This window comes from Oryctolagus cuniculus, chromosome 2 (assembly GCF_964237555.1).
Source record: "Oryctolagus cuniculus chromosome 2, mOryCun1.1, whole genome shotgun sequence".
Lineage (NCBI taxonomy): Eukaryota > Metazoa > Chordata > Mammalia > Lagomorpha > Leporidae > Oryctolagus > Oryctolagus cuniculus.
In genome coordinates, this window is record NC_091433.1 from 21,074,348 (window position 1) to 21,145,805 (window position 71,458).

General features: G+C 49.0%; 1 long non-coding RNA gene across 3 annotated transcripts; it reads right to left on the reverse strand.

The window, feature by feature from the left end:
• Nucleotides 1–18,970: 18,970 nt before the first annotated feature.
• Nucleotides 18,971–44,448, reverse strand: LOC127490208 (uncharacterized). 3 transcript variants are annotated; one of them, XR_007918050.2, is made up of 7 exons: nt 44,130–44,338; nt 39,253–39,447; nt 37,585–37,747; nt 31,309–31,436; nt 29,398–29,611; nt 19,993–20,157; nt 18,971–19,867 (listed from the first exon to the last, which is right to left on the reverse strand). It is a non-coding gene; the product is annotated as an uncharacterized lncRNA (long non-coding RNA). The 3 variants fall into 3 exon arrangements; XR_007918052.2 differs by lacking the exons at nt 18,971–19,867; nt 19,993–20,157; nt 29,398–29,611; nt 37,585–37,747 and having other exon boundaries at nt 29,714–32,293; nt 44,130–44,329; XR_011386850.1 differs by lacking the exons at nt 18,971–19,867; nt 19,993–20,157; nt 29,398–29,611; nt 37,585–37,747 and having other exon boundaries at nt 29,715–31,436; nt 44,130–44,448.
• Between the last annotated feature and the right edge of the window lie 27,010 nt (nt 44,449–71,458).

Genomic DNA, 71,458 nt, shown 5'->3' on the forward strand with positions numbered 1-71,458 from the left:
AAATGCCTACAACAACCAGCATTGGGCCAAGACAAAGCCAGAAGCCCAGAACTCCATCTGGGTCTCCTACATGGGTGTCAGGGGCCCAACCACTTGGGCTATCATCTGCTGTCCCCCAGGCACATTAGCAGGAAGCTGTGTCAGAAGTGGAGGTGCCAGGACTTGAACCAGCACTCTGATATGGAATGCTTGGTGTCCCAAGCAGCAGCTTAACCTGCTACACCCCATGCCTGCCCCTTGGGAATTTTAGGAACTGGCCCTTTCAGGGTTGGCACTGTGGTGCAGAGGGTTAAGCCACCACCTGCAATGCCAGCATCCCATATGGATGCCAGTTCAGATTCAGCTGTTCCATTTCCAACCCAGCTTCTTGCCAATGCACCTGGGAAAGCAGCAGAAGGTGGCCCACGTGCTTGGGCCCCTGCATGTGGGAGACCCAGATGGAATTCTAGGCTCCTGACTTTGGATTGGCCCAGCTCCAGCGGTTTTGGCCAATTGGGGAGTAAACCAGTAGATGGAAGAGCTCTCTCTCTCTCTGTAATTCTGCCATTCAGAGAAATAAATAAATCTTGAGAAAAAACTGGCCCTTTGCCACAAATACTTTTAAAAATATGTTTTTGTATGACAGCCTTCACCATACTGTAAGAAGCCACGCATTCGTGGAGTACGTAGAAGCTAAGATATGCTGAAGGCAGGAGTTCATCATACTGTAAGAAGCCACGCATTCGTGGAGTACGTAGAAGCTAAGATGTGCTGAAGGCAGGAGTCCAGAGGAGGGTAAGAGAAAGGTCACTGTAGGCAAAGGGGTGCCAAGGAAGAGATCCTGGAGATGGATCTTCAGTCAGGCCTTGAAAGGAAGCGTTGGCCAACAGTGAGGGGCGCTTCAGGGAAGAGGAGGTGTGTGAGCTGAGGCACTGAGTCTTAGGCTGGGTGTGTGAAGGCCCCGCTCATTCTGTGCTCATTTATCTGAAATGGAGGTCAAGAGACTGGATTCTACCATTTGGCAATCATCATCAAGATGATTGATTCAGGTAGAGCATCAAAGGGTGGTGAATCACGGGCATACTTGAGAAAGAACAGGCCGCTTCGATAGCCTCAACGTATCTGCACTACAGCTTCTTATTAAGGACAAAGCAAAAATAATAACCCTACGATGGAACAGCCTAGCAGACAGCTGTTAACCAAGTGGTCAAAGTTGACTTGAGAAGGGAGGAAAAACAGCAGCGTCTGCCTCCTGGTGTGGTGTTGGGAAGAGCATCCCATTTGTTTTTCCTGCCTAAAACGTAAAACCTGACTCTACCCACGAGGAGCTGGCAGACAACCCCCAGCTGAAAATATCCTGGAGCCAGCATTTAGCCCACTGGCTAGGATGTCTGTGTCCCGTATCAGGGCAGCTGCATTTAGTTCTCAGCTCTGGCTCTTTTTTTTCCCTTAAAGATTTATTTATTTCATTTGAAAGTCAGAGTTACACAGAGAGAGAAGGAGAGACAGAGAGAGAGAGAGAGAGAGAGAGAGAAAGTCTTCCATCTGCTGGTTCACTCCCCAGATGGCCACAATGGCCGGCGCGCTGCGCAGATCTGAAGCCAGGAGCCAGGAGCTTCTTCTGGGTCTCCCATGTGGGTACAGGGGTCCAAGCACTTGGGCCATCTTCTACTGATCTCCCAGGCCATAGCAGAGAGCTGGATCAGAAGTGGAACAGGCAGGACTCGAACCGGCACCCATGTGGGATTCTGACACTGCTGGCGGCGGCTTTACCAGCTTTGCCACAGCACCAGCCCCATCTGCTCTGGCTCTTGGATCCCGCTTCTTGCTAATGCAGACCCTGGGAGGCAGCAGCTGATGGTTAGAGCAATTGATCTCCTGCTATCCACGTGATGTAGCTGCTTCTACCAGGCCCTGTCCCAGCTGTTGCTGGCATCTGGGGAAGGAACGAGCAAAGAGGAGCTCTTGCTCTCTTTCTCTCTTTCATAAATAAAACCAACAAAATGCTTCGTCTGTAGTCTTAAAGGAACTGTTGTAGGTTACAACAGAAAACAGCAGACATGACCGTGGAATTCAATGCCTGACCTGGGACTGTTCTTTCGCTTTGAAAGATGCTGTGAGGGAGGGGGAACGCTGTGGGGAACAGCAGGTTAAGCCACCATCTGCAGCACTGGCATCCCCTATGGGCACCGGTTTGAGTCCCAGCTGCTCCACTTCCCCCATCCAGCTCCCTGCTAAAGAGGCTGGGAATGCAGTAGAAGATGGCTCAAGTTCTTGAGCCCCTGCATCCACGTGGGAGACCTGGAGGAAGCTCTTGACTCCTGGCTTTGGATTTGCCCAGCTCCAGCCATTGCGGCCATTATTTGGGGAGTGAGCTTGCAGATGGAAGACTCCTCTCTCTCTCTCTCTCTCTCTCTCTCTCTGTCCCTCCCTCTTTCTCTCTCTCTGCCTTACAAATAAATAAATAAATCTGTTTTTTAAAATACACTATTGGGACAATTAGTGAAATCTGAAAAGGACTATCCTGTAGACACTGGTATTATGTCAATGTTAATTTCATAACTGTAACGATTGTATTGTGCTTTGTGTAGAGAATTCCTTAGTTTTGGGAAATATATACTGACATAGTTGAAGGAGCATCCTGACTCAAAAAGCGCAGAAAAAACATGATATGAATGAGCACATAGCTATAAATAGATATGAGATTAAGCAAAGCAGTAAAACGTTAACATGTGGAGAATTTGGGCGAAAAGTATACGGGCGTATGGTGATTCTTATATTATCCTTGCAATTTTTCTGAGAGTCTGAAACCACCAAGGGACTTCAAAAACTCTGTGGAGACGTGAAAGTAAAAGACCGGTTTATTTTGGTGCAAGCCTTGTTTGAAATGCACGCACACTGTTTTCATTTCTGGATCTCCTCCTGCCGCTGCGGCCCTTCCAGTTGGAGGCCTCCTGGCGTGGCCTCTCCCTCGTTCGGGATCCTCCCAGCTAATTTCCAGATTTACTCCTTGTCTTCTCTTCCTTCGTCTTGCGTTTCCTTCGGATTGCACCCTGATAGCTGATCTGTCTGCCTTAGCCGATCAGAGATTAGCTCTGCCTCATATCCTGAACGCTTTGCCAACCTCTGCCTGGGCCCCAGACAGGTCAAGATAATTCACATTTCTGGAGGCCCTGCTGTGTGCCAGGCCCTGTACTTTATCCTCTCAGCATCTAGAAGATAACTTCTCCAGTCTAGTTTCACTGTCGAATCCACATGGATTCCAGGGACTCCAAACCCCTATTCCCCCAGTGTCCGTATTGAATGAATCCTTCTCCTCGTATTTCTGGGAAAACTTGGCTCTGCTTAAACATGTCCACAGATCCTGCTTGGCTGTCCTTGTGCCTCTACGGCTCACAGAGCTAGGATTTTCGGCTTCCATGTTCCATGAAGATCACTCACGTGGGTCGTTCCAACCCTGTCTCCATTCCTTGGGTATCATTAAATCTGAAAAATCCCCATACCTCAATGCCAGAGAACTGGACACCCTTGAAATAAAGACGAGAATAGTCCTCCGTGTTACGTTCAGTTGCAGTGGAGTTGGGGGTGGGTGGGTAGAGGGGTGGGTATCCCACAGTCAGATGTTTGAGTCTCAACTCGATGACATTTCCGCCAAAGCTCTTTCCATGACTGGGTGGGGCTGAGATCTCAGATCAGCCACAGCACAGTTTTCAGGCCACCACAGTCCTCGAACACTTAGGCCTAGGTGCTGAGCCCATCTCTCCACATGAGACCGCCTCACTTAGTGGCTGTTTCTTTCCTAATCCTGTTGCCCCGCCCTTTATTATTTTTTTAATTATTATTATTTTTTTTGACAGGCAGAGTGGACAGTGTGAGAGAGAGAGACAGAGAGAAAGGTCTTCCTTTGCCGTTGGTTCACCCTCCAATGGCCGCCACGGCCAGCGTGCTGTGGCTGGCGCATCACGCTGATCCGAAGGCAGGAACCAGGTGCTTCTCCTGGTCTCCCATGGGGTGCAGGGCCAAAGCACTTGGGCCATCCTCCACTGCACTCTTGGGCCACAGCTGAGAGCTGGTCTGGAAGAGGGGCAACCGGGACAGAATCCGGCGCCCCAACCGGGACTAGAACCCTGTGTGCCGGCGCCGCAAGGCGGAGGATTAGCCTAGTGAGCCACGGCGCTGGCCGCCCCGCCCTTTAATCAGAAGTTTGTGCATATCTGAGATGGAGTTCATGGGCACAGTGGATACGTTGCCTATCGTCATTGATCCTGCCCCCGTCAAGATGCCCTGTTAATAGGGAAGGCTTTGTAGCTCCTGCAAAACCTAAGAGGCAGAGGGCACGATTGGAACCCAGATGTTCATGGCACTTTCCAGTCCACTCTTTTGGATCCTCAAAGTGGAGCCCCGTCCACAAAGAGCCAGTGGAGGCCGTGCTACCTGAGGCGTTGGTAGCCACACCAGGCTTCCCTGGCCTGGGCTGGGATCCTGGAATGACTTCAAACTATTGTTCAAGCTGCTGCTGATTTCAGCTAGAATTCTCTGGGCCATTTATTTTTTCTTTCTTCCTAATAACTCGTTCCTCAGAAGCACTTTATTTACCCAAAAGAAAGTAGCTTCTAGGGTAACCCGCACAGTTCTGGAGAACGGTTGGAGGAGGTGGGAGGAAGGGTTGAAACAGTGGGCAGCGAGGCTTTACGGAAAGAGTGTGGGCATCAGAGTCACGCAGGCCTGAGTTCAAGTCCGGGCTCGCTACTTACTATCTGAGTAACTGTTCAGAAGTGTAAGGTTTTCGTTTGTAGAACAGAGATCATGCCCTCCACTCTCAAGATTAATGGAGAAAACTTATTTAACATCACCCATCTTAAACAGGGGCTCGGTGAACCCCAGCGCCTCTCGCCTTTCCTACCTTTTTTCAGATTCTACGAGATTTCTAGCTGTCTGTCTTTTTCTGTTCATTCCTCTTGTGGACAACCCCAAAGTCAACGGCGAAGCAGGGCCTGTTTCCATGGAGATGTATTTAAGGTAAACAAATCTGAAAAGAGGAAGTGCAGACACCCATGCCCTACGCCCACTCACAGCCGATGCACAGCCTCAGCAGAAATGTTTCCAAAGAAGTGTTTCACAAAGCTTTCGGGAAGGCCAAGTGCGCTTTCAAAGCCTTGACATGCTTTTTCATTGTACCACTCTGGAAATGAGCAATAATTCGAAACAGAGAATAATGAACTTCACACAGCAATGGATCAAAAGTGGAATTATTGAGCTCACCATTGTCTGAAATAATTAGGCTGACGTGCTGTTGAATTTCACTGGAAGGCTTCTCTGCCCCTCTTCAGCGTGTGCACATTTATTTGAAGAAGAACTGTTAATGGGCAGGGTACTCTCAGATTTCCTGGCCCCACGTGGTTTTAGTTCTAATCCAAACAGCTCACTTTCTTCTGAAACTCTGCCTGTTCCTTTCTTGTTTTCTTTTTTTTTTTTTTTGGGGGGGGGGCTTCATTATGTGGTAAATTTCAAAGGAGCATTGCTTCCTTGAGCCCACATGGAAAGCGAAGCACCTACATCACATGCTGAATTACTTACAAGTAGCGGTAATTCCACTGTCGCCTCCCGCTGAACAATGCGTTCTTGCTGCAAACCCTTCAGAAGATCAAACCCAACACAGTTGATCAAGTCACTTGAAAAAAATTGCACAAAATAACTTCTGTGCCTTAAGATAGCTATGATGTCATTGCATTAAATGTTAGTAGCAATTAGGTAATAGGTATTTCTTAATCAGGCCTAACTTTAGATCTCTCTTCAATTGCGGCAGAGAGCAAACTAGCTAGTCCCTTCACTGGAATGTAAACATTCATTTGAAACCCAAATAACACAGTGGTTTCCTCTATTTTCCCTCTAACACCAGGGCCAACTTTTGGGAGGGAAGAATCAATTCCTGCCTTAACCCAAGACATCTGTCCTCAAGATGCAACACCTACAATGATAGGGCAGAAACACAAGTCACCAAAGGCAACAACTCAGAAAATGATGGCTAACCGTGGTAGACAGCCTTGCCTTGCATCAACCACATAAAAGAAAGAGAAAGGGCATCTACTGAAGCCTTTATTAGTTGCATTATTAGTCACTAGTACATGTCGTGAATTTTCCAAACTCTAACAGAAGAATTGACTTGGCTCATGTTGTAAAACCACAGGCAGCAGCTCCTCCACAGGCAGGGACCCTCTTCGTGGTCAGGAGAAAGATTAGCAGGGCGGTTGTTCAAAACAAGAGCTCCTGGGTGCTCCTGTGCAGGCAAGCTTATGCCACTACCCTTGAGGTGGGCTCTGAGCCTTAGCCAGCGGTGTATAAGGAGCTGTGATTCACACAGAGAGAGCCCTAGCTCACTGGCTGTTTAACTTCCCGAGCTCCATCCATCAACATCAGCTTCAAAGCAGAGAAGAGCAAGAAACCTACAGCCCTCCCCTCTGTATACAAGCGAATCTGGTAGTTGAGATGTTAGAAGAACAGGACACCTACAAAACCGAGGAATCGCAAACCTTGGAGCTGGAAAGTCGCAGAAGGGGAAACTGCAGCTAACGGTGATGAAATGACTCGGCCAAGGTCACGGAGAAACCGCACTGCCCTTCCCCACTTGTGACTTAAATGGAAATAGTCTTTTTCTGACAACTTAAAAAAAAAAGAATGAGTGAGTACACGATGTGTCAGCAAATGCTATGCCACATGCAGTTAGAGCATTGCCCAACAGAGGAAATGTGGATTCACAGAACTCGCTTCCTACTTTGAACATTATTTTTCCTGTAATTGGGTAAGGCTGGGGGCAAACTCTGGTCAAACACTGCAAGATAAAGGGAAGCTCTGTGTGTGTAGCTGCATCCACTCTGGAGCCAGCTGAGGTTCATACCATTCATCCATCCCGCATTGCTCGAAGCATGCCCAGCATGGGTCAGGCATTTGCAAAAAACAAACAAACAAAAAAAGCACACAAAAAAAAAAAAAGAAAAGAAAAGAAAATGCATAAGACATGGTCCTTTGCCTCAGGAAAAATTTGAACACTGTAGGACATGATCAAAGACCAAGTGTAAAGACTGAGGGTTGAGGATGAGCCCAACAGAAGTTCAGAGTGGGGAGAAACCATAGAATACTGAGAAAGTCAAGGATGGCTTGACTGACCTGAGGCCCACAGGGGACCTTGAAGGCCAGGCTGGGTAGGGGGATAAGTCCATGGGAGACAAGTCAGGAACACCTGAGCAGTAATACAGTTGCTAAGGTAGGAATCAATCTGACCCCAGAGAGTATGGCCAAGAAACCCAACCAAAGGACCTGAAAGTTGGGTTTAAGGACACAATGGAAAACAACACCGAATCCATTGGGAAAAGCATGCTGAATGACTCCCCAAAGCGATACCAAACAAAGCACAAGAATCTAGACCCATTTCTTTGGAAACCCAAGAAACACACCAAAACGCTATCATGTTGAGAAAAATCTGATGTAAATATTTTAGGCCAGAATCATCAAAATGTCATGGATTCTCCTTTGCATTATGACTAATATTCTGACCTCCGTACCATACAAAATACTTGGTATGAGCTGTATGGAGGATGAGTAACCCTTTGTACCACCACTCCCTGAGAGGAAATTGACCAAGTAGTTTTAGAAGCCATGTCTGCCTTCTCTCTCTCTGTCTCCTCCTCTCCCTCCTTCCCTCCCTCCCTCTCTCCCTCCTCTCTCTCTCTCTCTCTCCCTCTCTATCTGCAACTCTGATTGTCAGGTAAGAAATAAGCCTTCAAAAAAAAAAACAAAACAAAAACAAAAAAAAAACCAGAAGCCATTTCTGGACCCACAAGACCCTATTTCAACAAAGTGAAGTATAACCAAAGTTATTAAATATCCAAGAAGCTATCCACATACCTTTACATGCCTTTGAACAATCCTTCTCTTTTGACCTTGAATGTGTACTTGAACTTATCAACTCCTTCTGTGTGACGGCCTGGCCATCACCTTCCTATTGTTACCCAGTTTGGGAGAGGGAGTTGGGACAAAGTGGCAAACCGAAGTGCTGAGAGGTTACGGACTCATCACAATGGGGGACTGTTACAAGGTTAAGAAATGGCATGCCCGAAGTCTGCGGTACCCAAAGCCTATTTATACTAGGCCTGCTTTTCAACTTGGATTTACAATGAAGTTTGAGCAAAAAGAGCAAAATTCCAGATTGAAGAAAAATTACAGCTGGAAAAATAATTTTAAAATAAAACAACCTAGAACGTCTTCCAAGTAGTTACTCAATTTTGGAATTTAAGGAAGATGGAGGTTTGTGTCCAAGAAGAAACTGCTTGGAAGGAAGTAAAGGAATGGAAAGTCTCGCCTCCAGCCTATTTTTGTAGCCCTGTGTCCAGCCACACACACACACACACACACACACACTCACATACACACGCACACACACACACACGTAAATCGAGAGCAGGCGTTCACGAGCAGGGGCGACCAGGACCAGTGTTTCAGGAGGTGAGAGGCTGTGGGAGGAGATATTCAATGACCTTGACCTTGGGCCTCCTTTGCTTCGGTGCCCATTAGTCACATAAACAGCCTCTAGCCCTGGGTTACGCAGGAGCTGTGTGTGTTGAAGGGCAGGTGGGGGGATGAGACGTGATGGGTGGAAATTCTCTCCCTCTTTTCTCCCTCTTGCCTTATGTGGTAGGAGCCCAGGGTCCATGGTGAATAGCTGCTCGGCAGGCTCCCCTGCTCTCTTGAGGCTGCAGAGTTTAACGATAGGATAATAAACACGTGGTACCAATGAGGCACTCCCTCCCTCCCTGGGGCAGACGTGCCGATGAAGCAGAGTGTACATTTGTTGGGGGCAAAGGCTCGGCTTCAGAATCCTTCTCAACCCCACAGTCTAGGCTGACGTCACCACTAGAGTTGGCAAGTGATCTGAAGCTTGCTTACCAGGTGAGAGGAAGGAAAAGAAAGGAGAGAGGAAGAAAGAGGAAAGTAACACTTACCGAGCACCAACTGTATACCAACCAGTGGCACATCAAGAGGCACGGGGAAGGCTATTTAACTACCTGCACTGCATCATTAATTTAAAAATAAGATTTGGGGGCTGGCGCTGTGGCGTAGTGGGTTAAGCCGCCGCCTGCAGTGCTGGCATCCCATATGGTTGCCAGTTCGAGTCCCAGCTGCTCCATTTCCGATCCAGTTCTCTGCTGTGGCCTGGGAAAGCAGTAAAAGATGACCTATGTCCTTGGGCCCCTGTACCCACATGGGAGACCCGGAAGAAGCTCCTGGCTCCTGGCTTCGGATAGGCGCAGCTCCAGCCGTTGCGGCCAACTGGGGAGAGAACCAGTGGATAGAAGACTTCTCTCTCTCTGTCTCTCCTTCTCTCTGTGTGTTAACTCTGCCTTTCAAATAAATAAATAAATATTAAAAAAAAAAAAGGCAGATTTTGCCAGCTTTATATTGTGCTGTAGAGCCACCAAGACAATGCACCCTTACAGCCTGCTCCCTGGCTGGGCCCCGGCTGCTGGCCTCTCTGCCCGCCGTGGTGTACCTACTGGACCAAGAGCGGCAGGTGACTTCGCGGGGCTTGCCTCTCAGTACATCATGGAGATGTCGCAAGGGATGGGGGTCAGCAGGGTCAGCCCTTGATCAGCGCTCCGCCCGCAGTCGAGGCCCAAGTGCAGCTCCATTTCCTCTTTTGTGACGTGCAGGCACCAAAGCTGCCCTTCCTTCAAGAGCCCCCGTGAGGGTTCGTCCTGGTACGCGAGGAAGAGGCGGTGAGCTTGCTGGGTGGGAGGGAGTTTTCAATGCTGGGTCTTGTTTTTATTTCCCCTTAAGTCACCAGTGAAACTGAACTGTCCCACCTAAAGTTTAAGATCGGAAGAGTAGGGCCGGTGTTGTGGCGGAGCGGCTAAAGTGGCTGCCGATTCGTGTCCCTGCTGCTCCACTTCTGATCCAGCTCCTGGCTAATGGCCTGGGAAAGCATAGAACATGGACCAAGTACTTGGGCCCCTGCCACCTGGTTGGGAGACCCAAAGGAAGCTCCTGGCCCAACTCTGACCTTTATGGCTATTTGAGGAGTGAACCAGCAGATGGAAGATCTCTGTCTCTCCCTCTCTCTCTGTAACTCTTTCAAAAAAAAAAAAAACACTTTTTTTTAAAAAAGATCATAAGAATAATAGTGAAAACAATTTATAATATACAACTGTCTGAATTAGAAAAACAGATACTCAACTGAATGTGAATTTTAGATGTTTTTTAGTGAATACAATTTGCGTAAAAGTATATCCCATACAATAATTGGAGAATTCTTACTTTTAAAATGTATTCATTTTTTAATCTGAAATTCAAATTTAACTAGATGCTGTACATTTTAGCTGACGATGTGTGTGGCATGAATGAATAACTCCTTGGAGAGAAACAGTCACCCTGAAATGAACACTTCTCCAGGGGCAGGCATTTGGCCTTGTGGTTAAGATGCCCTCGTCCCATCCCAGAATGCCTGTGTTCAATTCCTTGATCTGGCTCCCAGCTCCAGCTTCCTGGTAACACACACCCTGGGAGGCAGCAGTGATGGCTCAAGTGACTGGGCTCCTGTAATACACATAGAGACCTAGATGGAGTTTCTGGCTTCTGGCTTTGGCCTCTGGTCTGGTTTGGGGCCATTGCAGGCATTTGGGGAGTGAATCAGTGGGTGGGAGCTCTTTGTCTAATCTCTCTCTCTCTTTCTCCTCTCTCTCTCTGTGTCACTCTTGCTGTCTCCTTGCCTCAAATTTTAATTTTTAAAAGATTTATGTATTTGTTTGAAAGGCAGAGTAGCTACAGAGAGAGAAAGAGATCTCCTAACCACTGGTTCACTCCCCAAATGACTGCAATAGCCAAGGCTGGGTCAGGCCGAAGCCAGGAGCCAGGAACTTCTTCAGGGTCTCCCACATGGGTGCAGGGGTCCAAGCACTTGGGTCATCTTCTGCTGCTTTCCCAGGTGCATCAGCAGGGAGCTGGATCAGAAGTGGAGCAGCCGGACTCAAGCCGTCTGCCTCAAATTTTAAAAATAAAAAAATAAAGTACACACAGAACTGAGAACTTTTGACAGATGAGTTTATTTGGGGACCAAAAAGAGAAAACTTTTCCAAATTGATGATTTTTGAGCTTTCTACCACATTCCCTAGCAAGAGATAGATTGTGAATCAAAATCCAATGGGAAAATGCATGTGTATTCACTGAGTAAATGCTCTGTGGGACCTTTTCTGTATGTACTGCACTCCAACATTTTCTGTCTTCCTCCTCCTACTTATTCATTTTCTTAAATAAAAAAAAAATCCTGGCACAGCCTCCCTTAACTGATTTCATGACCCCGTTAATGCAGTGGGCAACAACCTAGGGCCAAATCGAACCAGGCACCTGGATGACTTACAAGCTAAGAATGACTTTTACTTTTTAAATTGTCGGGAAAGGGACTGGTGTCCAGTCTAGCAGCTGAGGCTCCAGGTAAGATGCCCACCTCTCACATCCGAGTGCCTGGGTTTGATGCTGGCTCCAGCTTCCTGCCAATGCAGACCTTGGGAGGCAATGATGATCGCTCAAGTGGTTGCGTTCCTTCCACACACGAGGGAGCCCTCAATTGCATTCCCAGAACCTGGCTTCAACCTGACCCAACCCTAGCTGTTGCAGACATTTAGGGAATGAATCAGTGAACAGGAGATCTGTCTCCCTCTCTCTGTCTCCTTCCCCCTCTACCTCTTCAATAAATAAATACAACTTTAAGTGGAAAAAAAAAAACACAAAAGAGAATATTTCATAAGATGAAAACTTGAAAATCAAATTTGAGCATGGACGAATAAAGTTTTATTGGATTACAGCCACGCTCATTTGTCTAGCCATGGTCTATGATCACTTTCCACGGTGATGGCAGAATCAAGCAGCTGCAGTCTGGGAGTTGTGTGCACAACCCACACGCCTAAAACATTTTACCATTTGTCTCTTTACTGAAAAAGTTTGCCCAGCCCCAAACCAGTGGGGTACAAGTTGTATTCTGAAAAGCTCTGTTCTAAACAGTTTTGCTCCTAAAAGTGTCTGTTTCTATTCATGGTTGTGAGCAGTTTTTTTTTTTTTTTCTAAGAATCTCAAGCTAACCTCATTCTTCTCAGTTCCTCTAAAGATACAGCCGGATGAACGGACACTGGGCCAGGAAACATTTGAAACCATCTTCCTTTGAGTCTGTGTTTGGTGCAGGCATGGTCCCGACTCAGCAAGAGTTAAACGGCAGTGATGGCGAGGACTCTCACTCCCACTTGCTGGAGGCATTCTCTACTTCCAGTGAAGGATTATAAAGAACACAAAACACAAGGCCAATTTCTTGCCATGGAGCTACTTAGACTCTTGACTCTTACTGCAGAGATGAGAGGCCCCAGAGCTAAGGCTGGTGACGGAAAAGTGTGTTCAAATCTAAAGGCTGCGCCCACATGAGCATGGCATGGAGTTCACACTGCAAACAAGAGAATGCAAAGAGCAGAAGGGAGGTTGCTCTGGCCAGGGAAAGAGGAGACGGGGAGAAGTTCTTGAAGCTGACGAATCCATGAAGGATCCCGTACCTTGTGACTTTCTGGGATGGAATAGTGGGTGATAAATCCGCAGGACAGGTTTGGGAGTGCTAAGACCTGAGAGAACCCGTGCCTTGTTTCCTGGAAGATATCCAGAATGAGGAGGAACCTCATAGATATAGATCGTGGTCATCAGGCTATGACCCAAGGGCCAGATTCAGTGTGTTACCAGCTTTTACAAATAAGTTTTATTAGAACAGAGACATGCCCACTTGTTTACCTACTGTTGAGCTGCCCTTGTGCTGCAATGGCAGGAAGGAGTACTTGTCTAAAACATTTATTATCCAATTCTTTGTGGGACACCACTTGCTGACCCTGCTCTGGAAGACTGGCCAGAGTGGAAGACACAGCAGAGCAAAGCTGGCAAAGGGGCCCTGAGGAAGTCCCTGATCCGCCCACAGCCAGAGACCCGTAGGAGAGCGCCTGAAACTTTCCCTTGCTGCACCCCTCAAAGTGGGTGCAGAATGGCTCAATGGGACTAGCAGATCTGAGTAGAGCTAAAAGTTGGGAGCAGAGGGTGAGGGAGAGGAGGGAGATGTATTTGAGAGAGAGGCTAACAACTGAGACTTAGGCACCATGCCAACCATGGCCATTGGGTACCAATGTGAGTAGATGCCAATGGCCATAGACCAAAGCACCCGTATTCCTCTCTCATCTCCTCCAGAAGTCCATTCCCTACACGCAAACAATCCTAAGCTTCCAGGATCTTAGCTGTGACCCCAAGAGAAAAGGAAAGGCGTAAAATTTTAAATCAAGAGACTGAAACCTACAGGAACTGCATAAACACTGAAGTGAGTGATTTCTACCTGGAAGTCACTATGTATGAAGTTTCCTGCCACTGGAAGAATGTGGGCTAAACTAGAAATTAGTTTATAGAAAAATGAAGAAAGTTACGCATTCTGTGCCCTCGATAGAACAGGAAACTGACTTAGCTACTACAGGAAATTGGAACTTCATTCATGGCAATGTCAGAGACGGCGTGGCTCATGACTCAATGACTCCGTACCTACTTATTTTGCTACCTACTTCTTCCCAGAATAAGACAGTTTAAAGGGCTCCAAATCTCCCAGTGGTGTTTCCCATTCTACCTTCAACTAGGGGAATCCTGGCAAGTCCAAATTGTCACCAGTAGGTGGTGCTAGCACGGCCAGGGCTAGAACTCATTATCTGATGATGAATTAGCCGCACACTAATTAAAGCTCTTTCCTCTTCAACACCTTTCCCCGAAGGTCTAATGGGATGTTGTTGTTAAGTAGGTGAGTAGTTCATCTGTGGGCTCACTCTCCCTCCCTGGAGTGGTAGCATGGAAAGAATTCCAGGGTTAGGAAACTGAGGATATGGATTTCGGCCGTCTTACTAATTAGATGAATTGGCCAAGTCACTTAATCTCGCTGAGCCTTGGGATCCACACTTTTAAAAGAAATAAGTTGGACTTGGTGAATCTTTGCTTTCCAAGTTTGAAAAACAGTTGTACAACCAGTATGAGATAGCGCTTTTCATCCATCAAATTAATAAATTTTAAGAAAAACTCAGAATTCCAAGAAACAGGCTCTTTGACACACCGCTGTGGGAGACATAAGCTGGAACAGATTTTCCATAGGGCAATTTGGCAATGTGTAGCCACAATTCTAAAAATTTATTTATCCCTTGACTGCCAATTCCACAACTGGGAATTAATCACAAAGAAATAAATCTAGAAATATGCAAATACATAGCTAAGAGGCTAGTCCATAAAACTCAGCACTTGGGTTCCCTTGCAAGGGGCTCTGTGTGTCTTTGTTCTCGAGTTTCTGATCCTTCATATAATCCATAGTACTCTATTACAATACTTGTATAATACAGCAAAGCAAATGACTATTTAATCATCTAGTGATAGAAAGTAGAAGAGCCTGGAATTTATTGAATATTTTTTGTGTGTACCATGCACCCTGATGGACAGTTTTCTTAAGTTAAAATATTTTCTTGGGCCGGTGCTGTGGCATAGTGCGTAAAGCTGCCAACTGCAGTGCCGGCATCCCATATGGGCATTGGTTCGAGTCCTGGCTACCCCACTTCCAATCCAGCTCTCTGCTACAGCCTGGGAAAGCAGTAGAAGATGGCCCAAGTCCTTTGGCCCCTGCACCCACGTGGGAGCCCCAGAGGAGGCTCCTGGTCCCCGGCTTCGGATCAGCACAGCTCTGGCCATTGAGGCTAACTGGGGAGTGAACCAGTGGATGGAAAACCGCTCTCTCTCTCTCTCTCTCTCTCTCTCTCTCTGCCTCTCCTTCTCTCTCTCTGTAACTCTGCCTTTCAAATAAATAAATATATTATCACAATATCCCTGTGTGAAAGGTATTACTAATCCCATTTTCTAGACAGGGAGCATGACTCTCAGGCAGGTGAAATCTTCTAGCCCAAAGTCACCCAGTGCTGATTAAGGAAGAGGAAGTAGAACTTCTGCTCTGTGAAGGTCAAGGTCGCTGTGGGCATGGAGATAACTGGGTCTGTGATGGAACTGAAGGGTGGGGAATTCAGTGTGTGGATTCTGATTCGGCCTGAGAGTGGGATCTTTATGGAAGAACTGCAATTTCAAAGCTTCTGCCAATTCTTTGTGTTTCTAAAAATGGAAACCTAACTGGTCTACGGGGGCCAAGGCTTTCTGGTAGAGAGAAAAAAAAAAAAAGCACTGACTTGAGCTTTTATCTGTGCAAAAGGAAATTCCATTCTGCAATGGGAAGGGCTACACGAGGAAACCTTGAGTTCTGTGCCAAACAAGGTAAAAGGGGGCGGGGCTCGCACTGAGGCTAAGGGACTTGGGCTTCCTCTGGGGGATGGAGGGAAGAAGCTGCTGAGACTCAGCTCACGTGGGGGTGGGAAGAGATGCAGTAGAGCAAAAGCCCTTGCTGGGGATGAGCAGGAGCAGGGAGCCTACGTGGCAAGAGCTCCGGAGCCTGGAGGTCAAGGTCTTTCATGACCAGTTGGGTTGGTTGGGATATGGCCCAAGGGCTTAGGGTGCTTCCGTACTGAAAGTCCTTCAAGTTTTTAGTTGAGCCAGAAAACCTCCTGTTAGCATCGCCTTGGGGGTAAAGAAAGATACCTAGTCCTTTCTGAAGGCTCATGGTTTGCAAGTGGAGTTATTTTATTCGCATATTTCTAAGAAAGGGTGAGGTGGGAAAGTTGTGATAAACTCAAGGACACGAGTTCTATGTCATTATTACATTCCAGGGACTGAGACTTAAGCCAGTCTTCAGGACAGCTGAAGCCATGTGGCAGGATCCTTTGTAACAGGGGTTCACTTGTTTTGGGGACTGGCCAGTCACAAGCCTACTTGGCCACCGTCGGCAGGCAAGGTGATCAGTGCATTAGATCATGCTTATAATGGCCAAAGGACTTCTCTCTGGCTGACTACCCAGCCTGCCATGTTTATTGCATGATCAGTATCAAGAGACAGCAGCTCTGAAGCCCGCTGGCTCCCTGAGGGTACTCTAGCATGCCAGAGAGAACAGGTGGAGGGATTAGCAAACTCATTTCCAAGGTCACAACAGCGTGGTCCCTGGCGGCACCGCTGCAGGAAGATGGCAGAGCAGTGAGAGCCAGGCCACCGGCTCCTCTTTTTAGAACAAGAGCAGTTACCACTACAGAGTGCCCAGACTCTGCTCCGTGCACCTCATTACTCGCCTGTTCCTTGCTATCAACGTTAAGAGCATGTCATGCGCATTGTTAATGTTCAGTAGTTTCCTAGGGCTGCCAAGGCAAATGACCACAAGCTTTGTGCCTTAAAACAGCAGAAAATTATTCTCAAAAGTCTGGAATCGAGGTGTGGGCTGCGCTCTGTCCACAGGCTCCAGGAATAGTCCTTCCCCGCCTCTCCAGTTTCTGGTGGCTGTGGGGACTTCTGCCTGCTCTCACTCCCTCTGGGAGGCAGCAGGTGATGGCTACAGTCTCTGTCACTCAAGAGGGAGACCTGGATTGAGTTCCAGGCTTCTGGCTTCAGCTTGGTCCAGCCCTGGCTGTTATAGGCATTTGGAGAATGAACCAGCAGATGGGAGCTCTCTCTTGCTCTCTTTCTCTCTCTCTCTCTCTCTGCCTTTCAAATAAATAAATAAAAATTGTGACCTACATTGTAGCACAGCAGGTTCAGCCACTGCCTGCAATGCTGGCATTCCATGTGGACGCCAGTTCAAGTCCTGGCTGCTCCACTTCTGATCCAGTTCCCTATAACATCCTGGGAAAGCAGTGGAAGATGGCCCAAGTGCTTGGGCCCTGCCACTCACATGGGAGACCCAGATGAAGCTCCGGGGTCACAGCTCCAGCCTTGTCCAGCTTCAGCCTTTTTGGCCAATTGGGTAGTGAACCAGTGGATGGAAGACCTCTCTCTCTCTCTCTCTCTCTCTCTTTCTTTCTCAAACTCTGCCTTTCGAACAAGTAAAATAAATTGTTGGGTTTTTTTTACAATTAAAAAGCAAAAAGATGCTTATGACCTAGCTTCCAGAACCTGAGAACATGACCTTATTTGGAGAGAGGGTCCTCAGAGATTGGAATGTGCAGCCTCAAATCAAGAATGGCCTGGAGCCTCTGGGAGCTGGAAGAGGCCAGTCCTGTTCTCCCAGATGTCCAGAAGAACCGTGGTGGGCCCTACATCGTGGTTTGGACATCTGGTCTCCAGAATGGGGAGACAAGGAATTCCTATTGTTTTAAGCCTCTCCGTGTAACAGCCCTAGGAAACTAGTAAGAGGATACTGCAGAAATTTTGTGTGAAACATGAAATTGGGGGCTGGTGCTGAGGCACAGCGGGTTAAGCTACCGCCTGCAGAACTGGCATCCCACGTGGATCCCAGTTCAAGTCCTAGCTAACCCACTATTGATCCTGCTCCGTGCTAATGCGTCTGAGAAAGCAGCAGAGGATGGCCAAAGTGCTTGGGCCCCTGCATCCATGTGGGAGACCTGGAGGAAGCTTCTGGCCCCTGGCTTCAGCCTAGCTGCTGTGGTCATTTGAGGAGTAAACCAGTGGATGAAAGATCTCTCTCTCTGCTCTTCTCTCTCTCTCTCTGCCTTTCAAATCAACCAATCAATCTTTAAAAATTGTTGTTGCAAAAAATTTTGGGAATCTGAAGGGATCTTCAAAAAGTTCAAGAAAATGTGTATTATGAAAAAAATGCAGGAATTTTAGAAATTCTTTGCACCAATATGAGCTTATCTTTTAATTCCATTTCTCTCTGATTTTTTAAAAAGATTTATTTATTCATTTGAAAGGGTTACACAGAGAGAGAAGGACGGGCAGACAGAGAGAGAGAGAGGTCTTCCATCCACTGGTTTATTCCCCAATTGGCTGCAATGGCCGGAGCTGTGCCGATCCTAAGCCAGCAGCCAGGAGCTTCTTCGGGGTCCTCCACAGAGGTGCAGAGGCCCAAGGACTTGGGCCATCTTCTACTGCTTTCCCAGGCCATAGCAGAGAGCTGGATCGGAAGTGGAGCAGATGGGACTCGAACTGGTGCCCATATGGGATGCTGGCCCTGCAGGCTGCGGCTTTACCCATAGTGCTGTCTGCCTCCCTGAGTTTTTTGAAGTACTCTCTTCTACATGTGTCATCCCAGGGACCCAGCTGTGCCGGTCGCTGACTTCACAGGGGCACCAGGCTAGAAGGGAGAGTAGACTACACGCAGCAGTGAGCCTGGGTCTCTCACGCTGTGTGCCCTGCACGGGACTTGCTCTGGCCATGGTGGTGCCTTTTTATCATTTGCACAAAGCTGCCAGTGGCAGCCCTGATGCTGGAATGTTCAAAGTTCTATTGAAGCTGCGTGCTCCCTCTAGGAAGTCTCTCCTGTCCTGGTTTGGAGTCTTTGTCTCTTCCAGGAGGGGTTCATGTCCCGTGTAGGTCAGTTGTCTTTTTCTTCCACCTTTCTGTCTCCTGCCCTTAGATGCAAGACCGTTCTTTGTCTTCTTCCCCCAACCCCCTGCACCTAAAACAGAATAGACTCAGAAGAGACCAACTGAGTGAGTGAGCGAGGGGGCCTTGGTGAGCTGGAGGCGGGAGAAGGCATAATTAGCAGGGATTAGGGGAGGGGAAGGGATGCTGCTCCCAAAGGGACGGTGAATCAAGACAATTTCATGCTCTGCACGATTTTGCCTAAACCAGCCACCAAGCCGACCCGAAAAATGACTTAAATAGAGGGCATCCCCCGGAAATTAACGTTTTGCAGATGCCCTATCTGATCTTGCGTCTTTATCTTTCCCTTAATTGAGGCATCAGTGCCTAAGGATGTTTCTGTTTGTGCCAAACACGTGCTCCCCACGTCCAAGGGGACCCAACGCACTGCATTCCATGCTCACACACACATGAGCTCATGCGAGTCCCAGAGTGCTCATCTGGTCCAGATTTAAGGAAAACTATTTAGCTGGATGGAGAAAAACACATCGTGTATCAAGTTAATACCAAACAGATTTTATGACATACTGAAGCTGCTCTTGATAATCTATTAATACAGCAGAATTGCTAATGAACTAAAAAAGAGGCAGTTAATCATTACATCTTGGGGTCTGGGCCGTGTTTGTGTGGGTTGCAGGGATGACAGCGATACGATAGGATGCAGGGGAAGTCAGCCAAAAGCCCCCTCCCACCCAAAGAAGCAAGCCCATCTCTTGCAGCAAGAGGTTTGCTTTGCTAATTTATGAGTATAGACAATGTTTTTTCTGGCTTAACGTCAGGGTGGACTTTTCCAGAGATGATGAGGGTGGTGCCCTGGGCCATTCCCATCCCCCAATAGGCAGGGGTGGCCAGAGAAGCTACTGGGAGAGGAATCAACACGGGGAAGTCTCCCGTGGGGCTGTCCCAACCCAAAGGAGGATGCTCTGTCAGCGTGAGTAGCTGCCATCAACTGTCACTTGACCACAACAGCATTCCTGAGTGACTCCTAAGCCTTTGCGAAGTCTCTTGATAGATGTTTTCCATCAGACCCACATCTGTACTTGTCCTGGCATCGTCCGGGCTTACGAGAGGCGGCGCAACATGTTTGCGTTAGCATGACTTCTGGATTCCAGTTCAAGCACTTGGTGCTGTGAGCCTTGACAAAGCTGTTTAATTACTCCAGCCTCAGTTTCCTCGTTGGAAAATGAGGATGAACATGATGCACTAGCTAAGGATCTGGGGCTGCTAGGAGCACCCCGTTCTGGTGGGGATGAGAAAAGCCAGTTGTGGGGAAGGCTACTGGAGAATGAACCCAGTGAAGTGGAGAGTTAATGCACTGGGCATTAACGTCAGCTCCAGGCCATTCAGTGTCCTTGGGAGCAGGATGGGGCAGCTTCCCAGCGGTCAACTCCTAGAAAGAGAGAGAAGGTCGAGTGCCCCAGTTGGGATCATGTGTCTCCCCTGACCTCAGCGAGGAGCCAAAAAGCCGGGGCAAGGCACTCCTTAGAGACGTGGCTTGATGTCTACAACACTCACCTGCCTGGAGCCACGTGGTGAGGCTTGAGGGCATAGAAGAGCTTCCTATCGGCTTTTGCGGGATTTTCAGTTGGGGTCAGGGGTAGGGTTGCTGGATCATCCCCTGGTGGTGGGTCGGAGATAGCATCTGGAAATGGGTGAATTTCTGTAGGACTGACTCAACACCTGGGGAGGGGCAGACAGAAAGAGAGGGAAGGAGACAACTGTTGGCTGTCAGAGTACACAGACCCAGAGGGCTCAATGTCTCGCAACGCCCTCACTGAGAAGCAGTGAGGCTGTCCCTGGCTATGGAGCCCACGGAGTCCTGTGATGGGAAACAGCATTGTTGCTTGCCATGACTTCTGTTTGGATGCAGGTGGTTGTCTAGGGGTGTTTGTAGCTCATCGCACTGTATTTTTTACATACTCAAATCACGCTGTTGCCATTGCAGAAACAGACATTCGATAAAGTCCTGAGAAAAGAGTGGAGGGCATTTTTGGACTAAGCTCCCCCTTCCAGATGCTGCCTTCACACTGGGGCTCTCCCAGGCAGTGTCACAAACAGGCTCTGAGAACCGGGCTGTAAGGAGCCATCCCCCGACAGCTGCAGCAGCCCCGTTGGAGGGATCAAGGTGCAACCGTGATTAACTCCGTTTTGTTTTTAGACAGGAAACTAGAGGCAGAGCTGAGAAACAAAGTCACTATTTCTGGTGCTTGGCTGGTCCTGGCTCTGGGGGAGCCGCCCTTCCTCAGTGGAACACGGGTTTCCATGGCAAGGCACTCACATGCTTTCTCACCGCCACAGTTGCTTTGAGTGCTGCTTGGCAATGCAAGCATTTACCTTTGGGACTGCTCTGGGTATGTAAAGAATTCCCTCCTCTGTTGTGCGCAGGATGTGGGCAGATGAGGAAGCAGTAGCAACTGGTAGAGATTATGCCTCTATTTGGCGGGCGCTGGGAAAGAACCTCCACCGTGGGCCAAGGACGTGGTCGCCAGGGCAGAGACAGCAAATAGCAGTGGGTCCTTGGCTCTCCTTGACTTCTGCAACTGACCCCAGGTCAGAGGGGGCGGGGGATAGGGGATTCCCCCCATCAAAGGTTAAAGACAGCCTGTGACTTAAACAGAAAATTGTGGGAGTAGGTAAAGGGCTAGAAAACTGCCATATGAGGCAAAAAAGAGAAGAGAAGGAATTCAAGTCCATAAATATTCAGCTAGGTGCTGTCCTGGGTGAATCATTAGAATAAGAATAGCCCATGTTAAATACAATACACACACACACACACACACACACACACACGTGTATTCTTTGACACTTCATAAGAAACCAATATGACATTTATCTGTTAATATCAAGCCTGCATTAAGGATGCAGAAAATAACACGCCTCCATTAAGGATACACAGTGACTTCCTGGAATTATCCAGGTGGCAGGTGGTACAGCTGGGATGAGAATTCAGACAATTCACCTCCAGAGTGTGGGCTTTGTGTCACTGCACTGTCCTCCCTCAATTTTCATGGAGGATTGTTCCAGGCCCCCTTGGACACTTGAATCCCTTGTGTAAAATGGTGTAGCAGGGACTGGCATTGTGGTACAGCAGGCAAAGCTACCACTTGCGATGCTGGCATCCCATGACAGAACTCTGGTTCCAGTCCTGGCCTCTTCACTTCTGATTAAGCTCTTTGGAAAGCAATAGATGATAATCCAAGTAGTTGGGTCCCTGCCACCCATGTAGGAAGCACAGATGAAGCTCCAGGCCTCAGCCATTGTGACCAGTTGGGGAGTGAACCAGCGGTTGGAAGCTCTCTCCCTCTCTCTGTTACTCTGCCTTTCCAATGAAATAAATCTTTACAAAAATAAAATAAAATAGTATAGCGTTTGCACATAACCCCATATAAATGCTATGTTAGAGTTGCTATATTTGTGTTGTTTAGGGAACAATGCCAAGACAAAAATCTGTATATATTCAATACAAGCATGCTTTTCTTCTAAACTCTCAAAAATATACATTTATTTATTTGAGAAACAGGAAGAGAGGGAGGGAGGGAGAGAGAGAGAGAGAGAGAGAGAGAGCACACGAGTGAGCAAGCTCCCGTCCACTGGTTCACTTTCCAAATGCCCACAGTGGCAGAGACTGAGCCAAATCCAGGGTCAGGAACTCAATCCAGTTGTGGCATCACTGCTGCCCCCAGAATCTGCATCAGCAGTAAGGTGGGGTCAGGAGTTGGAGCCTGATATTTGTACCAAGGTACTCCATCCAATGTGGGATGTGGTTACATTAACTGCTAGGCCAAATGTCCAAGCGCAGACAATTCTCAATGCATAGCTGGTTGAAACGGCTAATATGGAGGCTATGCACACGGAGGCCTGCCTGCATTACAGGGTTTTTAAGACATGATGTCTTTTCTGAAGACGATTACAGGGAGATGGACGCAGACAGGTGATGCTGAAGTTATGAGGACAGAAGACGATGGATATGTGCAGGGTGTCTGGAGCCATTTAGTACAGTCTGAGAGACCAGCAAAGGCTGCCTGGGAGATGTAGTTTCTAAGCAGAAGACCAGGGAGTGAGTGGGAATGAACTTAGAGCATGGAGAAGCTGAAGGAAACTAGCCCAGGCCACGGGAATTGAATGAGAGGTGTGTGTCAAGAGACCACAGGTAGGTGGCATGGGGTAAGAACGCTCTGTAGCATGTGAAGGGGGACAACCCAACACACTGAGCACACAGTATACATTTGTGGGATGAATTAGGAGGGTCCAGCCAAGTGTGGCTTTGGAGTAAGGAGCCTAGTGGCCACTGGGAGACTGTAAGCAAAGGCGCATCATGGCTTTAGAAAGCCACTGTAGTAACACCTGGAAAATAGTTTCTCTTGGGTAGGGAGGGGCCAAGTTTGTCTGTCTTCCCAGCAGGCTTTTTTTTTTTTTAAGGAAGGCCTTATTTCAGAAACTTGGATAAAAGTTTTGCCCTGAAATTAGAATTTTTTTTTGCTTATAAGTCAGTCTATTTGGCCAAATACAAATTATAGCACTTATGGAGTTTTTCCTTTCAGAAATTAAACTATGACACCATCAGCTCGTGGCATTTTGATATATGCCCAGCAAGGTTCTTGTCTTTCCTTTCCTCTTTTAGCTTTCATTTCTTTCTCTTTCTTCTTTCATTTCTCTCCTCCTCCTCTTCCTCTTTCTTCTATCTGTGTTTAATCATGTGGCTCAATAAGCCCCAAACCACAGCTCAGCTTCCCCCTGGTGTTAGTGCAACTCAAACAGGAAGACCACGCAGTGTCCCCAGTCACAGACAGATCATGGTAAGTGCCTGAGCTGGAGCAATATTAGTGTATTAATCCATTGAGGCTGCTCTAACAGAACACCGTGTGACTTTTAAACGGTAGATATTTATTTCTCACAGTTCTGGGAACTAGGAAGTCCAACATCAAGGCTCTGGCACATCTGGTGTCTGTTCATAGACAACCACCTGTTCACTCTGTTTGCACATGGCAGGAGTGATGAGAGGTCTCTCTCCAGCACTAATCCCATTCATGAGGGCTCCACCCTCACATCCTAATCACCTCCTAGGAGTCTTACCTCCCAATATCATCACTATGGGGTCAGAATTCCAACATATGAATTTAGGGGCAACATAAGCATTCTGTTGATGGCAGTAGAATGAAGAAAAATGAAGACACATTGGAGAAACAGCAAGGAGTCAAATCTGGACAGACACACACAAGCACATGGGGGCAGTAATGGTGACAGACGGGTGAGCCAGGAGGAATTGCACTTTCTGACCTGGGTGGCTGCTGTTTGCTGAAACAGATAACACGGGATGAGAGCAGCTCTTGGAAGGAGGAAGATGCATTTAGGGCACATTGGATTTGAGGTGCATGTGGGACCATCCCTCAAGAAGTAGGGCGTATGAGTCTGAAAGCAAGGCAATGATGGCAGGGTTGGAAATACAAAGTTAGTGGTTATCAGCTAGAGGCTCTGACAGCTATTTTCAAAGATGACCACCATCAACTTCTTCCCTCCCTGTCTGCACATGCGCCTCCCCTATGAAGAGGTGGAGTTCATTTCAGCTCTCCCCAGTTTTATAAGTGTTTTGACCAACAGAACCCTGTAGAAGAAACAGTCTGAGACTTCTGTGCTCAAACCTGGAGAGGAAAGGCAACTTTTGTTCCAACCTTTTAGAACACTGTCTGGGGTGCAGCTGCCATGCCGTGAGGAAGCTCAAGCTACAAACCCACAGAAGCATGATAATGAATGGGAGCTGTTGTTTTAAACCATAGTCCTAAATTATTTCCATAATAGAGCAGAAATTACTGCCTGCTAAGGTCTGAATATGTCCCCCCAAGTTTGTATGGTGAAACTTATTCATCAATGCAATAGTGTTAAAAAAAAAAAAGGTGGGGCTTTGGGGATGTGATTAAGCCATAGGGTAGGGCTTTTATGAACAGCATTAGTGACCTTAGAGAAGGAGGGACCTAGCCAGGTCTTTTCGCCCTTCTGCTATGTGGGAAATTTGTCACTTTTTGCCCTTCTGCCTTCTGCCATATGAGAACACAGCCACAAGAGGCTTGTTTGGGGTACAGCAGAATTTGTCTCGCTAAAGCTCATGAAAGTGTTTAAACTGTGATGTCTTCATGTTAATGGTTGATGGATTAAGGGTGGGAACTGGATCTAATTGTGGCTGGGAGGTCTTTAGGTCACTGAGGACACGCTTTTGGAAGATGGTTCTCAAGAGCAGATTGAGGGGCTGGCACAGTGGCATAGCAGGTAAAGCTGCCACCTGCAGCACCAGCATCCCACAGGGGCAAGGGTTCCAGTCCAGGCTGCTCCACTTCCAATCCATTTCCCTGCTAATTCATCTGGGAGGGCAGCGGAGGTTTTACCCAAGTGCTTGGGTTCCTACACCCACAGGAGAGACCTTGAAGAAGCTTCTGGCTCCTGGCTTCAGACCAGCCCAGTTCTGGCCATTTCGACCATTTGGGGAAGTGGACCAGTAGATGGAAGACCTCTCTATCCTTCTATGTCTCTCTCTGTAACTCTGCCTTTCAAATAAATAAACAAATAAATCTTTTTTTTTTAAGAGCAGATTGCCCACTTGAGTTCGAGTCCTACCTAGTTTGCTCTTCCTGTTCTCTGTGTCACTATGTGATCAGCCCCCTGCACCTGCCATGACCAGCCCCCACAGTCCACCATCCAGTAACCTCCAGACTGTAGGCTGAGATAAACCTTCCCCCACAACCCCCACCCCCAGGAAGCTCTTCCAGGTTCTTTTCGTTAAAGTAACAAAAAGCAGACTGATGCAACACTGTTTGGGAGGCAGAGAGCAATGCCCAGCAGACATTGAAACTGTCAGTGCCTTGCGCTTGGACTGTCAGCCTTCAGAACTGTGAGGCATCGACTTGTGAGACCCAGTCTCAAGCAGTATGTTACAGCAGTAGGGATGGATTAAGACGGCACCTGAAGATGGAGTGCTACAACTGAAAACATCCAATATATACAACATTGGCTTTGGAGTTTGGTTGCAGATGGAAGTCGGGAAGAATCGAAAGACATAGGAAGGCTGAAAGGGCAGAAAGGAAAATGCTGTTGGAGATGACAGAGTAAGGGATATTAAAGGAAAAAGTCTAGACAAAAGAAATTCAGAAAAACTTTTTTGAATCAAACCGCTCTCAGGGGGCTTGTGGTTAAGCATCCGCTGGCGGTGTCAGCATCCAGTATGGGCACTGGCCTGAGTCCCAGCTGCTCCACTTCCAATCCAGGTCCCTGCTAATGTGCCTGGGAAAACAGTGCAAGATTGCCCAAATGCTTGGGCTCCTGCACTCATGTGGGAGGCCAGGGGGAAGCTCCTGGCTTCAGATTGACCCAGTTATGGGCATTGACTCCATTTGGGGAGTGAACCAGTGGATGAAAAACCACTTTCTCTGTCTCTCCCTCTCTCTGTAACTCTGCCTCTCAAAAAGAAAAAGAAAAACAAAAACAAAAACAAAAGCAAAACACTCAGTACCAGGAGAGGTTCAGGGAGTTCTATCCAGCAATCTTGAAGTTTATGGACAGAAACAGTTTTATCTGTGAGAGTTGGGCATTTGCCTTAAATTATTTTTTATTTTATTTATTTGAAAGGCAGAGCTACAGAGAGAGAGAGACGCAGAGAGACAGACAGAGGTCTTCCATCTGCAGATTCACTCCCCAAATGGCCGCAATAACTGGGCCTGGGCCAGGACAAAGCCAGGAGCCAGGAATTTCTTCTGGGTCTCCCACGTGGGTGCATCCTTTACTGCTTTCCCAGGTGCACCAGCAAGGAGCCGGATTGGAAGCAGAACAGCTGGGACTCAAAGCAGCGGCCATATGGGATGCTGGCACTGCAGGTAGCAGCTTAACCTGCTATGCTACAGCACCGGTCCTGCTTCTGAGGATTTTTGAGATTTTTCCCCACCACACCTTGCCTCAAAAAGGTTCACAGATTTTCCTTTGTTTGCATGGATTATAGTTTGGTGCACAGAAAGCCCACAGATTGTTTTAGAGAAATTATATCAGATAGGGGAACATCAAAGGAGAGAGCCCTGGATCCCCAACTTCCTGTGAGCAAAACGCATGCTGTGCAGTCAACTCGGCTACAGACACAAGGCACTCTTCCTAGGGAAAGAAAGATAAGGGGCCGGCGCCGTGGCCCACAAGGCTAATCCTCCACCTGCGGCGCCAGCATCCCGGGCTCTAGTCCTTGTTGGGGTGCAGGATTCTGTCCTGGTTGCCCCTCTTCCAGGCCAGCTCTCTGCTGTGGCCCGGGAGTGCAGTGGAGGATGGCCCGAGTGCTTGGGCCCTGCACCCCATGGGAGACCAGGAGAAGCACCTGGCTCCTGCCTTCGGATCGGCATAGTGCGCCGGCCGCAAAGCACCAGCCATAGCGGCCACTTAGGGGGTGAATCAATGGAAAAAGGAAGACCTCTCTCTCTCTCTCTCTCTCTCTCTCACTCAGCCTGTTAAAAAAAAAAAAAAAAGATAATCTCCAAACACGACCACCATTGGTTTCTTCCCTGCTTGCAGGCAAAGGCTGCATGCCCGTCAAGAGATGCAGTTTGTTACCTTGGGGGGCCTTGTGGCTGCTTTGACCGGTACAACACGGCAGGAGTGGAACATTCTAATCTCTGCCCTAGGAAAATGGGCCATTTTTACCTCGTGCAGTTTGGAATACAGCCACCATATCTAAGGAAGCTGAAGCAGCGGTGAGGAATGGCCTAGAGAGAAGAAAAGTGGGACCTGTAGGTGTCAGCCGTGGTTATGCTTAGCCAGTGACCAGCACCACCAGTTCCCAACCAGAAGAGTGAGGTCACTTTGGAGCCATCATATCTCTTGGCGTGTTAGCCGAACCTACTGAAAAAAGGAAAGCACCCAATTAACCCACAGAATTGGGGCCGATAATGATGTGTCCCCATGTTAAACCACTAAGTTTCAGGTGGTTTGTTGTAGCAACGCACAACCAAAACAGATAGAGATGAATACATTGAGATTGACAGAGATACGTCCAAGAGAGACTGCACAGCAGTGAAAGAAGACAGCTTGGGGGAGAACAAGAATTTTAAGACAGTAATTCTGAAAAAGAGACAGAGAAGCAGGAAGAAGTGGGAAGAGCGCACAATGAAGGAAATTTGTGAGAACCACTTCGGGTCAGCAGTGAAAATGCAACAGAGAGTTCTGAACACAGATGGAGAGGTGTGGAGGCCTGCCATCATCTTTGCTTATGGGAAATCATCCACAACCTTTGCCAAGGCAACCTTGACGAAGTAGTGGAAACAGAAGCGGAATCACAAGGGGTTAAAGAGATGAACAGCCAGGAAAGTTTGCTTAGTCATAGACAGTCAAAACAGACACAGACACGTCTGCAACCAAGTGTCTCACGGGGAAGTAAGAGTAATAGGACATGGGCTAAATGGGGCCACTGGGTCAAGAGACGTGTCCTTGAGTTAACACACACGTGCTTTCCAATCAAGCGCTAGACAGACTTGATGTTTGCAAACTGCGTCTTCAGGCCGCTGCGTGGCTTCAAAGCTGGGGTCCATGTGGTTCTTCTTGAAAGCTGAGTGGAGTTGCATTATTGTCATGCGTGGCAGGTGTTGTGTGGGGTAAGGGGTACCTCACTGGGTGTCCAGTGCTCAGTCTGCCATTGGAGGTGTGGGGCAATGCACTCAACAAAGTGGCAGGGCCCTCTTGAGTGCTCAGAGGCCAGGATCACCCAGAACAGCTCCTTCCGAGCCCCAGAGTTGATGAGCTAAGATGGTCCCCTTGGCCACCTCTGGATCAAAGAGGTATGTGGACACGCACAGGGACAAGCCAAGGTACCCAACAAATGGGGAATATTGGGGGTTGAGGTTGGGTTTGCCAGGTACAACTTCCTTCCTGAAAGAACCAGTGTTGCTGGGTCTACACAGCCTGGGGAGGTAGATGTCTATCACTTAGGGTGTCCCATGGGCAAGGAGCACCTTCCAAGGCCAAGTAAAAATACAGATTTCATTTCAAATCTCACAACTGCCACTGCACATCTCAATGTTTTAGTAAATAAATTTGTACAGGAAAAAATTCATTTATTATTCCACCCTTAAGAAGATCCTTTGAACATTCCTGCTAAGCGGAATGATGGATGTGGGAATGAAAATGCAGACACAGTCTTAGCACTTGTCCAGCTGCGGAGCCCACTTGGCGGAGGTGGAGGGGCAGCCCCGCAGGTGTTGGCTGCAACGTTGCAGGAGGTGCTGAGGGGCTTACCAGGCATTTCTACTGCTGCGCCGTGTGCTGTGTGACAGACCCTTCCCCACCATTTCTCTCCAGTGCCTTCCCCGACTTTTCCCTGAGTGTGGGACACAAAGATCAAAGGGCCCCACTCCTAGCCCTGGCCCCTGACACACCACTGACCATGTGGCCTTGTGTGATTCCATCTGCCAGGGTTTTCCTTATCTTATTAACAAGAATACTGTCAATAGCACCTGTGCCATGAAGATTCTGTGAGATTTAAATGTGTAAGTGCAGGTAGAGGGCTTACAAGCATCCTGGCCTACACTAAGTGCTGTGTGTACCACTAGTTACCAATGCTTCATGAAATCCAAGTTTCCTTCTCTCTCTCTCTCTCCCTCTCTCCTTCTCTCCCTCTCCCTCTCCCTCTCCCTCTCCCTCTCCCTCTCCCTCTCCCTCTCCCTCTCCCTTTCCCTCTCTCTCTCTGGAAGGAGGATATGACAAAGAGCCATGTTGTATTTCATGGGGAAGCTGACGAGATGAGGGCACTGCCAGGGGTTCATCACAGTGGCATTTTGGAAACAGTTACCACCATGGCTACTATTTTGATTCAGACTTCCTTCTTGGTGTGCATCTGTGGTCACACATTTTGCTTTACTGCCTTTGGAAGTGTGCCCCTCATTCCTTCGCTCAATGAACACCCACCTGACCAACATTCTCGTGGGTGCTGGAAAGGCGTACAGTCGAGATCCCCATTCCCGGTGTTTATATTTTCCAGGGAGGAGTGACCAAGACCATTTTCAATACTAACACCTGCTGTGGCTGCCAGCACATGTGGCTACGGTTGAAACTGACTTGGAGAAATCACTCCTCTAGACAGGACGGTCAGGAAGGCCTCTCTGGGAGGGAGACAGTGGAGCTGTTGGAAGAGCAAATGAGACTGAAAATTGGAAACCACAAGTAGTTGGGTCCCTGCTATATACCTGTTGCAGCCATCTGGGAAGTGAACCAGCCAATAGGAGATCAATCTCTCTCTCTCTCTCTCTCTCTCTCTCTCTCTCTCTCCTTCTGTCTTTCAAATATATAAATCTTACAAAAAAACCTGAACTGACAGAATGGAAGCATCTTCCCAGAGGATACAGGAACAAAATCAGCTCTGCTGACAGAGGTAGCAACTCTTTCACGTAACTCCATGGAGTGATTTAGCACAATTTGAGTGCCCTATGTCAACTCCATGGATGAACAAGGATAGAAACTTCCGTCAGAGAGCCGTTAGGGACAGGCATTCGGTGTGGTCGTCAGGGCACACTTGGTACGCGCCTCTCCCAACTCTGGGTTCTTGGTGTGGAGCCCTGAGTCCGCTTTGGACCCAGCTTCCTGCTAATGCGCATCCTTGGAGGAGACAGGTAATGGCCTGAGGACTTGAGTCCCCGTCATCGTCATCGTTGTGGGAGACCCAGATGGAATTTCTGGCTCCTGGCTTTGGCCCAGCCTGGCCCCAGCTGTTGCAGGCATTTGGGGAGTGAATCAGAGGAGAGAAGATATATCTCTATCTCTCTGTCTCTCTCTCTCTGTTTCTCCACCTTTCTAATAAATGCAAATAAATACATGCATAGACTTTTTTAAAAAGAGAACACTTTATAGCCAATATATTCAGCATGGATGGGACAACAACCTCTAAAAATAGGGGGAATAAAAGATCACCACAAATACTCCAAGGCAATTTTTATATGATTAAAGTTTACACAACCCAGGAAACATCCATACCTTGTCTGGAAAGACTCTAATTAGGCATTTAATAAAAAGAAAGTGACATAATTCCCACCGTTTCTTCTTTTATAGTCCTTGTAACATCAATAATAAAAAGAAAGCTCTTACAACCTCATTATGATTCAGTTGTATCACTGACAATGGCCTCTTTCTTCACTAAATTAATGCTTCATTCAGTCACGACTGCAAGTGTCAAATCGATTCACCCAGGCGCCTGGATTTTCATAATGCCCCATGCTGGCTCTGCTAGACTCCACTGTTCATGCTTGCAGCCTCAACAGAAGTTCTCTCCACTGTATGTCAGTGGAAGAACGTTCTTTCTTCTACTCTTGGACTTGCTCCTCTCCCAGGATAGCTAGTTCATTAATTAATTAATTATCATCCCATGTCTTTTAGCCTGGGGCATGAGTTTCCAGTCTTAAAAGTGAAGTGGTCTCAACTCAGCACGTAGTGCGCAGGTGTTGAAATCCCTCTGGTGTAGGTGTGACTGCTGAGTTTAGGAGCACCTTCTGGAAAATAGCTGACATTGATAAAAGGCCCACCGTACACGAAGCACCTGCACGTGCTATCGTGCTTAATCTAATGCCCCAAACAGCTACCACTGTGTAGTGTTTCCTACCATGTGCTGCTAGGCCCTATTCCCTGGGAGTTTGGTGGTGAGAAAAAGTGAGAAATGATACCCAAAGGCTGTATATTTAACTTTCACAACAGCCTTTTGGGGTAAGTGGCTACTCACCTGTGCTACTGGGATCCCATTGGGGTCTGAGCTCTGCTCATCTGCTTATGCCCACCAGGGATCTATCTATATGCATGAAGAAGTGGGGAACCCTCTGAGGAAGAACTCACACGAAAGGAGGAGAGAGTTGAGCATGGTGATCTTGACCCAGTCACAAAGAGTCTATTGTAGGGGTTGGTAGGACATGGTGTTTGCTGTTGATATCCTTGGACTCCTTATAAGGATTCGTGTCTGGGTGCTAAGAAGATAAAGGGATATAAGAAACAACAAGAACATCAATAAAACAAAACCAGAAAAAATGACATATCTAAAGACCATGTATGTCAATGGGCCATAAACAGTAAGCTTTAGTGCCACCTCTCTTTGCTCCAGACCACAGGGTCTCCTGCTCAGCACCTGTCCCCTCCTTTTCATTGTTCCTAGTATAATCCCTGTCCGTTTTGACAAGACAGCTTCCTCTGGGGACACGGGCTTCAGCCCCAGCCTGGGGGAGGACAGGTGTAGTCTACATGCAGTCTCTTTCCTCTTGCCATTGCTTGGCTCAATACTAAGCAGGAGTCTCGATCCAGCGTTGCTTAGGTCTTCGAGGGACGTTCTCCCTGCTTCCTTTAGGAGAATATCGAGATGCGACCTCTTCTGTCTGCACACTGTCGGGACAGGCATTTTCTGGAATGCTTACGTGGTTTTGTTACCAAATTAGAATGAAGCCCAAACACGAAGTATGAAAAGCCAGGAGAATCACATGGGAACACAGTGGAAGCCCCAGGAGTTCATCAACCTGAAAGGTGCTTGTGCAGAAACTGCACCCCTCTCTCCCCCCTCCCTGATCTATTTTTCCCTGTCTTCCACATAGCAGAGCCTCCAACCATCCAAAATAGAGACATCTCCTCTGTGCAGGTTGATTTGTCCATGTGGTTAAGCCCCAGTATATGGAATATCAGTGGAATGTCATGCAGCAGCCCATAGACACCTTCCTTGTAAGACAATTGGCTCACGACATCTCCATTCTTTCTTTTTCTTGATGCTGGGAGCAAGGATATGATGTCAGGAACTCTAGCCATCATCTTAGTCCGTGAGCACAGTGCCAAACTCACTCTGGACATAGCAGAGTAGGGAGGTGGAAGGGAATGGGAAGAAAATGAAAGATGTTTCAGATTCTATGAAATGCTGTTACCGTAGAAGCCCTGGCCTTCCTATTTCTGGCTTTGTACATGTGAAAGAGGAACAAAGCTCATTTAAGCCACTGTTAGTTTGGGCCTCTGCTTCTTATAACCTAATCTAATCCTCACTAGTACATGTTTTCTTACCTTTAGACTTCCACTTTGTTGTCTAAGAGACAATAAACCCATTTGTTTGGGCCAGATTAGTTTGAGTGTTTGATTAACCTGCAACCAAAAACATCTTAACTAATCTATGGAATGGGGCAGCTTCTCCCCAACTCAGCTACAAAATTGTCTGAAGCTTTTAGGAAGTCTTAAGTCAAGGCCTAAGGTTCATGAATAGTTACACCAAGATAAATGTAGCCTTAGAGAGATAGTGCCATTAGGAGACAGCCATGCCCAGTGGGAGCCAGCAGATACAAAAGTGTCCATCAAAAACATCAAAAAGAGAAAAGTGTATTCCGTGTGGTAGTTAACATGGACTTAATTGGATTTGTATGGGAGTTACTGCAAGTCCTCCCTGAGACTCCAAGAGATGTTAGAGGAGTAGTCCATTGACAAGACGGGCTAATAATTCATGGAGCAGGCTTTATCACCCTTCAGCTCAGCTGTTGTTAAGCAACAAGTTGATGAGAATAGAGAAAATCGCAGTACACAAGGATGAGGATCTCCAAGAGGATAAATAACTTGCACAAGTTTATGCAACTAGTCCCACAGTTTACATCAACGCCAAATCCCTATATAGAGAGATTTTCATGTCATGGTTTGTTCCCAATAAATGTCATTGCCTTCCTCTAAACAAATGCACCTTTGTTTTTGCCAAGAATTTTTCTCACATTGGATGAGAGACTAAATCATACTTACAGTAACACCCACTTACCCAAGATAACTGAAGATAACCATCAGGAATGTTGGTACTGGAAGTTTCCTTCTAAATATAAATCCTCTGAGTCTACAAGCCAACCCCTGACTTTAATTACAAATTTTAAATTATATTTTGAGATTCAATCCTTATAATTTTTCATAATCCACCTATTCTCCCTCATAGGAATAAATAAGATCCAATTGGGTATTGGAAATAATTTCCAAATCATTTTCACCATTGGATGCTAAGTTGTTAAAAATCATCTTTACAGTTCCAACCAGCTGGCCCTGGCTTTGGAGCATATGTAAATCAGTAACCTGGCAGAGAAAAGACACGCATTTTTCCAAGGATGGGTCAGAAATGTGTGATTTTTTCCCCTGCAAGCTGTTGGCTCGCCAATTGCAAGGGGTGAACCTCAAGAGATGCAGAAGCTCAATCTGAATAAACAACGCAAAATTTGGACACTTATCAGAACTCTGGCAAAATGAGGCCAGGAATGGACTCTATTTTCTAGCGAGGTTTCTAGTATTTCTTGTTGCCAGTAGGCCTGGACTATCTTAGGAAGAGTCTTCTGGTGCCTGGAACCAGATGGAAAAGATAACAATCGAAGAAACCAGAGAAAGTGAGTGCTGTTGCAAGCTGCAAGATGATTATAATGCAATAAATTGACTTTTTTGCTTCTTTCTTTGTCCTAGGGTTTTATCCTTTTTGGTTTTTGTGCTACCCCTGGAAAGAGCTTTGCAAAGTGGACCTTAAGCCATCTACAGTGTGGACAGCAAGCAAATCTATGCAATGGATTAGTTCCGTGGAGTGCTGTTTGTCTACCCTGAGCCATTACTAAGGGACTCTGCATCAACAAGCTGGAAGAGACCACAATGTGATCTGTGATAAATAATAGTCTGATCATGAGTCATTCTTCTCTGAGCCAAATAGGACTCTCCTCAGTCATTCCAAAGAAGTGGGAAATAAATCTATTTAGGGAAAGGGATTCTGAAGAGCCCTTACAGAGCAAAGTTAACCCTCTGGTAGGTGTGGTTGATTAAATCACAGCAACCCTCTTCATCCCCTTCTCTTTACAAATAATTTCTTTATTTATTTGAGAGAGAGGGAGATAAACCTAGACAGACAGACAGGGGTCCCACCCACTCGTTCACTCTCCCAATGCCCACAATGGCTGGGATTGGGCTGGGCCAAAGCCAGAAGCCAGAGATACAATCCGGGTTTCCCATGTGGGTGGCAGGTTCCTAATTATTTGAGCCATCGTTGGTACCTCTTGAGGTCTGCATTAGCAGGAAGGTTCCGAGCCAGAGTTGGATGTCAAGTCCAGGCACTCCAATGAGGGATGTAGGCATCTTAACTGCCAGGCTAAACGCCCACCTCCCAACTTCTTCCTTCTTCCTTGCGTGCTTCCCTATACAGCAGAAAGCTCAACAGTTTCCCCCCAGGATCTCTTGCAGCTAGAGTTCTGGATATCATTTGGATCTCGCTACTTGGATTCACTAGTGAAAAACTGGAGGTAGATAGTGAGATGACCACCTGACTTGTACTTCTGCTGTTTCTGGAGGCAAACACCCCCAGCACAGCTGGCCCTAGCATCTAGTCGCTGGCCTCTTGAAGAGCTGGTGATAAGATGTAAGCCACCCACTTTACCCATTTGTGGCAGGCCTGGGGAAGTTCCGGAACAGGCAGGTGGCAGGGGGCTTCCTGCTGTCCTGTTTGCGCCGCCTTCCTGATTGTGGGATTCAGAGGATATTTTTAGAGCCACCAGTGATGGCAGGTACTTGCCAATGTGCTGAGCAGCTTCATGGAGATGGAAGATCCCTTAGCTGCCTCAGGGGCCTTGTTTTGTGAGGTGGCTTTGAGAGTCGGTCCTAGAAACTCAAACTTCCTAACAATTCTGTAAGCCACCAAATACCCCATAATCAATCCATTTCTGCTTTAAATTGACTGGAGGGTGTTCTGCATCCTGTAGCTAAACTCATCCACATGCCCTCTCCTTTCCATCTACTGAAATCCCAACTTCTTTAGTGTTTGCAGATGGACCTGGGGTGGACTGAAAGGGCAGTGAGGGTGGAGCAGGAAACAGAAGGGATATTTCCAGGAGCTGATTGACCTAGGGGAAATTTTTACCCAAGAGGCCATTGCTGACCTGATGAGTTGTGAAGGAGGGAGAAAATCAGACGCCAGGAGATGGAGCCAAGGTCAGAGCAGAGGAGAAATCAAATTTCAGGCTTAGATGAAGGCAGAGACTGAGGTCTGTAAAGGAAACTCAGAGCGTGCAGGAAGTGGGAAAGTTTCTGCTTGGGTAACCCAGGCTCTTCATGGCGCTGCGCTCAGCTGCAAGAGCGAACTGGTGGAGAATGATGTGTGAGTGGGCTCAGACACCCCTGCCCTGTGCCCCAGCCAATCCAGCATCCTTCACAGCACACCCCAGGGCTTTGGGAAGCAGAGGTGACTCAGGCTTCTCTTAATCCTCTTGCGCCCCGGCTTCCACGTTCCCCGTCTCAGCTCCATGTGCCACCTTCCAGGAGAGCTGCCCCAGCCCCAGCGTGTTGCCATCAGACACCACTTCCCACCGTGCCATTGGTTGAGGACAGCGTGCAGCAGGCTTCATAGCAGGGCTACGAAGCAGAGTGGGTGCTACATAAGAGCTTTGATGGAAAACCACAAAGCTGAGTGTGAGTCCCTTTCTTCAAATTGGCCAATGCAGCTCCCAACAAACTCTATTTGGCTCTTTCTCTTGCTTGGGCTCCTGCCTTATTCTGCATGCAGACAAGACCACCCCATCCCACCCCCGCCTTGCCATGTCCAGGTAACATCGGCAAAGCCTTACTTCCTTCTTCCATGGAGCAGTTCACATTTTGTCTCCTCCATCCACCATGACCTTGACAAATGGCTTTTCTACACAAAAAATGGCCCATTGAGAAAGCTGGCCCCCTAAGATGTTCTCGGCCACTGGCTCTTATGTAAGGGTTGGGGTGGGGTTGAAGACACAGCAGAGAGGGCTTGCCCAGAGCAAAGTCCCAGTGGAGGGGTGAGGCTGGGCCAGAGCTCAGATGGAGGTAGAGGTTCTCCTGGGACCCCTCCCACTGAGGAGGCACAGAGGAGGAAGGACTGCTCCTGCTCTTATTCCTGGGAGGCTGGAAGCCACGGGAAGTTCGCCTTTTCCCCTTTCCACTCAGCCTGGTGCATCCCATGGTGGTAGAGCATGGCAGTTAAGAGTCTTGCCGGGGGCTGGCACTGCAGCACACTGGGGGTTCAGCAGCCTGCCAAGCCAGCATCTCATATCAGTGAGCAGACTCAAGTCCCAGGTGCTCTGCTTCCCCTGTAGCTCCCTGCTAATGTTCCTGGGAAAGCAGTGGAAGATGGCCCAAGTGCTTGGGCCCCTGCACCCAAGTAGGAAGTCCAGAAGAATCTCCCGGCTCCTGGCTTTGGCCTGACCCAGCCCTGGCTATTGCGGCCATTTGGAGAGTGAACCAGCAGATGGAAGATCTCTCTCTTTCTCTTTTATTCTGCCTTTCAAATAAGTAAATAAGCTTTAAAAAAAAAGGAAAAAAGTGTGTTGCTATAGCAACTATATTTATATGTATAGGCATGCTCACCCCACTATTCCCCAGTTGCACAGCTTCCTGGCAAGTTTGCTTGACTTTGAACTTGGAAAATGAGGTTAGCAATGTGACTGACTTTATAGGGTTGATGGACATTAAATGAGAACATGTATAAAGGGTAAGCGAGTACTCGTGAAACAAGACTGCAATGTCTCCAGCGCCAGGGCCCTCTCCAGGGAGCCAGACCGGGGTGCAGACCCAGCACAAACCAGTTGGGCAGTGGTGTAGGAGGAAGGGAAAGAGGCCTCCCGTGGCTATTTGAAAGCTCTGTGGTGTTACAGAGGCTGTTTAACCTGTCCAACACTCAGTTTTCTCATCCACAAAGTGGGAGTGATTATCCCTACCTCATAAGGCTCTTCTGAGAACTGAAGACAACAGCACTTTCTTTTTAAAATTAATTTCAGAGGTAGAGTTACAGAGAAAAAGAGGGAGAGACAGAGAGAACCTCCATCTGCTGGTTACTCCCCAGTTGACCACAATGGCTAGGGCTAGACCAGGCCGAAGCCTGGAGCCAAGAGCTTCTTCCAGGTCTCTCATGTGGGTGGCAGGAACCCAAACACTTGGGCCATCTTCCACTTCTTTTCCCAGGCCTCTAGCAAGGAGTTGGATCCGAAGTGGAACAGCCGGGACTTGAACCAGAGCCCATATGGGATGCCAGTATAATAGGAGGCAGCTTTACCCACTACACCACAACACCAGCCCCCTACATTATTTTTTATGAATAAAATAAAGTTATAGAAACAACAAATATACCTTTATAGTAATAATACTTAGAGCCAACTGAATCAGCCTTGCTAGGGGCAGACAGAATCCTTGGATGGCTTCTCCCATTGCCAGTTCAATGTGCTCTTGGGCCCTGTTCTTCCCCACTGCGAAATAAAATCTCAGCTGGGGTCTCCTCTTTGGCTCCATCATCCTTAGACAATAAAATAACAATCTTCAGCTCCCATTCAAATATTAAAGTGTCAGCTCCAGTGTAATCCTCAAATCATCAAAATAGCAAGCTCTCGCTGGTTAAAAACTTGTCCATCCCTCAACGCAAGCCATCAGTAGGTAAGGCCGTGTGGCCCATGTCCTTCTCCCCACTCCGGCTCCTCCCCTACTCACCGGTCGCTAATTCTGCACCAGGTGGGGGTCCTGCACATGGGGACAGGAGCAGGAGGAGGAGGTGGAGGGAAAGACTGAGCGAAAGGAAGCAGTAGAGCAGTAGTGAACCTGAAAGGCATTGGTGCCCTGGGCCGTGACGGAGCCCCAGAGCGCCCTCCTGGTCTCCTGCAACTCTGCCATTTTGAAAGCCTCTGACTGGGTGCCTTCCAAATCTTTTGTCGTAGGCAATTCCTGTCCTCCAGCTGTCTGCTTAGCGCTGTCCCCTTATGCCCAATATCCTTCCAGCCAACATCCTTCCATCAGAAGTGGACAATTGCTGTTTGCAAACCCTCTCAAACTTTTGCCCTCCCCTAAGTGTGAACCCAGTTGCCCAAGGAAACGTGCACACTGCAACATTTTCCAATTGGCTTTGCGGACACCAGACAGAATCTGTACACCAGAAACCCCACCTGGGGCTTCCAGGCTGACGTTAGGCCTGCGAGGAGCGGGCAGAGGGACACGGCTTCCCTGGTGTTGATGTGGGTTGACAGGCAGAGTGGACAGTGAGAGAGAGAGAGACAGAGAGAAAGGTCTTCCCTTTGCCGTTGGTTCACCCTCCAATAGCCACCGCGGCCTGCGCGCGCGCTGCGGCCGGCACACCACGCTGATCCGAAGCCAGGAGCCAGCTACTTCTCCTGGTCTCCCATGGGGTGCAGGGCCCAAGCACTTGGGCCATCCTCCACTGCACTCCCGGGCCACAGCAGAGAGCTGGCCTGGAAGAGGGGCAACCGGGACAGAATCCGGCGCCCCAACCAGGACTAGAACCTGGTATGCCGGCGCCGCAAGGCGGAGGATTAGCCTAGTGAGTCACGGCACCTGCCGTGTCTAATGCCTTCTAAAGTCAGTCCCCTCCTACTTACACCGAGAGACAGGGGCCCCATCGTCTGTTACTAAGAGCTCTTCGCAAGATAGGACCCCCATCCTCATGGCAAATCTTTGGGCCAGTTCTTACTGAAGGTGGCCCTGGGCCAGCTTCCCTCCACGAGCCCTCCGCAGGCATCAGCGCGACCAGCAATGCGCTCGCTTATGCCGACGGGGAGAAGAGGGTGATTGGCGCCGCCTCTAGCCTTCAGACTCTTCTGGTGTGAGTCCCAAACCAACCCTGTATCCTACAGGAGACTTGCTCATCTCTGCAAGCAGATCCCCAAAACCTTCCTCGTTTAGCTTATGCTGAAGGGAACACACTTCCTTCCCCATCCCATGGAGTGGGCCCAGAAATGTCCAGTACGCCCCTGAGGTGCCCCGGGAACTCTTCCTCTCTGCTGAGCTCCTCACCTCCATCTGCGCTGCCTCTGTGGCCCAGGCATGGCTGATGAGCCCACGCTGGCAGCGCAGGCCTTGTCATCGCACAGCACGTTCTGCCTGGGAGGTCTGGTCCTTTCCTCTCGATGAGGCTGTTTCAGGCATCTGTGGCACCGTTCTCAGCGTTAAAGGCTTCCGCAAGAGCTCTGTGATAGGGTTTTTAACATCCTGTTCAAAATAAGCAGGCATCATGGATTGAATTTTTCAAATAAAGCAATACCAAAATTAACACGTTGTTCAAGATTCTGAATTTTCATCAAGTTCTCATTCAATAAAATTAACCAGTCCAAGATTTCCTGTTTGTACTATCAGCACTAAAAATACCCACGCACTCATGTCGACAAGCTCTGCCCATGACTCACGGGGAGGCATCAGCAGGCTGCCTGGAGCTGCCAGGTTGTCAGACCAACGGATGGGCAGCGAGCATGCCAGAAGACCTTCCTGTCACTTCTGCCTGCGTTGTGCGGAATACCAGGTATGTTGTGAAAAACCGGAACAAGGAAACCTCACCTGTTCTTCATCTGCACCATAAGCCAAGTCTCTCAGGGAGCCCCGGCCTGAGGGTAGCAGGTGCATGCCCTATTTGTATCATTTTTTTTTAGTTTGCTATTTCAAGACTCTAAAGCCTAATCTACTTCCAAAGCCCCACCTGTCACCACCAACAGATTCTGGGAATATCCTGGAGGAATCTGGTGCATATCAGGGGATTGTTCTTTATGTTACCCTTGGTGCACGCCCTTGTCTGCTTCTGTAGCCTTGGTTTCCTATGAAGAACAGCAGAAGAGGCTTCCAGTACCCATGAAGGTACACCAGGCAGATGGCAAAGGTGTGGTCAACCCATGCAGGGTTTCAGAAAACCACTGGAGGACTGCCTTTTGCCACTGTGGATGTCACTGCCACCTATGGTTGGTGCCACCCACATCACAAGCTGCCAAGCCTGCCCCAAACCAGCCCCAAATCCACTCCACCTTCCCCATTACTAGGGAGAACCCTCTACCCCTCCTGGAGTGGCACCCTGCCGTGTGGACCCCAATGTGGATGTGACTTGGGCCTCTGGGTCTCACATCAATTCTAGAGAAACTGCTCTTCAGTGGGACTCATCAGGAGCCTCACGGCTGAACCAGAGAGAAATCAGAGGGACAGACCAGGAGACAGGTGCCAGCCTCCGACCTGGACACCTGCTGTGGATCCCACGTGGGGCCTGGATTTTCCTCTCTGCTTCAGGAGGTCCCAGAGCAATGCGCCACAGAGGGATCGCAGAGTAAGCTCAGGCCTGGTAAGCCTACGATGAAAATAGCTTAGTTTTTCTAGTTGAGAACCCTGACTTCCCACAGATTGAAAGCCACAGCCATTTCTCAGAAGGAAATCGTACAGACTAGCCCACAAAATCAACCACTGAATTTGCAATACCCACTGAAAGGCCAGGGAGGCCGGAGAGTTGACTTCTTTACGTGAAGGGCTGTCAGCATCACTCTCCAAACCAAATGGTCCTCCTCCACAGTGGAGAGAAACACCAGGACACTGTCCTCAGCACTCCTGCCACGTGTGGGTGCCCCCACTCCCACCCTCAGAACATCTCAGCATGATCACAAAACTGTACACAGAGCCCTGTGGCCCAGCCACCTGCCCCTGGCTTCTCTCCCGGGTGTCTTATGTTACCTTGATAGGAGCCAATCTTCTAACCACCCTCCCTAATTTTATCTGGATCATCACTATATCTAACAAGACCAAGGCCCTCCACATTACATATTGTGTTACAGGGAACAGACATACTCATACTAAAACCCATGCTGGCCAAGTTGGGAAACTTTACTCAATTCAACACCACATACATGGAGAGACCACTTACTAGAAAGCAAGCATTAGAATAGCAGAAATTAATCAGATGGACTCCATACAATTTATCATCCATTCCCAAAGAACAGTGTAACATAAGGGGACAGACTAGACATAATGCTTGCTATCTCCACTTAATTTAACCATGTAACCCCTGAACAATTGAATTAATATTTCTATATGTATTTGCACATCCTTAAAATGAAGTACTGTGGCATAGAGGGTAAAGCCACTGCCTGCAGTACCAGTATCCCATATGGGTGCTGGTTCGAGTCCCGGCTGCTCCGCTTCCAACCCAGCTCTCTGCTATGGCCTGGGAAATCAGTGGAAGATGGCCCAAGCCCTTGAGCCCCTGCAACCGCATGGGAGACCTGGAAGAAGCTCCTGCTCCTGGCTTCGGATTAGCCCAACCCCAGCCACTGTAGCCATTCGGGGAGTGAACTGGCAGATGAAAGATATCTCTCTCTCTCTCTCTCCCTCTGCCACTCTGTAACTCTGCCTTTCAAATAAATAAATAAATCTTTTTTTAAAAATGAAGCTAAGAATTGTATCCAATGCTTGGTATTGCTGTGAAGAAAAACAAGTCAAAACACATGAAATGCTCAGAAAAGTACCCAACACTAATACCAATATAATTATTATTAATGGAGACAGATATAGGCAAAAATTGCCATGATATAATAAAATAAATTACCCACTGGTATATTAAAAATACAAACAACTATACACAGCCAAAGCCATGTCCACTGCAAAGATTCAAATATAGATGCATCCGTATGTATTTACAATGTATTGGCTGCTGTGCTGGACCTAGGAGACGGGCTCAGCTCTGTCCCTGTCACACTAACTCCTCAGTCAGTAGTTGTGTTTGGAGAATTAGAGACCCAGGTCTACCAGATGTGTATTTGTTTTTACTTGAAAAACTAAGGAGTTTTTGTTTAGAAAACTAAGGAGTCTCTTTGGGAAAAAATGTTCATCCTCCAGCACTCGCCAGTCATCAGGTGGTCACAGGTGAGTGGACAATTCCTGGGTCACTTATTCTCTTGGCCTTGGCCAAGTGGGAAGGATCACGTGATCTGAAACATGGGTTGTTCTGAGGGCTGCCCTTCGGCTGACCGGTTGGGCTGGCCCACGAGTTGACACTGCTGCGTTTCAGCAGGTTGATGTGGAAGGCCAGTGGAGGGTTCTAGAGCAATGTGGCAGAGGCTGAGGAACAGAGCAGTCATTCACGCCCGTTCAGATACAAGAGGACAGAGGGAGTCATTGACTGATCCACTTTTGTAATACTGAGTCTTCTGACCTCTTTACACCCTCGAATTTCCACTGCTGTGTAGGTGCTTCGTGTACTCCCCTTGAGGGAGGGTCACAGTAGACACGCAATCTTAGTCATCTCCCAAAATGTCCTTTCAAATTCCCGACTCCCAGGAAGCAGGCACTCCTTTGCCTGACTCTCCCATCTGCGTCCATGTCACTAGCATACTCTCCGCCACCCATTCTTGGAAACTTGAACTCCTCTTTGACCCCCCACTCATTTTCTTGTCCCTTTGTTGGGTCAGCTGCCGGCCCCTTTGGGAGTTCTCCAGATGCAGGTGCAAAGTCCAGCTCTCTCACTCACCAGACATAAACTTTAACAGGTTACTGTGTGGATTTGAGTCTCAGTTTCACAACCCAAAAGATAGGACTGGTGGTACCAACCTTTTAATATCATTCTAGGTTAAGCAAATAGTGGGAGGAAGGCCCTAACACAAGGCTGCACCTAAAGAGCCCTCAGTAAGCACCAGCTCCTATTTTCTACCTCTGACAGGCATTTCAAATCCACCTTCTCATCTTGTTTTCCTGACACGCCCTAGATGACAATAATAGCCTCCTTGTCTTCCATTGTTTCCTTCCTCAACCCACTTCACACCCAACTCTCAGAGACTCTTCCTAAGAAAACTCCCAGCCCCTTCGCTGCCCAGTTTGGAAATCATGATGACTCCTCCAATGTCAACCCAAGAAAGTTCACCATCTTTAGCTTGACATTTCAATATTTCAGACGTAACCACCCCTTCCTCCCTCCGTGTCCAAACTGGGTGAGTCACCAATTCCCGCCGAAAACTTTCCAGGCCTGCACTTTTCTGGACACTGCTGTCCCTACTCAGAAGACACTGTCCTCCTTCGTCCTTTCCAGCCACACTCTATCCATTGCAATGCTCAATTTTATTTTTGCCTCACCCCAGTGCCTTTCCTACTCATCAATGGAAATCAACTTTCTCTCTGAATTTCCATAGAAGAGTTTTTTACCAATCATATGCTATAGGTCATCTTCTATATTACAGTGACATTATCAGTGAAATAGGCTCAACTCTAATTCAAATATAAATTAGATAAATATATTCAAGTATTAGACACGCATGAGCACTTAAAATGCCTGAGAGTTACACGGACAGTTTTCTTCTTAGCTTCTAGGTAAATACCTTGTTTGGGATCCTAAGATCCCACCCTATTGGTTACAAATGATTGAACAGAGCTTTGTGCCTGTATTAAAGCCAGGTTCTCCTTCTAGGAGAGTCTGCATTTGAGCCACGTGGAAAGAGAGTAGTTGGAAGATGCAGCATTTGAGAGAAGCTGAGAAGCAATGAGAAACACCATGAACAGGTGCTATGGAGCAGAAGTTGAAGCGGGCACCATCCATGAGGGGCAGCTGAAAGGTGAGAGAGAGCAAAAAGCCTGCAGGAGCAATGGATGCAGACTCGGCCCAGCAGAAGCAAGGAAAAGGAGAGCAGAGGCATGGGGAGCCGAACACTCAGGTGGGGTCACGCCCTAAAGAGCCTCCAGGTCTCCACTGGACGGGTTCGGCAGCTGTGTTGAGTTTCTGCGCATTCCAGTAGCTAAGAACCCCCGCAGGAAACACCAACACCTTGTGCAACCAAGGCTCTGTTCTTCACTATCTGAAAGAGCTTCCCTCAGAACAGCCAGACCTGAAATGGTTATCTTTGTGCCTGTTTCCTGCAGTGAAATGCATAAATACTTACCGCTTCTCACGTTGTCCAGGCACTAAATATCCTGTTCCATTTTGGAGACAGTCTGTCTTCATTCTAACCTCGGCACCTTATTGCTTAACGCCATACTGTTTGAAAGCTCTGGCTCACCCTTTTGTCTCCTGTGGCCATATGTTGATTTCTTAACTCAGTAGGTTACTCAAGACCATTGCCCCAGCGTCATAGATGAAATGATTGAGGCATGGGCTGATTGAGGCTTTAAAGTTTAGGAACAGGAATGCAATTGAGAATTCCTGAGGTATCCCAGCAATTCTTCTCTGGTGATGGGACTGATAGGGATGGGCAGAATTTTCTTTAAAAAAAAAAAAAAAAAAAAAAAGAAAGGAAAGAACAAAAGCTATTTACCACCTTCAAAAACCAAAGCAACAATTTAACAAAATGGTTGGCTTCCTCCTGGGAGCCCTTTGCAAGCCTACGGAAAATGCCAGGTTCCCAGCACTTACCCATGTGTCAAGCTCCACGGGCACAGTGAAGGTTTAATCTGATAATGGAATGGACCTGCAGCCGGTTGGCTGCCCCATTTCTCACCTCTGAATTCTATTTTATTATTATTATTTTTTTTTGACAGGCAGAGTGGACAGTGAGAGAGAGAGACAGAGAGAAAGGTCTTCCTTTGCCATTGGTTCACCCTCCAATGGCTGCTGCGGCCGGCGCGCTGCGGCTGGCGCACCACGCTGATCCGATGGCAGGAGCCAGGTGCTTCTCCTGGTCTCCCATGGGGTGCAGGGCCCAAGCACTTGGGCCATCCTCCACTGCACTCTTGGGCCATAGCAGAGAGCTAGCCTGGAAGAGGGGCAACCAGCACAGAATCCGGCGCCCCGACCGGGACTAGAACCCGGTGTGCCAGCACCACAAGGTGGAGGATTAGCCTAGTGAGCCACGGCGCCGGCCTCACCTCTGAATTCTACTTCATCAATACACTTTCTCCCTCCGAACGCTCCTCTGTGAGCTGTCAGTAAGTTGAGAGCCCGATAACAGAGAGGATGGCGAACAAGCAGAAGTGGTATCTGGCACAGGGAGGAAAACAGGCCTTCCTCCTTAGTTAGCAGCACATTATAGGGTGACTGAGGATTCCACCCAGGAACACAACACAACTAGAGAGGAACATGGACAAAATGCTCTCTTCCCGTGTGTGCAGGTGCATGCAACCTGTACCCATGTAACCTGTGCCCCATACACACAGCAGGTGTATGGGGCAGCTAGGTCCTTTCCTGTGTGTCCCAGTCCTGCTCGGAGATCGTTCTCGCCCTTCGCTTGGAGTAGCCATCTTTGCATTGCTGGAGTAAGCACCCATCTTTCCAGATGTGTCTGATTCTTTGAACGGAAGAGATAACCTCATCCATGCTTTTTATGGAACCTCTGTAAAACCTCTGTCTTAGTGCCAGACATAAGGCATTTGGGATATGAAGATGAAACTCCATGGTCTGTGCCCTCGGTCCATCTAGCACAGGAGGGAGACAGACACTGTAGTGGACACCTACTGCCGTTTGTCCTCCAGCATTCAACCCCAGTTTCTCCTGTCACTGCATCCTCTTTTGTGAGGAATCCACCATTTGGGGTGGGCAGTCTGACTTCCATCATAGAAGCTAAAGGAGCTACACACTTCTCTCTCTACCCCTTTTCCATGCCTGGTACCACCACAGGGTGGGACACTTGGCTAGGCTCAGCCAAGTGGCTGCTTTGTCCTGGAACACAGACTCTTAATAGTGTTTATAAGAAACTCTGGTGTGGCCATAGGTTTCAGTCATCATCAAGTTGGTGCCAGTCCTCAGCTTCCTGCTGATTTTTCAACTCTTCTCTATCACGTTCCTTTGAATTGGGGAATAAGTAGTATCATTCCAGTGAGTTTATATATTTCTCTTGACGTGGCCAGACTTGTTTCTGTGGTCAACAGTGAAATCTCCCACTAATGCAAAGCCACTAATCTAGGAGGGAACCTCACAAAATGGAATTAAAAGAGACTGCACATTTTCCATGAACTTTCTAAGCACAAAAATAACAACCCTGCCCAAGCCAGCTCTCCTAAGTAGGAGGCTTACTGTAGGGATGCAGAGAGTGATACCGGAAGTGGGATGCCTACCAATGTCAGGTAATGAACTTGATGGAATGGGCCTAAAGGGTGCTTCTGTCTTAAGGGGCAGTGGTGTCCCAAGCAACTCAGGGTGGGTGGTCTCCCTGGTCTCGGTGAAGCCAGCATCTGACTGCACAAAAAAAGAACAAAAGCTATTTACCATCTTCAAAAATGGTAGTAACTGAAGCAACAATTTAACAAAATGATTGACTTCCTCCTGGGAGTCCTTTGACTACACTCTGAGGCTGAGACGGCATCTCAGAACTTTTCCAAAGGGCTGTGCCAACCAATCACTGGATTTGGGTTGCCCTGGGAAGGGTGCGTGATCTTGAGTGGGGTGACTTTCTTCCACACAGACAGGTCCTAAAGAGAGCTGACAGCTGAGGGCTGCCTGTGGGATGACTTCTCGGTCAGGGAGAATAAATCCCTTATAGCTGAAGGGAGATGCAGGCAGCACATTTCTGCATCAAAACATCAGGTCTTTTTGAGTTTCATGACCTTTCAGCTTTGCTTTCTAATGCCCGTGGCTGGAGTCTTTCCCAGTTCAAGTCCCGGGCAGAGAGAGTCTTGTCTGACCTTGGCCTGCTTCATAAATCACTAGCCATCACATGATTTTTCAACCCTTGATGCACTCAGTTACGGTTGGAAAACAGGATCAGATGTAGGAACATGGCCACCTTGGCTCCCCCATTGGACAGGATCTGTGGGCAAGGCTGGAGGAAATCCTAGTGGTAGGCATCCAAATGTCTCCTCCATACGCAATCAACAAAGCAATGTGCTATAGTAGATGAGTGTATGGGTATGCAGTAACTAAAATTTGTGTCCTAAACAAAAGACCTAAGTCTGCCTAGTAGATCCCAGATGGGCTCCCCACAGACCTGAATTAGGACTTGAAGAATGAGCTAGGAGGAGGGTTTTGCCCCAGAAGTAGTAGAGTGACATATATCAAGTAGAGGGAACTGCACGTACCAACGCCCAGGGGTGGTGACCCTGGAGGGCTTAGCCTTCTGGCCACCCCATGTACTCACTACCACTTACACAAGTGCCTGGGGGGCATTTTTTGGTTGCTTCTCAGAGGGACCATGCCACCCTCTGAATCATCTGGGGCACTCCTTGTTCCCACCTTTCATGAGCTGGTGCCACTCGGTTCTCTGGGCCAAGTCATGCCCCCCGCGCCCCACCCCAATCCTATTTGACACTGTGCTCTGCCAGAATCCCCATGTGGGGTGACATAACTTGGAGCCCCTGCTGCCTTTCAGACAGCAGCAACAGCCAGGTCAATGCAAACACGGGTCCCTCCTCGGTCACTGTAGCACCCTGAACTTGTGGCAGTGAACTACCTGGCCCCTTAGGAGATGACACCAGAGTGTGCTCTCCAGTTTGCTAACATCATCTCAATTCATCCGCATCCTGGTCCAATGAGGGCTCCAAGTGCTGTCCTTCCCACTCGACAGATGAGAGAACAGAGGCTCAGGGGAGACTGAGTTAATAACTCAACGCTTGTACACTAGAAAACATCCACTATATCAAATAGGAGCACAACACCAACGTGCAGTCACTTTGTAGTGCTTTTAGGGGACATAAAGAACTCTGATCAAGGGAGGACTCCCGGGTTCTACCCTTTGCTGCGTCATGCATGCCAAGAAATCTCAAATAAATAACTTACTCTCAGGGGCCAGCTCTGTGACACAGTGGGTTAATCCTCTGCCTGCAGCACTGACATCCTGTATGCATGCCGGTTCTAGTCCCGGCTGTTTCTCTTCTGATCCACCTTTCTGCTGATGGCCTGGGATAGCAGTGGAAGATGGCCCGAGTGCTCGGGCCCCTGCACCCATGTGGGAGGCTCCTGGCTCCTGGCTTTGGATCGGCCCAGTTCTGGCTGTTGTGGCCATTTGGGGAGTGAACCAATGGATGGAAGACTTTTCTCTCTGTCTCTCCCTTTCACTGATGTAACTCTACCTGTCAAATAAGTAAATAAAATCTTTAAAAAAAAAAATACTTACTCTGGGGGGCCTCATTTCGCTCAGCTGAAAAACCAAAAGGTTGCATTTCTATGAGCTTACTGTCCTTTCCAATTCTTAAATTATAGACATGATCATGGTCTTCTAAGACTGGTTTCCTGGAAGCACCCAATTCAGTGTGGTATCCAGTGAGAGCCCGTGAGGAAGCAGCAGTAAATAACGGGAATCTGGCCCATTCACTCACAGGTGTTGCCTACCTGCTCTCAAGACAGATGCTGCCCTCAAGATGGTCTGTCTGGGACAGAGAAATTCCTTTAAAAGAATCAAAACAGGGGGCCAGCGCTGTGGCATAACGAGTAAAGCCACAGCCTGCAGTGCCGGTATCCCATAGGGCCGCTGGTTTGAGACCTGGCTGCTCCACTTCCGATCTAGCTCTTTGCTGTGGCCTGGGAAAGCAGTAGAAGATGGCTCAAGTCCTTGGGCCCCTGCACCCACATGGGAGATCCGAAAGTTAGTTCCTGGCTCTTGGCTTTGGATAGGCGGAGCTCTGGCCACTGTGGCCAACTGGGGAGTGAACCAGCGGATGGAAGACCTCTCTCTCTCTGCCTTTCCTTCTCTCTAGGTGTAACTTTGATTTCAGATAAATAAATAAATCTTTAAAAAAAAAAAAAAGAATCAAAGCATGTCCATAGGTTGTAAATGACCTAAACAGGAGCGGGCACACCTGCACCTTCTTGAAAAGGTGGGTTGGGCGCCGCGCACCTCGGTCGGTGGATAGCACAGGGGACTGTGTGCTTTCTGCCCCTCCTTCTGAGTACTAGGAGGCAAAGTTCCCATCTGGGTCCCTTAGCAGGTTGTCCTGCTTGGACTCCAGACTTAGAGTTGCCAGTGTCTTCCACAGGTGGGGACATCGCCCATGCACGCCAGCCAACGCTGCTCCTCAGGTCCCCCCGCCCCTGCTGGGTTCTCTCCTTATTTCTCAAACTTGAGGCGCCCTGCTGAGATGGCAGCAGCCACAAATCCTGCCACTGCTCCCCTGCTTTCTCCCACCTGCTTCTGTTTTCACACTCAAGAATCCCAGTACAACCTCTTCAATAGACCAGTGTTTCTTAAACTGGAAAGATCCACTCGTCCTTTGATCCAAACTAAAGACATTCTTAAGGACTCCTCACCATCACCAATCTGCTAAGGTTGAGATAAATTATCTCTTTGTATCTAATTTCCTGAAAATGTGCAAATATAAAATCAGGTTTTAAAACTCCTGGGCCGGCGTTGTGGCTCACTAGGTTAACGCCCTAGCCTGAAGCGCTGGCATCCCATATGGGCACTGGTTCAAGACCCAGCTGCTCTACTTCCTATCCAGATCTCTGCGATGGCCTGGGAAAACAGCAGAAGATGGCCCAAGTCCTTGGGCCCCTGCTCCTGCATGGGAGACCTGGAAGAGGTTCCTGGCTCCTGGCTTCGGATTGGCGAAGCTCTGGCTGTTGTGGCCAATCGGGGAATGAACCAGCAGATGGAAGACCCTCACCCCCACCTCTCCTCTCTGTGTAACTCTGACTTGCAAATAAATAAATAAACCTTAAAAATAAAAACTCCTTAGGCTTACAGCCCTCATATGATTTATGAAACCAAAACAGTCTTACAAGTGCAGACAACACGACAAAATCCTAACAGGATTAATTTAATGTGGCAGACACTGCTGCTTTCGATTGCCAAAACTAAATTTCTGTGTGCGATATGGTTGGCATATGGGCCAACATGGCACGGACCCTCCGAGTGGGGCTTGCTTATGTCACCACGTGCCGTTTGTGGATTCCATTCTCCCATCCTGTTCTGACACCAGGAAGTCATCATTTGCCCATTCTGCCAACTGGCCTTCTCAAGAACGCGTCATTTACATATTAAGCCTCCCTCTTTTCTCATTAGCGCCTGCAATAATTCAGATGGAGTGCCCTGTGATCAACACACACGCGTGGGCAGCAGGATTACTGGTGGATCGTGAGATCAGTGTATCGGGTTGTAAGCACGGTTTTTAAACAAACGATGCAGAAAGGAAAATACCAAGTATCCCATGATGTCAGAATAAGTGTCATATTCAGAAAATCGTATTGCACACACACACCTGGGCACCCACACGCACCCACACATGTATGCACACAACCACACAGGGGTGACCAGTCCAAATCGATGCTGCTGTCACATCTCTGGGGCAGGTCCCTGACAGCCCGCTGTAGGTAGGAGGCTGATTAGTGGTCTCCCAAGATATTAGGGCCTAATCCTGGCACCTGTGTTACTGTATGGAGAGGGGCACGTCAAGCCCACGGCCGTGTAAGGCTGGCAAAATCATCTGGTCCAGCCTTTCCAAGGCGACCACAGGTGGGGCTTGAAATCTGAAAAATCTAACTTTTCAGCTGCTCATTTCGTGTGGCCCGTGAATGTTGGAAACATCCGAATGGCCCTTGGTAGCTAAACAGTTCCCCACCCCTGCAGGGAAACGGGATCTTGGTGGAGGACCTTGAGAAGGGCAGGCTCTCCTGCTGGTCCATGGGGGCCCTAAATGCTGTCGCAAGTGTTTAGGAGAAACACAGGGCAGATGTAACCTTGACAGACAGGTGGCCTGTGGACGTCGTGGGTTTGGCTCAGTGAACACACTTGGACGTGTGGCCTCCCGAGGGTGAAAAGACAAACCACTGAGTTCTAAGCCTCCCTGTAGGCTGGGATTTGCTCCAGGAAACCGATGCAGCCCCCACCTGCTGCCCACCCTGGCGTGGTCTGCAGTCTGGGGTGCAGAGGCACCAAGACCAGCAGGGAGGCGGGGACTGGGACATTTAGGAGGCCCAGGGCTGCTGCTGACCCAGTGGTTTGGAGTCTTGCAGTCTGCTGACAACTGGTGCAGCTGCCCCGGCTGGGCTCTGTCTGTGCGTGAGAATCTGCGTGTGGGAACTGAGTCTCTGCAGAATGGGTGGCTGCCGAAAACAAAGCATTCTGAAGGCCACCAATTCACACAAGCCACGACACGCTTAGACTGACTCCTTTACTTACATCGTCGTGAGCACGCAAACCCACACTGAGATAGCTCAGGTATCGGTGAGTTCCCAGGATCCTCTGCAGGCACTCAGGAACCCCCAGACCTCGGTGTGAGAAATTCGGTAGCAGCCACTTGGCTCTAGCATGGAGCAAGTAGCCATGCCTTTTTACATCTCTCGCACCTTACCTTAATTTGTGTGGGTTCGTCCGCCCACGGGCTGCACCCACCTGCTCCCCTTTCTTGAGTTGTTCTTGGCACCTGCTCCTCAGCGTGGCGCCACCTGCCCCCAGTTTTGAGGCTTGTGTGGGACACCGCCTCTACCCGTGCAGGTTGGGAGCCACCCTGTCCACCTGTTCCCCTACCTCTCTCTGCTGTAGGGCCTCCAAGCCTTTTGTCCCAGTGACTCCTTGGCCTTTGGCTGAACACAGGCTCAGAGAAACCGACTTATCTTAGCTCAGAATTAAGCAAAGACTTGGAGCAGAAGCTGCCTTACAAACCAACCCAAGCACAAACAGTGTCTCTGAGCCTAACAGACTTGCTGGTCTGGCACTTGTTTTCTGCTCGTCTCCACTCCTGAGTCTCCATCCCCATCCAAGCCTGACCTAACATGGGTCAGGTCCTTACCTAGCAAGCAGCAGCTACGCCTTGCACTTCCTTCTCAACCAAGAAAAACTAGGCCTGTGCCTCGAGTCCTTTCTCTCCTGTCCCATCACTGTTAATGCTGCCCACGGTAGCTCTGCTCTCTTTGCAGTAGCAAAGCCTTGAGCACAGGCCCCTGGGTTCCAACCCTTGTAAGCGTCCTGAACGTCCTATGTCTTCCCCACCCCAAGCCATGCCTGAGCTCCAAACCACCTGCTGCCACCAGAGCCACCTGCCTGGAAATGAAACTTGGACGAGACGCAGGTGCTCCTCTCTCTCTCTTGCCTAAACATTTCCTTGTCCTTGCACCAGCCCGTCCTGGCAGTGCCGAACGCTGCCTGAGTTTCTCTAGATCTTTCCAGACTGTTTCACAAACATCTGTTCATTCGCTCTCACCACAGCCTTGGGAACTGGTTGTTTGCATCACTCCATTGTATAGATTTAAAAACAACAACAACAACAAACTGGATTCAAGTTCAAGAGGCTCACTACGAGGCCGGTGCCGCAGCTCATTTGGCTGATCCTCTGCCTGCAGTGCCGGCACACCAGGTTCTAGTCCCGGTTGGGGTGTCAGATACTAGTCCTGGTTGCCCCTCTTCCAGGCCAGCTCTCTGCTGTAGCCCGGGAAGGCAGTGGAGGATGGCCCAAGTGCTTGGGCCCTGCACCCACATAGGAGACCAGGAGTAAGCACCTGGCTCCTGGCTTCGAATTGGAGTAGCTCTGGCTGTAGCAGCCATTTGGGGGGTGAATCAACAGAAAGGAAGACCTTTCTCTCTGTCTCTCTGTCTCTCTCTCACTAACTCTGCCTGTCCAAAAAAAAAAAAAAAAAAAAAAGAGGCTCACTACTTTCTTCATCATAGTGAGTAGCAGGAGTTGGCTTATGTGCCCTCTTTTCTTTCTTTCTTTCTTTTTTTCTTTTTTCTTTCTTTTTTTTTTTTTTTTTTTTTTGACAGGCAGAGTGGACAGTGAGAGAGAGAGAGAGAGAGAGAAAGGTCTTCCTTTTGTCATTGGTTCACCCTCCAATGGCCGCCACGGCCAGTGCGCTGCGGCCGGCGCACCACGCTGATCCAATGGCAGGAGCAAGGTGCTTCTCCTGGTCTCCCATGAGGTGCAGGGCCCAAGGACTTGGGCCATCCTCCACTGCACTCCCGGGCCACAGCAGAGAGCTGGCCTGGAAGAGGGGCAACCGGGACAGAATCCTTTGCCCTGACCGGGACTAGAACCCGGTGTGCCAGCGCCGCAAGGCGGAGGATCAGCCCAGTGAGCCACGGCGCCGGCCAATGTGCCCTCTTTTCTTCCTCTAGATGCTACCCACTTTCCACGCTCTGCCGTTTGCTCTCGGAATAGCAAAGACAAAACAAGGTGCGGGAGGAAGGAGTGATCCACAATGTCTCTCCAACAGGAGCTGCCAGACTGGGGTTACCTAGAAGCTTCCCTTGCAGTAAGTTTGGGGATCAGTCTTCTGATTAGGAGGAGGCAGCGTGTGTGAAAAACACGCCTGTCATAGTTTGACAGTTTCTGGACCAGGTCCACCTTCGCCCTAAAGCCTTCCGGGTCCTGACAAAGTGGCTGAAATCTGAGAGTCCACTCCCTTCCCTTTCTGTCTCAAAGGCACGGGGCGGTGGAGCTGTTGGAGTCAGACCCATTAGTACAACACAGCACTGGGGCTTGGGCAAGTCCATCCTTTCTGCATCCTGCATCCAGTTAGAGGAGCGGACCTGACACACAATTTGCAGAGAGGCTTTTTTTATTTTAACATTTTATTTATTTATTTGAGAGGTAGAGTTACAGAGAAAGAGGACTTTCATCCACTGGTTCACTGCCCAGATGGCCACAATGGCCAGAGCTGCACTGATCCGAAGCCCGGAGCTGGGTCTCCCACGCAGGTGCAGAGGCCCAAGCACTTGGGCCATCTTCCACTGCTTTCCCAAACCATAGCAGAGAGCTGGATCAGAAGAGGAGCAGCTGGGACACGAACCATTGCCCGTAGGGGATCCCGGCGCCATAGGCGAAGGCTTAGCCTATGATGCCACAGCACCGGCCCCTTGCAGAGCCTCTTGTTCAAAAAAACAGCAAGAATTTGAATTTCAAGATGATGACCACAGAGCCTTAATCCAGGAATGCGGTCCTTCTGAACCTGAGCTGCTTCTTTTTTTTTATTATTTATTTATTATTATTTATTTATTTTTTGACAGGCAGAGTGGACAGTGAGAGAGAGACAGAGAGAAAGGTCTTCCTTTTGCCGTTGGTTCACCCTCCAGTGGCCGCCATGGCCGGCGCACCGCGCTCATCCGATGGCAGGAGCCAGGTACTTCTCCTGGTCTCCCATGGGGTGCAGGGCCCAAGCACCTGGGCCATCCTCCACTGCACTCCCGGGCCACAGCAGAGAGCTGGCCTGGAAGAGGGACAACCGGGACGGAATCTGGCGCCCCGACCGGGACTAGAACCCGGTGTGCCGGCACTGCAAAGTGGAGGATTAGCCTAGTGAGCTGCGGCGCCGGCCTGAGCTGCTTCTAAAAATGCAAGTGTGCAGACCTCACACCTGCGAAGCCAGCGCCAAGAGTGAGGACTGTCCCTCGGGGAGAGTCAGTGGTGAGCGGAACTTGCCACTTCTTCCCTTGATCCATGGCTTCCCAGCCAGAACACCCACCTGCAGAGCTCCGCACAAATACAGGTCCCCAGAACCTCCCTTCTCCATATGATTCCAAGATGGGCATTTTACCAAGGACTTCCAGAAGGTTCTGGTAAATTGGCAACCACCTTTTTTAAGAACTTTAACTCAATTCTTAAGCTAGTGGTGAACTCCATAAAAGCGATGGTTTTACAAACCCACCCACTTCATTGGCCCAGTGGTCCTGGCACACAAAGACCCTCAGCCAAACAAAACCCAGAGCTCAACAGACCCTCTTAAATCAGCCACCCGAGCACGGATGGTGGCAGCCTGGGTACCACAGCCCTTTCTGCAGTTTAGCACTGATTCCTGGGCGCCACAGGTTGTGCCTTGTCTGCCTCACTCCTCATCGCTTTTTTTTAAAGATTTATTTATTTATTTGAACGTCAGAGTTACACAGAGAGAGAAGGAAAGGCAGAGAGAGAGAGAAAGAAGTCTTCTATCCACTGGTTCACTCTCCAATTGGCTGCAACAGTTGGAGCTAAGCCGATATGAAGCCAGGAGCCAGGAGCTTCTTCCAGGTCCCACATGGGTGCAGGGGCCCAAGGACTTGGGCCATCTTCTACTGCTTTCCAAGGCCACAGCAGAGAGCTGGATGGGAAGTGGAGCAGCCGGGGCTCAAACCGGCACCCACATGGGATGCCAGTACTGTAGGTGGTGGCTTAACCTGCTGTGTCATAGCACCAGCGTTTCCAATTCACATCCTTAATGTGTTGTCCTGCCTCTGGGGCCCTGTGGGTATCTGTATCCCTCCATGTGGCCCACAGGGAGGCTCTGGTTCATGTCCAAGTCCCTCCCAGTACTACAGGGGGCGTTCATTGCGGGGTCTACAAACAGCTTGAGATTTTCAAATCCTGATCCACAGTCACCTTGCGTGGACAGCTTGGCGTCCCTCACCTCGGTTAGCCTTCACTGCAGCCCTCTGAAAGAGACACTCTGACCCCATTCTGCAGATGAGAAAGCTGAGGACAACCTACGACTTTCTCTGCTAGGCAGCAGTAATGGGTTTAAGCACAGCAACCCTGCGAGGCCAGTGATGCAAGCATGAGTAACTCGTTTCCCAGCTCGGGAAACCAAGGCCCAGCGAGCTAGGCAGTGGCTCAAGGTCATGAATGCTGCCAGCAGAAGAGCTGGGGTTGGAGCCCAAGTGCCGTGACCCTGGGCCCGAGGCTCTTCCAGCCCCGCTCCCCTGTACCGTTCCTCACCTCTGGCCCTCTGGCCTCTCTGGCAGGGTCCTGCCAAGTCCTGAGGCTGCGAGGAGGGTGCCCTGGCAAGACAGCTCGTCCCGTGCCGATCCCCCTGACTCCCGGGAAGCCAGCAGCAGCCTCTGGGGTAGGAACACCTCTGCCATGCAACGGGACCTGCCAGGGTGGCCCCAGGTGTGGTGGACGGTCCCTGGTATGGTGGACGGCCCCTGGTATGGTGGATGGCCCCTGGTATGGTGGACGGCCCCTGGTATGGTGGATGGCCCCTGGTATGGTGGATGGCCCCTGGTATGGTGGGCAGCCCCTGGTATGGTGGACGGCCCCTGGTATGGTGGATGGCCCCTGGTATGGTGGGCGGCCCCTGGTATGGTGGGCGGCTCTGCCTGGGGAAGCAGCTCAGGTACAGGCCAGCATCACAACTCAGGGAGCTGAACGAATCCTTCTTCCCCACCTGTGAGAACCCAGTTTTCTGTGCCTCTTCGCTCTTGTGCCTCCACCCCCACACTCACCCCTTTTCCTGGAACTTGGGGTACCACCCAGCCCTGCCCCACAAACCTTTCCTTGCTGACTGCCTCACAGCAGCTTCTGTGCCTCCCGCCATGTTGCAGAAATCACAGGACAACTGGGCCCGAGTGACCCAGGAGCAAGAGAGCCCGGGGGACTGGAACCTGGCCGGGGGGGAGGGGGGTCCAGGGGAGACCCTGGAGGAAACAGGCAGCTCCCCCCGCGCTGGCCTCAGCTCTGATCACAGCTGGCAGTGTCCCAGCCAAGACCAGGCCTGTCCAAAACTCAGATGACTTAGCTGGAAAAGCAAAAATCATTACCATCATTATCTTCATCTTCATCATCCCTGTTGGGAACTTTGTTAACCAGGTATTTTGTGCCAGGCACTACTTTAAACACTTTCACATATTAGTCTATTTATTGAGCACTTAGCATGTCCAAAGTCTTTATTTATCAAATTCCCCAGTGACTCTAAGGAGCTGAGACTAGCCACCTGTCTCATAGGAGAGAGAGGTCAAGCTCAGAAACCTAAAGTCAGGGCCAGCACTGTGGTGATGCAGGTAAGGCCGCTGCCTGCACTGCTGGCATCCTATATGGACATTGGTTTGAGTCTCGGCTGCTCTACTTCCAATCCAGTTCTCTGCTATGGCCCGGGAAAACAGCAGATGATGGCCGAAGTCATTGGGCTCCTGCACCCACATGGGAGACCTGGAAGAAGCTCCAGACTCCTAGTTTCAGCCTGGCTGTTGTGGTCATTTGGGGAGTGAACCAGAGGATAGAAGATCCCTGTCCCTCTCTATCTCTCTCTGTAAGTCTGCCTTTCCAATAAATAAAATAAATCTTTAAAACATAAAGAAGAAGAAATCTAAAGTCACTCGCACAAGGTCACACAGCCAGTAAGTGATGGACCTACAATTCAAATCCAAGCACTGCTTCCCCCAAAACCTGGCTCTGATCCATGTGAACATCTTCAAATGTCACTCCTAGAACGAGACAAATTGCTGGCTGAGCAGCAGATGCCTGGCCAATGTGGGACAGGGGAGAAGGGGAGGACAGAGCTGGGCCTTCCAAGCCATTGGGTCACCAAGGTGTGGGTTCCTCACAGGAGCGGCTGGAGAGGCAGATTCAGTGTCCTCCCTTGGTGGCACGGGGGACAGCTCAAGTCCCTTATATAAAATGGCACAATATTCACGTAGAAGCTCCCGAATGCTTTAATTGGTCTCTAGATTGTGTCTATACCTGATTCAGTGTCATTGCTGCATGAATAGCTGTCGTACTGTACTGTTTAGGGAGAATCTCAAGGGGAAGATCTGTACCTGTTCAGAACAGATCCCATATATGTTGAAATGGGGGATGCAGAGCAGCCGACGCAGCGGCCGACTGCGGTAGGGAAGCGAGTGCCCGTGGACTTGGGAGGACCCTGGCCGAGGCCAGCACTTCCAGGATGGCCATGGCCCTGGAATCCTTTTTGCCCATCCCCGTAGATCTTTCCCCATCCTGTTTTACCTTCCACAGAATACAGATTCCAGGGGTGATGCCACCTGCCTGATTCTATACCTGTGTCCTGACTCACCCTTTCCACTCTACACTGCTGATCACACTCCCTGCCCTCTGGCGACCTTTGTGTCTACACTGAACCTGTGGACCTTGGATTTCCACTTTTGCTCTAAACAAATCCATCCCCAGGGATGCAGCTGAGGGCACTGCCCAGGGAGCTCACTGTGCTCAGGCAGCTGCCCACTGCCCATGGAGCGTGACTCAGGGAAGGAACCTGGGTTCACACGCAGGTCTTGCCAAGCATGGCTGCTGGCCTTCAGCAAGTTGCTTGGTTTGTTCTTCAAACACAGAAAGCAATGCGTGGCCACTGTAGCTGACATGCAGGTTTTCCTGAGCATCTAATTACGGAGCACAGAAAGGCTCTGGGAAGCATGCACCCAATTTCATCCTCAGGTCTAGGTTGTCACTTGGGTGCTGTCCACATAGCCTATGGGTAATCCAGCGATGGACTGTCTCCCTACCCCTGCCAACGGTACCTCCAAGCCTTCCTGGATCTCAGGCATGTGTGCTGGATGGAACTGACCCTACCCTACCTCCAGGTTTTGGGCCTCAACCAGCTTAAGCTAACATGGACACACCCTCCCTCTGCACACACCTGTTGATCTGGGGAAGAATGTGTAACTCAGTTGAGCCAGTGAGGTGTGTGATGACTCAAACACCTGTGGGAGCTATCAGAAGCTGTGTGCATTGGCCCATTTTTTGTGACTATAACTACGTACCTACAGCAGGCTCCTTCGTAAGGAAAAGAGTTATTCTGACTCACAGTTCTGCTCTCTCACCGCCGGTGACAGCCTTCTTGCTGGCACAGTCCCAGGATAGCACAGGGCGTCACACAGCAAGACACAGGGAGCCCACGTGTGTGTCTCTGCTGGTCTCTCTTATAAAGCCACCAGTACTCAGTCCTGGGGCTCCACTCTGCTGACCTCATGGAATCCTACTCACCTCCCAAAGGCCCCGCCTCTGCATGCCAGAGTCCCATTATGGTTCCACTCTTAATAACCCACAGTGGGGATCATATTTCACCACAGGGACCAGAGGAGGACGTGTTCAAACCATATCCAAGCCATAGCAACCTGATATCTTGCTCAGACCCTGGAAGGCCTGGCACCAGCCTAGCTCTTTGCTATCACAAGGTAAGAGCCTAAGACCACCATGGAGACCTCAGGATGAAGCCCACCCTGTGAGAGGCAGACAGAAACAGGGCCTTGGTGACTTACATTAGCTGCTGGAGCAACCCTTACCTGATACCATCCCAGCCACCTGCCACTCTGTAGCTCAGTTTGAGTTAGATTTTCTCATCGACAGCAGACAAGAGTCTTCCTACTGCTCCTCTCCTTGTGCAGGAGAGTAAAAGGAAAAGAAAGGCAGAGGAGGGGAGAAAAGAGGAGAGGTTGTGGAAGCCAAGTCTGCAGAGCTAACTTCTTGGTAGCTGCTCTGGAAAGAGGTCCAAGAGGGGAGACGCGGAGCTCTTGGCCAAATAAGTTACAGGGTTATTTGCAGATGTCAGTGGTCTCTCCTCTCCCTTCTCCCACAGATCATCAAGAGTTGGCGGGAGCACTAATCTCCACCACACACAGCCAAGGACAGATCACTACTCTGGAATCTGGGGCTCTGCAGAGCGCGTGGAGAGCAAGCCCCACAGCTGGGATGGAGGCCGCCTCTCGTAGCGACTCATCTGCATCCCAGAAGGGCAGCCTGTGCGCAACCCCATGGTCCCCTGTTCCTCCGAGCCCCAGCCCTGCCCAAGGGATGAACAGGACAAGGCCAAGGGCCAAAATTGCTAGCCCTCCAGAGACAGTCCAAGAGTTGCCTCTTGGGTAGAGAGGATGGCAGCTTAGTGGGTCCTTCAGGTGCCAGGCACGATGCCAGGGACAATGAAGACCCCCTGAGTGCTCTGAACCCAAGAGGAAGGAGGGGCTGGGCCTCGGGGGACTAGGTAGTAGCAGTCCCAAAGCCAGGACAGCCAGCTCAAGGGCACTTACCCAACTCCCAGCACCTGAGGTGCCAAGAGACAGGAGCCTACCTCAGTAGCAGGGGATCAGAGACACCCATGACCCAAGGGTGTGTCCACAGAGCACTGCACCCCATCCCAACGTCCAGTTCCTATGCTTTCCAGCTGTTGCCCTCTAAGAACCTCTTAGAGATGCAATTTTATCACCTGGGAAATCGGGGTAATGATGAGGCTTCCCATACAAGGCTGTTTTGATGAATAAGTGTATGGAAAGCACACTTCACACGGTGCCCAGTACACAGCAGAGTTCAACACAAAGCAGTTCCTTGGTTATTGGAGAGAAAAAGGATCTGGGATTCCGTGGGGAGGCTGGGGTCGGGGAGGGACCAGAAGCAAAGCCAAAGCTCAGTACCCACTCCGCACCCGTGGCCATGTGCCAGGCTCCCAGCTGCAGATGCAGAGCGGGATGCAAGCTGGTCCAAACCTGCAGCTCAGAGAGGCTGAGTCCACACAGGACTGGAGCCAGGCTTCCTGTCGATGAGCCAGCTGCAGGTGAGGTGGCCTCTGGGTGTGGTTAATTGACCTCGAAGGGATGTGCACAGTAGGCTTCCAGGGTTTGGACAGGGAGAGGCCAGAAAGACAAGGTGGGGACAGAGAGATGCACCTGGCACCTGGCATTTCAGAGGGGAGGCACTGGCACCACTGTGCCCTGTTTGTCTCAGTGATGTGGCCCAGTCAGTCAGTGGGAGGAAAAGACAAGGGCAAGGGAGTCCACCTCTCCCTGTGTGGGTTGGAACTCCATCAACCACAGCCCTGCAATGTGTGCCCATGTTTCTGTATCTAACTGTTTCACATTAAGAAAAATATTTTAACTAAAAAAATGCACTAATTTGAAAGAGAGGGAGAAGGATAGGAGGAGAGAGAAAGACAGAGAGAGAGAGAGATTTTCAATCTGCTGGTTCACTCTCCAAATGCCTAAAGCAGCTGGGGCTGGGCTATGCCAAAAACCAGGAGCCAGGAACTCCATCTGGGTCTCCTGTGTGGGTGGCAGTGGCCCAAGTATTCGGGCAATCACCCACTGCTTCCAAGGTGCATTAGCAGGAAGCTGGATTGGAAACAAAGAGAAGCTGGGACTCGAACCGGCAGTCTGATACAGAATGTGGACATGCCAAGTAGTGGCTTAACCCGAGGGTGAAAAGTTGAGTTTAAAGAACTTTGATTCTACAAAAATTCTTCCGTGTCCCATAATCCCAGCTGGAGACTCCGCTCCCTCCCTGTAGGTCATAAAGACCTTAGGGCAGATGCCGAGAGCGTGACCCCAGCCCGATAGCTACACGTGGAACCCAGCACCACTGCAGCTACAATGTATGAGCTATGTCATTTTGCATGTCATCCCCTACCTCTCTGTGCTTCAGGCTCCTGTCTTTAAAAAAATGTGGAAATAATGATAACTTGAATGAGCTAATATGGATAAAACACTTAAAACCGCACTTGGTAAGTGTCACACAAGCAGTTGCTAGCGCCATGACCGCAGCCTGAGATCCACTCCCACCTCCGCCGGCTGTAGCTCTCCCAGTGTGGACCCAGAGGCCTCCTTAATTGCCCGGTGACAGCTCCAACTGTGACATGAACCTCAGATTTACTGAGGACTGAATGTCTCCATTGGGACGCTTTTGGCTGGAGGCAACAGTAAACCTGCCCCCAACTGACATCAGCAAAATGAGATTTTATGAGTGCGCATAGCTGACAAGTACATGGCTTGGTTTGGATGCCCAAAGGATGAGGTCAAGCTCTGGTGTCACACGGGCTCTCCCTCCACTTGGCCCTCCTTCGTGCATTGAGTCCATTCTCAGACCACATCTCCAATCACAGCCACAAAATGGCCGCCAACCACCTCAGGGGCTCACAATTAGGGAGAGCAGAGCAAGGCTGCTTCCCCAGGGGCTCAAACAAAAGCCCCCATCTAATCTCATCGCCTCTGATTGGCTTGCCTTGGTCATGTGGTCAAAGTCACCAGTGTTCAGATGAACAAGTTCCGGGTCAAGTGCCACGGGAGCCAGAGCCACGGCCAGAAGTGGGTGCCCAAGTAGAAGCTTGGCTGCTATCCCCGCCCCCTCCCCACCATGTTTGCAGTGTTCAACGGTGGCAGAGAGATTATGACACAGGATGGAGAAGCTGTGCTTTGTTCTTCTTCAACATCCCTGAACAGTTCATCTCTTCTTTCTATTCCAAAAACAAGAGCCCAGGGCAGGTTGTTCCGATGGGTACAAACCCTTGCTCTGGAATAAGACTTTCAGGGTGGACCCTGGCTTGGTGTGACCCAGCCAGTTCACGTGATGGCTCTGAACCTCCATCTCTTTGTCTGTGTAACCAGGCCATTGATCCTACCCGCCTCCTGGGGGTGTTGTGAGAAGCCCGTGAATGAGTATGGACAAGGAGAGTGTGCCTGGCCCCCAGTGAAGATTCGCATGAGCAGGCGTTACTCACCAGAGCATCTCAACTCATCTGCCTTGCCCTCTCTCCTGACAGAGGCAGTGAAAGCACTACGCAAATAAAACCCCAGATGGGCTGACAGTGGCATCCCGGAGTGTTTAAATAGATCAGAGCATCTCAGTGGGCTCCCAGCCCAAACTTCAGGGGCCTTGCAGGCCATCAGAGTTGAGTGATGTGCTGCATGACGGTCCTCGTGGCTCTTGGTGGCCCTGTCAATCCTTAGCAAAGGAACTTCCTCCCCCTTCAGGGTCCACTTCCCCGTCCCGAGCCCAAGAGCCCCGTTGCTAAGGGCATCTTGTTCTATTTGCTTTCGTGCACTACAGATGTGAGCAGTCACCAAGTCGCGCCTTTTGTTCTGCTCATCTGGCAGCCGCCGGCTGATGCAACAGCTGCAAAGCACTGGGGCTCCCAGGAGGGAGAAGAGGGAAAGGAGAAAGGCTACAAATGGAGCCCCGGGGTGATATGCCAGCAGGCACAGGCCCCCAAGAGCTGGATCTGTTCTTAGCAATCACACTCCACACTGCTCCAGCCACAGTGGAGGAGGGCGGGATGCACATTTATCGTGCCTTCACTGGGCAACCAGCGGGTGGACAATGGTGACTCCAAGCGCTCATTAGGAGACAGCTTCTGCCCAGTGCATTGGGGTGGAAGGCTTCCGGCTGGGGAAGAGCTAGCGTGACAGTGGAGGAACCTACATTGCAAAGTGTTCCCGAGAGTCACACTCGTTGTCGGAGGGCACAGCCAGGGTCCTCATTAGTAGACAATGGGATATTACCTAAGTTAACTGGTTAGTTCACACCTATAGTTTCTTCTTGAGTATCCACATGGGTAAAGCACAGAGAATCTTCATCTATTGGGTGATGCCCTCAAACCTGATGCAAAAATGAACTTCCTGTACCAGAGCAGTTCCGTAAGGAGACAGAAGCCCAGAGAGGTGATTGTTAGCCAGGTTCAATGGCATCTCATCATCTCCCTGGCTGCCTCATTGATTCCAGCCACAGTTCTCTCTCCCCGGGGAATGGTGATGACTTCCTAACCGGTCTCCTGCTTCCATCCACGACAGCTCACCCTCCTTTCAGTTTGTTCTCAACACGACAGCCAAGGTCACACTGTTAAGGCAGACATTGCATCACATCACATCCACGATCACAAACCCCCAGAGGGTCCCCATTACACAAAGGGCAAAACCCAAGTCATGCCAATGAAGGACTTCCGTGGCCTTTCACGGCGTAGAGGGAAGCCGCCGTGGAAGTGATCCCTCCAGCCCCAGTGGAGCTGACCCCATGTTGAGCATTCAATCTTTTTCATTGCTGAGCCTGTAGAGCCTATAGAATTGGGGAGGGGAGGGACGAGTATCTGACTCAGCACTTGGGACACCTGCATTCCGCATCAGAGTGCCTGGGTTCAAGCCTGGCTCTGCTTCAGACTGCAGTTTCCTGCTAATGTGGACCCTAGGAGACATCACGGGATGGCTCACGTACTTGGGTCCCTGCCACCCATGTGGGAGACCTGGACTGAGTTCCTAGAGCCTGGCTTTGGCCTGTTGCAGACATTTGAGGAGTAAAACAGCAGAGAGAAGATCTTTGTCTCTTTCTGTTTATCTCTCTGCGTGTGCATCTACCTTTCAAATAACATAAAAAGAATTTTAAGAAAAAGAAATTGAATGACTAAACACTTGTTATTTGTACAAGCCACTAGATCTAAGGTGGCTGTTACATAGTAATAGATAACCGTTAAGGTTGTACATTTAAAACATAGCCACTGTTGTAAAAGAAATTTCATTAAATAATGAAAGGATAAGCATTTTATCTGCATTAAATTTCAAAAGATTATCAAATAGTGTATAGAGAGTAAGAACCTTTAGTGTTTCTTTAGTCTTCTCTCTATGAAGTGCCCATGAGTTTGACTTTTCAATAAAATCACTTCCATAGTAGATATAAAACAAGCAGCAAAATGCAGCTCAAGATTTCAATAAGATTGCTAGTTATTTATGTGTGTTAACTTCTTTAAGGAGGGGAAGAGTGAGAGGAAAAGGAATTCACTTTTTTTTTTTTTTTTTTTTTTGACAGGCAGAGTGGACAGTGAGAGAGAGAGAGACAGAGAGAAAGGTCTTCCTTTTGCCGTTGGTTCACCCTCCAATGACCGCCGCGGCCGGCGCACCACGCTGATCCGATGGCAGGAGCCAGGTACTTATCCTGGTCTCTCATGGGGTGCAGGGCCCAAGCACTTGGGCCATCCTCCACTGCACTCCCTGGCCACAGCAGAGAACTGGCCTGGAAGAGGGGCAACCGGGACAGAATCTGGCGCCCCGACCGGGACTAGAACCCGGTATGCTGGCACCGCAAGGTGGAGGATTAGCCTTGTGAGCCGCGGCGCCGGCCAGGAATTCACTTCTTTATTTCTATCTATCCCGTCACCTTCTAAATCCCAGGGAAAGGAGTCATAGCCAAAATGTGAAAGGAAAGAGAGGAAGCTAATTTCTTAGACTGAGCTACCAACTGCTCGGTTCCTGGTGACTTGGAAAACTTGCACCCCAAGTTTTGGTTTGTTTTAGTTGGTTACTTCATTTATTTGCACTTTTTATGTTTTTATTTTTGAAAGGCAGCAAGACAGAGCCAGACAGGAAGATCATCCCCAAAGGCCCACAGCAGCCAGGGCTTGGCTGCCTCAAAGCCAGGAGCCCAGAACTCCACCCAGGTCTTCCATGGGGGTGGCAGGAACCTAGATACTTGAGCCATGACCTGCTGCCCCCAGGGTGCGCATTAATAGGAAGGTGGATGAAAATGGAGTAGGTGAGACTTGAACCAGGCACTCTGACATGGGATGCAGGGGCCCGAGCGTGACTTAACAGCTGCACCAAATGCACACCCTTCAAGGTTTTTAATGATCTGTTTGTGTTGTCTTTGCTGGTGTTGTTGTCTTTGGCCTGGCCCCAAGTAGCACAAATAGTACAGCCTCGGTGAGCAGATGGAGGAAGTCTGACTGTGCAGCCGGTGAAATTGGTTCCAGCCTCCTTTCGCTCCTTGTGATTCCTTAACTCTCCCAGGTATCCTTCCCCTAATGTATACCACTGCTGCTTGCAAGCAGGACATGTCCAAGTCAGTGCAACCATATAGTTTTCAGGCAACAAAACTTGTAGATTCTTTTCATCAGCCTTCATCATTTTATCTTCTCTTTTTATTTTTGAGGCCAACTACAGTAGCTGACATTTTTCCGAGTTTCCTTTTATCTTCCTGGTTTTAGTGGTGCTCCCCAGCCTGTCAAGACCCAGGGAACCTTAACGGGATCACCTGTCCCAGAAGCTGATCCTCCCAGCCTGAGTTCTTCTGGAAATTTTACAACTATGTCTCGAGTGTCTTCATTGAGAAAAACGTTGAACTTTTAAACTCTGTTGGAGTGGGTGGAGCCTCCTGCTGAATTTCATAGTCACTTGGTGTTTAAAAACCACACAGCCAGTCCTAGATTAAGGTAGTGTCTGGCAAATAGGCAGTAACCATCTGAGCAGAGGGCAGGTGACTTTAAGATTAAACATCACAGCCCCACCTAAAGCAAACATGAAACTGGCCTGGGATTCCCTTCCTCTCGCTTGCTGCTCCACAGATGGACTCTGCCTGAGGTCCAATGCCAATCTTTGCTTTGCATAGCAGGTGCAGCATTCCCTTCATATTTGCCAACTTCTAGTCTTTGGAAGGAGGGACAATTTCGTCATTTGGTTAAACAACACAGGGTTGAGGCCTTTGGAAATGCTAGATGGGGAGAAGTGGGGAAAATTAATGCGCACCCTGGGAACAGCAGGTAATGGCTCAAGTATCTAGGTTCCTGCCACCCCCATGGAAGACCTGGGTGGAGTTCTGGGCTCCTGGCTTTGAGGCAGCCAAGCCCTGGCTGCCGTGGGCCTTTGGGGATGATCTTCCTGTCTGTCTCTGTCTTGCTGCCTTTCAAACCAATCACTAAAGAGTGTTCAGATAGACATTAGACATTTTGGGGGGCAAAAACTCCATTTGGGCCCTAAATTCACACCGTGAATCAAAATGAATTCCTGAAGGATTAAAGAGACAGTGATAAAAAAAAGCAAATTAATAATTAGATATGCAGATCAATGGAATAGAATTGAGGGTCTAGATATAAGTCCTTATGTTTATTTTTATTTTTATGGTCAGTTGATCTTCAACAAAGGAATCAACCTGATTCATTGGAGAAAGGATGGGCTTTCAGTAAATGGTGTACAGACAGCTGGCTTCCGACATTCAAAAGATGAACTTAGACCCTTACCTCACACCATACACACAAGTTAACTGAATATGGGTTCTATAGACATGCATGTAAGAGCAAAAACAATAAAACATTTAGAAGACAATGGAGAGGAAATCACTCAGGACTCTGAATTAAGCAGAGTTCATGGTTGTGGCATCACAAGTATGGTTGTCAATGGACAAATTGATCAACTGGACCTCCTCCAACGTGAAAACTCTGTGCTTCGCAGGATGTCTTTAAGTATATAGAACAGAGTGGGGGAAAACATTTGCAAACGTAACTCCTGCTCTTATGAAGTCTATCTTCTTTAAGGGGCACAGCAACAAGTGCAAACGAGAATACGTAAGGAAAATACCAAACAGTGATGAGTGTTCTGCAGAAGAATAAACTCCTGTGATGTGTAGGCATGTTTAGGTCATGTGATCAAGAAAGAGATCTCCATAGAGATGTCATTAAAAATGAGAAATTCAAGATCTCAGTGACAAAGGGTCCATCATGTCAAGATCCAAAGGGAGCACTCTCCAGACAAGTGCAGTAGCAGGTGTAAAGGCCCTGGAGAGGGCACAAGCTTGGCATTTTTAAGGAAATGAACAATGGCTCTGTCAAAGTGAGCAAGAGGAAGAGAGTTACCAGATGAGATGGAAGAGGTAGGAGGAGGTCTAGGCCTGGAGAGCATTGTGAGGGAAGATAAGGAAGGAGGTAGTCTGAAAAATGTGACCGAATCTTGGAAGTGTATGGGTTCTACTGCACAGACAAGGGACTCCAAAATGATTTATCACTCAGAGATCTTAGATGCAACTAACAAATCTGACTCTGCCTGGCTTACTGGAAAGAAAATTGTCTTATTAGAACATGAATTTGTTGAAAGTCCTGAAATACAAGACTCAAAGGCAAAGATCCAGGGAGGACTCCTAAAGTCACAAGAGGGAAACACTGACTTGATTGTTCATTTTGCATGTAAAACTCAACATTGGCTGTCCCCAAAGACTCTGCCATTACAGACTTTCATTGTTCAACTTGTTTGCCACTGACAACTGTGCGCTGAGCAGGCCATGGGCAGAGCCTGGGTCACCAGCTGACATTCTACTTGTAAAGGAAGCAGGAATTTTCTAGGTTCTAACTTCATAGAGTAAAGCTCCCAAACCTGGAACTTCCCCAAACATGAAAAGAATGTTTTTTTTCAATGCAAGGAAGTCAGAAGGCACAACACAAATCCATGAAATGGAATGAGAGGAAAACCGTGGATCCCATTCATGAGGCTACCATGGTCTTTCCGGGGGGGGGGGGGGCAGTACCGGACTCGATAGGCTGATAGGGCACCGTAGTCAGTGGTTCTCCCACTGCAGCTCGGGACCAGCAGCATCAATTCCTCCTGGGAACTTTGTGAAAACTGCAAATTTCAGGTTCCACCCTGAATCCAGGACTCTGAAGGAGAGGCCTCACAATTTGGTTTTAGAAGGCCAACCAGATGATTCTAATGCATGCTACTCTTTGAGAACCACTAATATAGGAAAAAGAGAGAAGAGGTAGTCTATAAAACTTCTCATTGGATTTGACCTGGAATTTAAGGGAGACAGCATGGGATCCAAGAGCTCACCTATATTTTTACTTGAGCAACTGGTTGGATAGCAATGTCTTGGCGAGATGGAGAAGCCATGAGAGAAGCTGGTTGAGAAAATAAAGACTTGGGAATTCTGTCTTGGAATTATCAAGTTCATTAGGCATCCAGGAGAAGGTGCCAAGTGGGCTGTTATCTGGAGTGTGGCTTATCTGGGACAAGCCAGTGCGGCAGAGATAGGTAGGGAAAGTGTCAACACAACACTTGCAGAGTGCTTAGAGCAAAGGTCTAGTGGGGTCAGCAAGAGAGGATGTCAGACACATGTGCAGAAAACAAAATGGGATCCAGGACAGACTTCCAAGGTCAACGTTAAGTGTGGATGGAGGGTTCAGCCAAGAGGGTTCAGATGGAGTGGCCAGGCAGGCATGCAAGACAATTCTTACAGAATGTGGCATCACAGAAAGCGAGAAAAAATTGCTTTGAGTAAAAGGCGTGGCCCACACTGATCCGTGTGAGAGACAGGAGAGGTCTTGGCCAGAAATGGTAAAAAGCAGCATTGTCCCTGCCAGTCAGGCTGGAGACTGGAAGGTTCCATCCGAGGCCCTACTGGACTTCCAAATACCTTCCCCTGCCTGCGGTCCAGGGGTCGAGCCACCCCATGAAAGGTGAGCTGGGGCCGGAATGCAGGTGTGGTCCTGTGGCTCAGGGAAGCGGGGTGCCTGCTTCAGAGAACAGGCTGCTCTGAATCTGAGCAACAAGGGCTGCAGGGTCTCCCCCACTGCACCCAGCCCCTGGAAGTCAGAGAACATCGCCTGTCTTACTTAGGGGAAAGAAGAAAGAGTCGTAAGGGGCAGGAGCGCTTCTTTCTCCCAGATGAGGCATGGAGGACACACCTCGTTTACCAGTCCGTGCCACAGGAGTGCTTCCAGCAGGGCTAGGGGGAGCAGGGTCAGGTTGAAGAAGGAAGTGAGAAGCAGTTTCTCCAAAACCAGAGGGAAGTGGGAAAGGTCATATCACGTGAGTCCATGGAGGGCAGAAAAGGGACCTGGATTAGAGACTCAGAATGTGAGGTTCAAGCAACACCCAAACTTCAAAGTTGTGAGAAGGTGGTTGAGTCTCTGCCCCTCTCAGAGGCTCCTCCAGCCATCTGTCAAACCAAGCAAATACTTGGCATCCTACCTCTGGTCAGGGAAGACAGCGGCAGAGGGCCTGGGTGGACTTGATGGATGTTGTCGTCATGGGTAATAGGAATTCCCAATAGAACATTCAAGAGATGGGTGACTGGGGGACCCAGGCTTATGCTGGTCCAGGGAACTAGGGGACCCAGGACTGGGGGACCCAGACTTATCCTGGTACAGTGGCTGGCACTCCCTTCCCACTTTTATGTCAGGTTTTCCAACCTCACCAATCTCCTCAAATACCAGCTCTGTCCTGAGACGTCATGAGATGGAATTCATGACCCCCAGCCCTTCCATGAGGTTGAAGTTGACATTGAGGAAACCCCAACACTGCCTCTGCCCTGTGTACCCTTGCCCATGCCTTTGATGTTATCACCACCTCTGGTTAGGAGATTCTATGGAAACATGTGAGCCCACTTCTAAATTCAGTTGGGAAAACTCTTTCATGGTGCACACAAACAGGCCTCCACCCAGAGGCTCTTCCTAAAAATTGATGTTGATGGCAGCTTTCTGGCCTTCTCCTATGACTTCTCCTGTGACTGTACTTCCTGTCACATGTTCCACTGTCAGCTGGCCCAGACAGCAGGTGCATTCTCTAGATGGGGACCACTGGTCCTGGAGGGGCCGAGCCACCTGGCCAAGATCACCCTGAAGAGAAAGCAAGGCTTTCTCACTCCCAGATGGGTTCAGCCCGTTCGTAGTGGAGCTATGTCTTAGACTCTGCTTGTTTATTTAACACTTACAAAGCATTTCCCCCCGCCAGGCATTGTGTGAAGCACCTTGCGCCATTCACTCATTTCATGCTGCTCACAGCCACAGCTGTACAACCTCACAGGAGCTGCTCTACCTCTTTGCATCTGTTTTCTCATGTGAAAAAATGGATCCCAAAAACCCTACCTCCCAGGGCTGCTGGGACAGTCTCTTGAATTAACATACTTAATGCACTTAAAACAGCATCTACAACAGAGCAAACACTACAGGATTGAGTATTTGTGATCAACACAACACAGTCAAGGGCAACGATGGAATAGGAGCACCAAGGGAGGGGCAGTGCCCCAGTTGTAGGGGCTGAGGGAAATGTCCCCAGGAAGCCGCCTACTTGGAGCTCAACCTACAGTGGAGCCCAGGGCACACAGGGAGAGAGTTCAGCACACCCTTGGTCTGGATGCCGCCAATGGGCCCATGTGAAGTGAAGCATCAGGCAGGAGCAAGTACGCCCTTGAATGTCAAGATGTGTTTACCAATCCCTGATTACAGACAGAGGCACAATGGAAAACTCATGCTCCCCCATCTGACCAACCCTGAGAACAATACCAAAGATTTCCTGTAATGAAAGAGACTAAAAATACTTTTTGATGATGGAGAGAGTGGAAGTTGAGCAACACTGACCGAGTGAAATACGGAAACAAGACCAAATGGCACCGAAGCGACAGGGCCCACAGCCTACCTGGGCTTTGTGTTCTCAGTCTTTCCCCAAGACTCAGTACGTGTGTGTGTGTGTGTGTGTGTGTGTGTGTGTTTTCAGGAGGGCAAGCTGTGTTTCTGTATTTGCATGCTCCATCTAATTTTCTAGAGAAAAAAAATTAGTCAGCCATGACTAATGCTAAATTATAGCACAAAGTGGTTGCCAACAAATAGAACACCAAAATAATATCACTTTCTCTCCTTTGTAACCCTTTGAAGACCTTCCATGCTTTGGAGACTGATCAAATGATTGTTATATTCAGAGAAATTCCACATGCTGTCATATCTTTGCTAAATTTAATCATTTTCTTGAGCCTGCATAGGGTGGTTTTCATTGATTGTAAAACTGGCCATATGTAACATCTTATTTGACCCTTGACTCCACTCTGGGGAAGGCGGTCACTATCCCCACCACATCACCCTTTCATAGATGAACACACTGAGGCACAGAGAGGTGATGGAGCTCATCTGAGGCCACACCTCTGGCCAGAGAACACTCTCTGATGCCCACGCCTCTGCTCTTTCCACTCTGCCCCACTGATCTCCTGGAATTCAATTTTATTCCTGGTTTAGTGTATGGCTGGCCTCCAAAAGAGGCCTCAGCCTGGCCAGGAGGGACCTTCTTTTTTTCTTTGCAAATAAGTTTTTCCTTTCCTCCTGTCTGGAAAAGGTGGCTTGGCGGCCAATTCAGTGAGCAATTCAGTGACTTGGGAACAAATACGTGGTGCAGCTGAATCGCTCCAGATGCTGAGCTAAATAAGGCACAAC